We start from the raw sequence: 57,076 nt of genomic DNA, 5'->3' as shown, positions 1-57,076 counted from the left end.
TATAAGTTATAGCCTGTAAAAAAAGAAAGTGTGTCATATATATATATATATATATATATATATATATATATATATATATATATATATATATATCATATTGAGTCTTTAACCTCAGAATGCGTGTTACAAACAGAAACTTTGAAAGTAGTTTTTCGGATAGATCACCGCTTTTTCTTGCTTTTTCTAATTTATCCTAGCAGCACTTCAATATGTCATACTTTTGTTGCTTGGCTTTATCATTTGGAAGGCAGTTTGAGGACAGGTATGAAGCACATGGAACAAAATAATTGTTAACCTAACCCCCCCTTAAGTTTAATGCATTAATAAAGAATATGGGGATGAGGCAGCACTTGCCCACTTCCTTGGAGAATATAAAAAGGTTTTAGATGAGTCATGTGTTTTAAAATTGTTATTGGACCTCTACCACAGGTACATAGATACACAGGCAATTCTAGTGAATCGGCAGGCTTATACAGTCTTGCTTGTAGTCTGTGATATACTGTGCTGTACAAGTTGCTAGCCCCCATCCCCTTATTATATAAGAATGGCCTACCAGTGTTTTTCATGGCTGGATGGGTGTGTGCTAAATCATTCAGAAATGCCTCCCTTATTGGTGCAGAAAGATCTATTGTGTCCAAGCTAATGCTTGCTCATCTGATTCTGCAGTTCAAGAAGAATTCTTTTGGAAGCTGGTTTGAATTTAAAACATGTTGATGTGTTCATTCACTGTACAAACACTTCTCTGTTCTATGTGCCAAACAGGCTTCACTTTAGAGATGTCCAGAGCCAGAAGCAGATTAGGCTGCCCAGCATTGGCTGAGGATTTTAAAGGAGGACAGAATTGACACGTTCACATATGCATTTCGTGAAGCACGTCAACTTTTAAGTCTATGTTCAGATAAAACTCGCCTCTGACCAGAGAATGGTTTTTGACAAAACTGGTCGCATTTCTCTTCTGTTTAGACCTTTTTTATTCATTCAACAGGTCTGTTTGTTGACATTTCCATGACTCGAGTGAGCCAGAAGCTGCACCAGTCTAGTCTGTGTGTTAGGCGGTGTTTTTCAAAAGAAAATGTGAACTGCATAGCAGATTTGCTATACACACGGTGTCATGTCAGTGAATACGTAAACTGAAATGGAATTCCTGAGTCTGCTGACACTTTCCCATCTCCAATATGAACAGTAAATAAATCATTTACTGGGGGGCATGCTCTTGTGGGTTTAAAGTGTCATTTGAAACCTTTAACATTACAGCCTTATTATATATGGTTGGGTGTGCTTTATTCCTTGTTATTGCTTAAAATATTTACATATAAACTTATTTTAAGTGATTAAGTAAAGTACAGCTTTTCAATTTGGTTCAAGGGATTGTAGAATGAAACTTACATTAAAAAAAAAATTGAGCTGCCAAAGTAGTCTCAGAATTTGCTTAAGATAAAAAAATGAGTAACCTATTGTAACTCTGGGTCATTTTTAAGCCAGTTACAGCTGTCCTTAGTCTTGTCTTTATCTTGTAACAGAAAACAAGCCCATATTTAGGAAACTTTACTCTCTTCACCCTTTCACTCACAATAATTGTGCAATAGATGTTTTCATAGATGGCTATTGCAGCGCACGCACAACTAAGCAGGTTATTAAATACTTACTGGATTAATACCTGAGTAGATGTGTAAATGCTTCAATTAAGTAGTTCAGGATCAGGTTGTAATAAATATATCTGATAGAGTTGTCCTGGTTCCTGTGCACCACCTGCCTGGAGGTTACTGTGGTTACATTATCAACACAGCTTTTATATCTGTTTACAGTCGCTCTCAAATTTACAAAACATGTATTTAAAATATGTTTTGCAATATAATCTCTTAATTTACCTGAGAAGGCACCATCTTGGTGTACTGTAGCCTGGACACTAGTGCATCTACAGCAGGGATATTTTTGAGGAAGTGCCTTTCGAAAGTGAAATTAAAATGATTTCAAACGAAAATTATAAAATAAAGGTAAGACAAATAAACACTTCAACAGATGAAGGAGTTTCAGTATGATCACGACAGGTTCTATATTGAATGGCACTGTCAGAATGTTACTGAAACTCGACAATTGTGCAAACAAAGGAAACCGAGGGACTGCATTGTTTTATGTTCAGTAACTAACTTGTTTTATTCCATTTAATTAATACCTAACAAGTTCACATTTCTTAAAGGTAATTAAAAGGACAATATGAGTATCGGCACACCTCCAATCCACAGTCTGCAATGCAGTGAATGGGAAGATTGTATGCCAGTGGCTGTTTGTGGCACACAGTATGTGCAAACAAAGAAAGTCCCAGACGACAAACATATTTGAATAGAACTGTTTCCTGGAAACATTAAACAAAATATATCTTGCTAAATCCTATACATGCAAAAAAAAAATTAATAATCTAAAATATATCCAAGCAAATTCAAAGTACCAAAACGATGTTAACTTGACGTTGCAAGCAAATTTATGGCTTCCAAAGAGGTCACAGGCAAAGTAATTTTTGGATAGCGCATATGTGTTCCTATATGTGTTCAATAGTAACCATGACCCTATCTGCATTCTGTAAGGAGTTATGAGCTAGTTTTACATTTGACCTTAAGGAGAGGTCATCAAAGGTCATGATCAATGTAATTTCTCAATAGCGCCCATGTGGGTTCCTATCTGTGTTCCATAGTAACCATGACCCTATCTACACTACAGTTATAAGCTAGTTTTACATTTGACCTTAAGGAAAGGTCAAGGTCAATATCAAGTTTTTTTTTTTTTTTTTAATAAATCATACATCCAAGGAAATTATGGCTTCCATGGGACGAGGTTCCTGTAATTTCATAAAAGTGTAAAACAAGACCCTATCTGCATGTTAATCCAGTAAATATAATTAGTTCCAACGGTTTTTTTTTCTCCAATTTTCATTTTAATAGGTGTTCAATAGTAATGATGGGTAATGGCCCTATCTAAACTTTCAGCTAGTATTTAGTTTAAAAATTTTTGAATTTGACAAGTTCCAGAAAGGTCAAGGTCAATATCAAGTTTTTTTTTTTTTTTTTAATAAATCATACATTAAGTCCCATAGGCCTCCACTACTATGAAGTTTCAAGAGATTTTGTTCAACAGTATTAATTTTAGCACAATATATGTAACTAGAGCAAAGCTGAAATTTGATTGGCCCACGGTGTCATGTTTTTTTTAGTGTAGCAACTTCATTTGGGCAAACTAAAGAAAACCATGTTTTCTTCAGATTAGCGGTTTTGGAGAAGACATTTGTGAGTTAATTAGTTTATCCAACATGGCTGCCATATCACTGAACCAATCGGTTTCATTTGGAGCACCGTGCATCTTGGACAATCCCTAACCATGTATACTAAGTTTCAGAACTCTGCGATACGTGGTCTCCGACAAGAAGATGTTTGTGAATTGTCCAACATTTGTTGTAAAATCCAATATGGCTGCCAAACCATGTGACCCGCATTCATTCAGCTGTGGACATTAGTTCCCATTGGCATCTAAAATTTCAAGAGTTTTTGTGTAACAGTTTTCATATTATGCAACTTTTAAGGTTTTGTTGGCAGAAAGAAAAAAGCAATCTTAACAACAACAGGCTTCCCAGCCATGAGAGTAGAAGCCTAATTATGCAATTATTTCCTGCTATCGTGCCTAAAACACCCAAACGGTCAGTTTATTTATGAATCACAGTTGTTGTTTGGGGATGTTTAACATGTGCTATATAGACAGAGAAGCCATAAATATTGAATAACACAAATGTACTAAATAACCAGGAAACAAACTTTAAATTGCACTTTTAAAACATGAATGTGCTTCTTCGAGAGGCAAAGTTAAAAGCAAGTTTCTTGTCACTTTTAAGTTCATGTCTTCTGCATGTCTCTTTTTAGCTATTAGTATGATTTTGGTAATGCAATGAAAATAATGATATTAAGAATATAACCAAGACTAACTATCATCAAGCAATGTTCTCTCCAGGACTGAAGAAGGGTGTCTGTCCATTAATTTCCTAATTTGCAAAATGAGATGGCAAAAGTCTACCAGAAGACATCATAGTTGTACAATATTTCATGTTAGATTTTGAAATGTCACATTTTTAAATTTTTGTCAGTTTTTCGTTATGTGGAAAACTACAAAGCAGTATGTAATTCAAGCAGGTTTCATTCGACTTTATGAAGCAAAATGAGTTAATTCTGTAAGGTGATGCAAAACGTTTGGCTGTAGCTGTACAGGCCTTTAAGTGATTGCCCAGGAAGAAAAAAACTATTTAGTGTAACCACATCAGCATGAGCCTAACTGCTAATATTGCTGCATCTGTTGCTGGGCAACTGGATTTGTCCAGCCCTGAATAGACACTTGTACTTTAAACAATAAACTTCTCTTTAGCTTCGCGTGAAGGCACGGAAACTGAGCCCTACAGACCTGCCAACGTTCTGCTTTCAACACAGCCAGCATAGAGGCTGGCTCAGCATGCTCCTTCTATTCAACTTGAATACTTTAACTGCATGAACTGTAGTAATGTCACGTGACTGGCACAAAAACAGTTATTGAGGTACAGTATTCAAATACACTTCTTATTACATGACTGATTGTGTTGCGCATGGACACTTCAAACATCCTGTTTCAAGCTGTGGCTTTAATGCGCTCCAACCTCTCGACATTCAAATAGTGTATCACTTGTCTTCCTTACATATGATGTTTAATTCCAATTCATTACATTCTGCAAAAAACATCTCAACACTATATGTACAGACCATCAAAAGATTTTACACCAAATACAGATTCTGTAAAAAAAAATATGACTAAAATAATACACAAGAATCACATAATCACAGTAAAGACCCTGTAATGTAAGAAGTCGATTTTTCTAGAGTAGGCTCAATTCACAAAAGTTTAACCCAGAGTTTGAACACTTTCTCTAACACGGTAATAAACTCCCAACATTTCTTTTGACTCAATTGAAAAATGTGCCATGAATATCAAACCTTTAATTAATCAAAACATACAGTGTTCCTGCAATGTAATACAATTCAAATTCATGGTTAGGCCATGCTAACAGTGAATTGTTCCTGTGTTACATTTTAAGATATAAGGGCCCTTCACTATTTCACTTTTTTTTTTTAATGTGTAAATCAGAGTGGTTTAAAGATGGAACACTGTACTTTAAATGAAGTGCAAGTTAAAGTTTTGTGAACAGAGCCCAGTATTTCATGAGGTAGCCTCTAAATTCACAGATTACCAACTAGCTGTATGTCCATCCCACACATTTCTTTTCACTGGTTGGCTACAATTTTAACCAAACTAACTCGCAAAACTATGTCAATATTGTAAGAAAGCAGCTATCACGATGTCTCCTCTTGGCATAAGAAACTTTTGAAATTGTTTCAATTTCTATTTTAACAGCCTAGTCATAAAAGGTGGCCGGTATTTTAGTATTGTGCAGTTTTTAAATGGGTTATGGTCCAGCATTCAAATAAACCGTTAGTTCTACTGTGCAAAAGAAACCGCATCCTGTACAGACATTTGAGTACACGTATAAAATAAAGGAAAAACACATTTTCTATCCTGTCTGGGAAATGAGAATTAACCTTCAGTGCCCTCCACTGCGGAATGTGGTGAGTAAGGCGGAATTTTGCTTAATTATAGCTCTAAAGGATTCTGAGTCCTCACGCTCTTTTTTTCTGTGGAGGTATGTTCTGTAGGCCTTTACATTTACATATTAGCTTTTTATGTTCATTACCTGCTTTGCAGGAGAAAGTTACATATTAGCTTGAGGCTGGTTGTAAATTATAATAATTAAGGCACGGCTAAAAACTTTGGAACATCAATTAGCTTAATCATAGTTTTTGTGTGGTACTTTTTAAAGCCACTAAAAGGATAGCAGTGCCATGAATGTAATCCCAACAAGAATTAGAAAACAAATCTGCAAAATAGAACAGTGATTCAAAATACCCGAAACACAATACACTACCATGTTACTGCAATGCTGACAAGCTCTCTCAATGCACTTACATGGTGGCGAGGGTTGTCAGCATATTAGTTACCATTTAGATATGAATCTATTTTCCCAAAATATAAAATATACGGCAGATTACCAAAACGCTTTTGAAGTTGTATGTTCTGAACCCCACCATTCCTTGTTATCTCTAGATTAAGAGTGGAAGAGGGTGTTTGTTTTACTCAACTGTGGATATACTAACCCCAATTCAATTATTCTGAACTGTAGTTTAAGAAGTCTAATTATCCTTAAGTTTCTCACCCTGAAATTAATAAAGTTTTAATAAAGGGTGCAAAACCCACTTCAGAGTAAAAAAAGGCTAAAAATACCCGCTTTACAAAATATTTAGCCTGCACTAAATAGATATGTTAGGTGTTAGGTACCAGCTGATTTTGTTCTCCATAACCGTTTTGGTCTGCAAAGCTATTGGTGTTGCAGAGCTCAATCTGCACGTTGAACATGGAACTCTCTATACTGTAGAACAAATCAGTGTGATTTCCCAAAAGGCTTTTGTTAACATGCCAGTGATTTTCAGTTAAATCAGTAAAAAATACAGACTAGAACACTGTGGGTTTACTGAGACTGCATTACAGAAAGGTAATATTCCTCTTAGGATTGCAGACCCTCATCCTAAGAAGATTATGTACCTTTTTTTTTACAGGGGTTTCTCACCACGCTCCCCAGAAACTAGTCTGGGGGTTTCAAACAGAACCACGCTATTATTTTGAATCTACGCTGCTGTTCAGTGGCTGTGGGATTGTTCTGTGAGAGATCTTCAGAACACAAATACAAACTGTACATGTGGACTCGGAGGACCAGGATTCCTGCACTAAAGGTTACCCTGTATCATCTACATTTTATAATATTAATATTCTTACCCGTTATGCGTGTTCTGTGTCATTGGGGGAGATTCCATGTGTGTTCTAATTTTTCTTGAGACGTTGTGCTCGAGCCGAATGAAAAATGACCCTGTATATTTCGGGTTTCCACTGGCTCAGTTTATTTTACTTGAGAACTTCCTCTCTTCACCTAAAGTCATGCAGATTAAGGAAAGGAAGAGGTCGATATGCAAATTAGCCATGCGTTGCATGCTGGTGATGTTTTCGCAGACAGCTCGGGAAAATGTGCTTTCCATGTACTGAGAACAGGTAGACCAGAGAATCTCACCTAGAAATCCGCGGTTGTCAGGTGACATCTGGTTTGAGTGAAACTCTAAAGCACAGTGCTAAGCTCATGTAATAAAGCTGTGATTTGTAAATACAAATGTATTGTGGTTTTTTCTGCGATGTACTGTGCAGTGCTTTGAGATACTTTTGTATAAAAAAGCACTATATAAATGCAATAAGTAAATAAATAAATAAATAGATAAACGCCTCGTGTCTGGCTGTTTAATATGTTTTACTGCTCTTGCCCAAATTGTTTTTCAAATATCCATTAGTGAGGCAGCATATCGTTGGTAGTGAATAATATTTCAACTAATTTATCAAAATACTTATTAATTAAAGAAAATAATTAACCCAGAGGTATATAATGAATCTGTCCAACCCAGCTATTGCAGAGTATACAGATCTAAGCCAGACACCTTCCACATATGCTGTGTGAGATTGAGATTTGCCCTATCCCTCTGCGGCCATTATTTTCGGCTACAAACCAGATCTTCTCGAGCTGTTCTCCCAGCCGTGCACCGCCACTTCACGTGTAAATATCCACACAAGGAAACTCCCCTACTGTCTGTTGTTGTGTCTCCAAATCTACCATTTCAATTCCAGCAAACCTGCACACCCCCTAGTGGCCATTTCTAAAACCACTTTAGGAATTTTGCTTTTAGGAGTCTTTTCAGAAGCAGTCCCTGTAGTTGAAAAGGGATGTTAATTATAAGCTTGGTAACCCGAGTAGAAATAGCAACAGAGAACTGTTCAAAACACATATAATATTCTATAAAACAGGCAACACAGGGGTGGCCAAAGTTGGCCCTTCTACTCCTGGTCTTTGTTCCAACCCTTTTCTAAATTGTTTAATTAACTAATTAAACCTCCACCTGGACCCTGAAGTTGTGCATTATACCATTTTACCTTGTTAAACCTGGAGTGGAGTGGCACTCCAGGACTGTGACTGGACACTGAAATGAAACAATTCAAAATGTAAATGGCATAAGAAGGAATATAAATTTAAAAAGATTACTAAAGGTGAAAAAAACCCACAAAAAACACTACTTTCTTGTTAATTGCTTTTTTGTTTTGTATTTTGGAATCTTCTGATGGAAATGTATGTTTTGATTCTGAATAGACTCCATTCTGACCCCCTTTACTCTGTCTTCAGGATCGGTTTTCGTCCAGCTCTCCTCACCAGCGTAGGAATGGCTTTGTCAAACAGCAACACCGAGGAAATCACACCTGGGTTGGAATGAACACCAACAAAGGGTTAGGAGGCTAACAGCTCTACAAATGGAACAATTGCAGAATATTTTGATAAATGGACTCATGATTTGTAGCCTTGCTTTAATTAGTTCAGACTGTATCATCTTCTTGTTTGGCATGTGTATCGTTTTCTGTTTAAACAAGAACATCAGTACAGGGATTTGTAGCATTTGCCTTCAGACAAAACAGAAGATCTGGAAACAGAATGCTAAATTCGGGGAGCCTTGCAGCACCACTGACCTTTCTATGGGTCAAGTGTGTTATTAAGAATGGATCACTGCTGCAGCTTTAACTCCTCTGACTCATCTGAGAAAAAGTCCTTGTTTGAATCACATTCATTTCGGTTCAAAGAAATCTTTAGTGGAGACTAGAATCTGTTGCAAGAGTGTCTTACCTAGCATTGGGCCTAGCCCATAGACAGTGGCATTTTCCAGGAAAGTGTTTCCTCTGCAAGGAAATTGTATGGAAAAGGCAAGGGCAGGGTTAAATACTGCTCCAGTCAGATGACCACCTGAAAAGAAATGAACACTCAAAATTATACACTGCTTTTCTTTCAGCTCTCCAGACAGATATCCAACATCAAATAGTAGTTCATTAAAACAAATGGTAAAGTACTTTTTTTAAAATGGTTTTTGCTCTTTTTAATAAAAACAAACAAACAAACAACAAGGAGGAATAGTTTTCAGCATGATAAAGTTTTCTTGGAATCATGGGAGTGACTCATAGGAATGTGTCACTTACAATGAACTCTCCCAGCAGCCTTTGTTCAGTTTCCATAGAAATTGAATGTTTTGTGTACTACAGATTTGTTTTGATCCAAAAATATGACAATTCTTCTGACATACAAATGTAAATAGACGCCTGTTCCTTTAAATTTCAACTTTTGAGGTCCTTGTACTGTATATCATAGTTATATAAGTACATTAGAATTATACTTTTATTATTTTATTCTCCTATACAACATTTACAAATCTATAAACCACTATTTTTTTGATGTAAACATAGTTGACTACTTAGTAGTTGAAGTTTTTAAAATGATCCTGTTCCAGTAAAATATTCATTTCATTTGTTAAATTAAAGGCAAGATTTAACTTTAAGAAAGATACAATGGAAGAATAAAAAAAAAAACTGTCTCTCCTTGATCCAGTCTGTAAATGGTATTGGCTTAGTTAACACACCAACAACAACAACAACATGACTGTGCTTCTATGTGTAAATTAAAACACAGGCAGCTGCATTGATTGCAAAATCAGATTAACCTTTTTGAAAGGACAAAGAGCAGCTAGGTAGTTAAACATTTACGTTTTCCATTCTGTCAGCAACTTTGTGTTTTTAAAGACAAAAAAATCTATAATAATACATCTATATGAAAAACAATATGTTGCAAATGAAAAGCACGTTTCGTGAAACTAGACCCAGTATTATTAAAGACATATAATGCTGAATTACACCTTTTAAAACAAAATAAACATAAAAGTAAAATTCTGCACAGCTGGCAAATCCGGACAAAAGCAAATGTTAAGTTATCGAAAAGTAATTAACAAACCTGCAAACACCACGAAGGTGACCACGGCAGCTACGAAAAAAACTTTAGATTTTGTCTTCACTTCTTGAATTTTGATGACTGCGGACTGCACGGCGAAAGCGCAGCAGAATTCAACAGCAGCTCCATTATAGATTGAAGAGGTGTGTAGCCCGCTGATGCAGTCAAATCCAGTCAGCGAGTGTCTCACATGCAATTCAGAAAATGCAAAAGACCAGGTGAAGTGCATAACTAGTTTTGCCACCGCCGCTGATAGAAACTGACATGCAATCCTCAAAATCGCTGATTTGATAGCTAATTTTCTTCGGTAAATTTGCTCCAGGGAAGCAGAGGGATTGCACGTCGCTGTTCCGAATGTAAGTAGGTGGACCACCGTCATGACATAAGTCAGAGTCAAACCAATTTGCTGATCAACGATGCCATAATCGCCCAGCAGTTTGAGTTCGTGAGTGCAAGCGCACAACTGAAAAGTCGAGATTATTTCCATCAATAACCCTTCATAGTACCCTTTGGATGTTATTTTCACTACCACCCGCCTTGCCACTTCGCAGAAAAGCACTGTCACTGCCAGACATGCTATAGAAGCCTCGATAATATTAGTTGCCATTTTAAATGCGGATATTACTTATAGTTGACTACTGTCATCTGTACGAGTTTTAAAAGACAACTCGGCTAAAACGTTGGACACGTCTACTGTGACGTGCAGTACAGTGTGTCACAATCCTTCATCTTGTCCATTGCACTACCCCCGTTTCGTGTACTAGGTCGGGGTCTACATTGTACACGTGTGGTTATATCAAATACGGAAGTGGCTACTGCGGTAAAACTGTTTAAAATACAGTATGCAGCATAATACCGGTCAGTAGAGGGAGCTGAAAACATGACAGACCTCCACAGAACTTGCGGAGCAGGTATTTATTTGGTTTTGAGGCATCGGTGTATTCCGCTGCCGCCAGCAATAATAGCGAACATTACATTTACCCCCTTATATCAGCAAACCTTTAATGTCTGCAAAATTCATGGCGTGTTACTGCAATCCCCGTGTGTTTATAGCAGGGTTTAGGACCCAGGGGAGCCCTGTGGTAGGCATGCATTCAGTTATACATTTCAGCTTGAACAGATCTTGAATTATGCATATTGTACATGGGCTGTATGCTGTATAAACGCACCCTAGCCTTTTAGACATGCTGTACCCAGTGTACCAAAACATAACATAAAAATAACTAGCCAAGCACGCTATTAAAACGTAATATAATATATGACCAGAGGAGGGCAGCAAAGACAAACATTTTCAGTCGTCCTGCTCCCACAGCTTTTAATGGGAAATTCAAGTTTGAAATGATTCCCCTTTTTAATGGTACACAGTGATACTGCAGGTCTTTGGACCTCGCAAACCCGGACTGTAAACACTCTAACTAAATTAATAAATTAGCTCCTGTTCTACAGGAAGCTGACAACATCTACAGAATGTAGTGTTACTGAACAGTTTTTCATTGCTGCATTGTTCATGTTTACTTAGACATGTCTGCTTATTTCTTTTACTGTATAAATCTTACAATAGAATGTTTATTTACGGAATATTTATTTGAATCGATAACAAGGCTTTGGCCAACTGAACCACTTTCTATTCCCATGTTATCGAATCTGTGGAATACCAGGTGCTGAAGAAAGGGCTCCAACAAATGAAATGCAACAGCAGATTCCACTGAAAGACCCGAGGTGCTGAAGAAAGCATTGATTGTTCACTAGGGGGGCCTCCTACTACTGTATCAAATGAGTGAACTAAACAATCCCTCATTTGTTTATTTATGAAACTATAACTAGGAAAGATGTTTGTTATCAGCTTCGAATCCAGCTTTGTACACTCAGTGGTAATTCATAACCTGCACTATACTGTTATGTTTCTTCAAAAAATGCAATTCAATAAGAAATGCAGACAGCTGTCAGCGTTTTACATACTTATCACAAAATGAAGATAATGCGATTTCAGCCTCCTCGAAAAAACAAAACAAAAAACAAAACAAGTTGCCACAGAAACCTGACGGCAAAAAAAAAAAAAGAAAAAAGAAAAAGAAAAACGAATCTCCACAAACACCTGATTCCCTGAAAACCAACTTGCAAATTTAAACTGTTCACTTTGGTTACAGTCGCATTACAGCTCCGAGTACAGCCCATTGTGACTGCCGGTTTCTCTGTACTGCCTCTGCAAACTTTATTTTAAATGTTGTTGAAGTCATCAAAGTTGTTACTATTTTTAAATACAATTCTTTATGCAGCGCACTCTCGGTCTAATAACTCACTGACATCAACTAAGTAGATCAAGCCCCCCCACAAGAAGCAACACAGAACTTCACAACTCTGGCAGGAAAAGAACTGCTCCCCAGAGTTTATTACAACATACTGCTGGGGTAGAGTGTGATAAACGAGAACTGAAGGGACACCCTCGGAGAGGGGTGCTTGGATGAACCCTGGGTTTATGTAGCGTCCCACCCCTCGGGTGTGCATTACAGCCTCGTATCACACACTACACCGTGCATTATTTTCGTTTTTTGTTTGTTTGTTCTAGTAGGTTATGTAATACCCAGCTATTTTATGGACCAGCCTGTGTTCTCATAAAGGTGGAACCTAGTCTGGGCTGTTGCTCTTTAATCTATATAGGAAATGCAGCAATTACAACCCACATTCCTTCTATTTAGATACCATACTCATTAAATCTTCGTGTTACATTTTTAGCTTTCCTGGGTGCCTGCTATTTTTACTGCTTTCTGCAGTTCAGCCTTCTATGCAGTCTAGGAGACAAAATAATGTAATTGCTTTGCCACTATGTAATCCTGCCATGCACGTCACCTAAAGCATAGTATATACGGTGATGAAGGTTTAGCACAACCTATTTGTATTTGCCTCGCATACATACTCATATAAATGTATGTTTTGGGGCCCAGAAAAGATAAGACGAAAACAGAATCTTGAAAAATATGAAATAGTCTGTTAAAAAAAGATAGTAAATGAATGCTTTAAATACTAGCATATTTGCAAGCACTGGTTTGATCCATACTAAAATTAACAACAGTTTGCATCGATTTCGGTCACTGTCAAGGTTACGTCATTTGTTTCGTATAATCCACGGTTGGTATCAATGACATCAGCTCTCATAAAGTTACGTGAAGCAGCCAAATCTTCAACGCTTCAGCGTTCCACCCTTTTATGAGACTGACGGGCAGAGAGGTCAATCGTAGAAAGGCGAGGTGTAGGAGCGACTAGTTAAAACGTGTCAGGGTACTTGGTGGGCGGGCGTTGCTATGTAGCAGGGTCGGCTGTGCCTGACAATAGCAGAAAGCTTGCAGTAAAGAAAGGAGGACCTGAAAGTGAGCCGGGGCGAGAAAGAGAGAGTGGGGGAGTTCATTGGGCATTTCTTCATTAAGAAAAATAAAAGTGAGTATTTGTATATGTTTGTTTAACCGTGTCTGTGTGTTTCGCTTGGCCACGTTTTCTACGGTCTGCTGCTGAAAATGTGTGGAGAGCATTGCTGGAATTATTAATACAAGCTAGTTCTGTATTGCACTGCCCGTGCTATCATATTTAAACCAGCATAGCTCCTTCAGGTTGGTGCATTTTCAAAGGTTCTCCAAAGGAGTGAGTTTGATTTACTCATTAAACTTTATAGAGACACACTAATCTGTAGCTAAACGTTACTGGTTTGACAGTCGTGTGCAACTAGAAAAGTCCAATTGCAATGTAGCGTTTCTAATTCTGTAAATGTGTCGGCATTTTTGTTCAAACGAAAAGCAGTTGAGTACACAGACGTTTGCACAGTACCTACAAATATGTTTTTGAAAATGTCTCGCTCCTATAATAGGCACAATGTAATGTCATTATCATTTTTGTGATTACTGTTTGGTGCATTTAAGTCTGTCCATAGGCGTTTTGTCAAGAGATCATAGCGAGTTATTATGCACGAATGCGGCGTAAAAAGAACTGGCTTTATTGTAAATGGTACAGCCTCGAGTGGTTTCTTCAGTGAAGTGTGATGTTTATTTTCCAGTAAATTGGGAAATATAATGCAGGATATTGGGGGCAATTGTTAAATAATTCAACAGACATGTCATTTTCTCTCCCTGGGTGCTGGTAACCTTTTACTTCTGTTGTGTGTGTATATATTTGTGCTTTGTTTGATATTCATTTAAATCTAGGTGAGTTTTAAAGTTAAATATTTTAAAAGCAACACCATATTCTGTGTTTGATCTTTAACCCAGTATGTTATTGAACTCCGTGGCATTTCAAGTAATATGATCAGTTTACAATGAGATTCCTTTCCAAATCATAATCTACAGGTAGAGGCAAGGAGTCTTTTGATAAAGGTTTGGAAAAGACTGAAGGCAATTTGAGGTGCTTACAGTACTGTGATCATCAGACAGGTGGAAAGGCTTGATCAGCAATCATTCCTAATCATTCCCAGCTCCTGATTCCTGAACCTGCTGATGACTTGTGTTTTAATGTGCAACGTGTATAATTTCTACAGTTGACTCTCCCTAATCTAAACCAGTTCAGGGAACAATGTGATTTCTTTAGCATTTTAAAATGGCTTGCATTTCAACAGTCATAATGGGAGTAAATATTTTACATGTATGCTATTGAAGTTTGGATTTGACAGCTGATCCAGGATCTGCTTGCATGCCATTGTCATTGGTCACTTCAGACAGTAGACATGTGGTTGTGGATTGGCTGACTTTGTCTATTGGGCTCAGGCCAAGGAGCAGGTTTCACCAATGCTCTGCCCTTTTCAGTCACCAAACTTGAATCTGGTGTTGTATGTTAAAGCAGTCTTCCTGCTGACCCTGTGCTATAGTGCAGTGGCCTGCATTATAACCAGACTCCCTTTCCTTGAACATTTCTCTACACACACATTCTGAATCGCTGCCTTTCTGTTGTCGCATGCAGACTTGGCGATCCAAGAAGAAATTATCTGCAGGACTGGGCTTGATTAGTTTATTTATATTACAGCAGGTGACTTGATACCTGTTGGCCAAACAGCACATGTTCGTGTCTCTGCGCTGGATTACTGCTGTGATCATTTTAACCCCTCAATGTTCCATTCCTTTTCTGACAATTCTTTATCATTCTTGTGAACCTGAATTCTCCTGTAGAATATTAGAATATTGATTGCTCATAGATTTTTATTATCACGCTGGATTTACAGGATATTCTTAGAAGTAAAGGGTGTTTTCAAAAAAACCCTCTGAACTGCCCATCTGTATACTGATGATCAACAAAATATATCAGTTTTGCTTTGCAATGTTTCTGTAGTCGAGAGCAATAAGATATTTCATATGTGCTTGGCCTTGTATTGAGAATGCATACCGTGCAGATCATACTGGTCAGTGATATAAGGGTTGCATTATAATAAGGAGCTGTATGTCTTAGTATTACTCATGTATTTTGAACCGTCAGCAATGCATTGTGGGGAAATCAAAGGTCAAATGCTTTTTAGGTGTTTACAAACCAATAGCAATAACCTGCCATATTGTGAGAGGCTGCTGACATCCTGCTTGCACTGCAGACTACTGTAGCACCACGCCAAGACTACAGATGGACATAACACCCAGTGGAGTTGTTGGATGAAGCACTTGTTTTCAGATAGTTTGTTGTGTGTTTGTTTATTTATTTATTTATTTATTTATTTATTTTTAAACCTGGTGCTTTTTCCCCTCATCAGGCTCCAACCCACTTTTGTAAAGCATTCCCTAAATGTCATACCAGTTTATGAGTACAGCTCAGTGTGTTTGAATGGCTGAACTTTGCACTGTTTGAATGTACTGATAGAACCACAGAGAATTAAGTGTTCGGTGAGTTGGCTTTGCGATGAGGAGCGTATTTTATAATCCACTGCTGGAAGAGCTTATATTTTAGAAGACATTTTGAGATACCGACTGCATATTTTCAGTGTTCTGGAAGCCCCTCTGGTCAGGTGACTTTTTGTCTTTGAGATACTGGCTTCATATTCAATATACTCATATTCTGTTCTCTATGTAAAGTTAAATTATTGTCATTTAAATAGTCATCTTATGGCAAAGCTGCCATCGCACTGTCCACCACGTGACTATCAGACCATTTGAGGAACTAACTTTGTATTTGAGTGATAACATACTTTAGGCCAAATGTGCCAGTGACTTTGACATTTACCTGTGACTCAATATGGCTGTTATAGTGAGGTCATAAGACCAAGAGTTTCACGCCATAGACATCTTATTCATGTTGCACACATATACTGTATTACGTGATTCTCTGTCAAGAAGAAAACACCAATTTATTTAAAATAACTTATCTAACTCGCTCCCTAGATTTCTTGCAGATACTTTATTTCTTTCTCTGTTCCTTAAATTATGCTATACCACTGTCTCTCCCACAACAGAGAGGAGGTGGGTTAAAATATTTTTCCTTTGCCCAATTAAATTCCGTCCAGTTTATTTGAAACCATATATAATGTCTCTATGGACAAGTGGGCTCTATACAGAAAGAGAGAGGAACAAAACACCTTGGTAGCAGCGGTGTTTGTACACTGTTATCACTGCTAACAATTCTTTCAGTTCAATAAAATGTTTGACACATTTGTGTCATCCCTACAGGGGTACATTTCTTTTTTTATATTGCTGTATATAGAAAAGTTTTTGTTTTAAAACAGTTTTAGAGTTGGATCTCTGGACAGGGATAGAAACAAGACTCCCTGCTTTCACTATGAGCTTAATAAGACACACCCACGCTTGTACCTATACAATGCGGATAATCATGCTCGTAATAAAACCTGGACTGGGTGAAAGTGCTGTGTAGTAGGAGTCTTATTTCCATCCCTGCTGGATTAAGCACTGTAGCTGTTTTGTGTCCATGTGTGTACCTGGGATATGTTGTGTAAACATGGTTTTGTTTCTGAGAAAGACTGGCTCTATAAAAATGAAGGAAACAAACATGTAATAAAAATCAAAAGGACTTAATTAGATCATCTTTTAATATTAGATCATAATTTATTGATATACCTACAGTTCTGTCTATTTTTGTTGTCACTGGGTTTTTATTTTACCCACCATTACCATTCCGTTTAGTTTTTATTTTGATTTAATTTGTTGGTTACAGCTAAAGTAGGTTGGTAAAATGTTGGTCTTCTTTTTTTTCTATCAAATATAGTAAAGTACATCTGTTCCCCATTTCAGTGTTTTACTGTAAGTTTGTGGTTTCTGAGCAGTCGTTTCATAGTTTTGATTTGTTGTGTTTGGTTGAAGGTGACGGACCTGTCTAGACTGTAGTAGGTTATTTGTATTGCTCAGTACTGAACTTTAGTAAATCTAAATGGTAGGGTGGTGTATAAATTCAAACTACTGTACAACAACCTGGCAAGATATGGTTTGTTTTGATTTTACTGCACACATGTTGTATGCTAATGGAGGCACTGTACAGTATTGTAGTTCTCAGCAGCAGATATTTGGCAGGTCTAGCCCGATCACTGACAATATTTCCATACATTTTCATTAAGGGTTGTGCAAAATGCCTTTGAAACATTTATTTTTGTATAACTCTGACACACAACATGAAACACTTCTATTGTTTGGGAAATTGTAGATTTCCTTTTCTTTCTTTCTTTCTTTATTTCTTTCTTTCTTGCTGAAACTAGTCTATGCTGCATTTATAATAATCTAATTCAATCCTTTTTAAGGTTTTAGGTTTTTGGCATAGCTCCAGATTAAAATAGGCAAGCTGTATTCTAATGGAATAAGGAACAATTTGAATGCGAATTGTACAGTACTTGATGTAGGCAAGCACCAGTGCTCTAGTGTAAAGCACTGTAGGCCAGTTTGTTTAGCTTGGTAAAGGTGTGAAAGCATTATGAAAATATTTTCCATTAGGAAGGCCAGCTTTTATAACAACATTGACCCTGTGAATCTGTGATGCGCAAATACTGATCTCATTTGACTGGGTGGATCACACCGTGCCAAATTGCTCAGTGTTGACAAGCCGGTGCAGAACTTGGAATTTTTCTAAACATGCCTGGCTTTCTTTATATGTATTCCCTGGTCATTTCAATTCTTACCTCCAGCAGTGTGAATTTCTCTCCACATTTTCAATGCCATTTTTCCTGTCAATAACCAGGCAACGCTTCCCTCAATGACATTTGGGTGAAAAACACTCTCGGCCATGGGAAAAGCCTTATGAATTTGTATGGGCGAATGTGTAGGAGTAGATTTTGCTAACAAAGGGTATGGATTCGGGATCTTTGGGAGGAAATGCCAGTGGACCTTTTCTTTTGTCCTTTTCTGTGACATCCAATTAATCAATGAATGACTAATGTTTGCCATTTTTGCATATTATTTGTCATGTGCTGCAGAGTAGCTTCAGCGTACAGTACCTGATATCATTATTGTTTTTTGTTGGGCTTGACAGTAGTTATTCAGGATTGCTATGATTTGGGGTTCGTCCTTGGCAGAGCAGTCAAACAAAGGTAGACATTTACTAGAAGAACAATGTGAGTGTTAAGCTAAACTAAAAATAATAATAATAAAAAAAAATATATATAAGTAAACATCCCATCTGGTTTACTATTTAGACTTGGATTAAGTTATGTTTTGAATTGATAGTGAGACTACAGTAATTGTGATAGCTTAAAGTTTTTTGTAAAGGTTACAGTAACTGTTACTGTACCAATTGCAGAATACAGTGCAGTTCGCTGTATATAGAATTGTTTATTCAATTGATAAGAAACAGTTAGGATTTGGCACAAATTGAGAATATACAAATTAATCTTATCCAAAACAATAAAAAATACCAGAAGGTACAGTAGTAAAATCTTGTGGCAATCATTTTGGCCACAATTGTTTGAGACGTTGATAAAGGCTTCTCGCCAACGACTTCTTGTCAAAACGTTTTGTCCGAGAATTTTACCATTCTCATGATAGTTATTTTAAAGTTAATTTTAATTATGCAAAAGCTTGTTATGTTCTGTTTGCATTATTTAAAACACCTGACGCCAGCAGACTCTTAATGCAAATTTAAGAGTAGAAAACATTTCTTAAGTGCAGATCATTAAGTGTTTTTTTTAAAAAGTGAAAGCTGTCCAGCTGTTGTCTTATTGAACAGACTGAAATGTAACTGTCAATACAGTAGCGTGTGTGTATGTGTGTGTGTGGAGGAAGGAGGGTGATTGTTTACTAACAGTTGCAGCTCCCTCTTGCAACCAGTCTCCTCTCGTTCCAGCGTCAAATCAGAGTTCCCACAGGCTCAACCTGCAGTCTACAACCCACTGTGAAACCTGGTGTTAAATCTCCGTGTGTTTTTAGTAAAACTGACCCTTTTTTATAAACCCCTAATATTTCATTGTTGTGAAAAGAACTGCCCTGCCTCTACTGTACTTGTAGTATTTCTTATTTTTGCAGTCTTTGTTTTTTTTTGCATCCGCCTCTCGTGTCCTTTGTGTGGAACACTTCTTTTGGTTTCCGGATGATAAAGAAGGCTGTCACCCGCTGGCTGTATTAATAATACAGACCACACACTTTGGGATTGTGCCTTTGCGTGTGGTACACAGTAACATTGTAGAACTACAGTAACTACAGTAGAAGTTAAGTTCCTTTATGGGTGTTGTCCAGTTAATACGTTTTCAATACAACCTTGTTTTAACCTCTGGCCATAACACACACACACACACTTTTTCACATAGAGATGCATGCATGCATTTCTTCATGCTTTCAAACCATTGGATGAGAGATGCCGTTCCCCTTGCATTCTGCTCCCAGGGATGCTTTATTTTAGTTCAGGTTGTGCATTCTTTGTAGTTTAAAGATTAACAGTGAGTTAATCTTGGACCTTTCTCCAAGGTTCAGCCAAACCCTCCTCCCAAAGTAAAATGTTTCATTCAGTTTTCTAGAAGGAATGGCACTTTCATTGATTCCTGTCAAATAACACAGATTTGCAAACCAAATCATAATTTTTATTCTACATAAAAATGATAAATAATTAATTTTTTTTTTAACGTTGATTTCAGTGACTGTTAAATGAGTGTACAGCATGTCTGATTTGATGTGTCTGTAGGTGAGCATGTTGTAACCTGTCCCCTACCACCCAAACACAATTTTGTTCGTATGGATCCAGACACTTTACAGGAGCTGTTAAGGCTCATAGGACCACGATTAGCCCGAAATGACACTACAGTGTGCCTGCGTACATCTCAATAAATAAAACGATTGATTGCAGCAGGCTTCCAAACTGTCATCCTCTGTAGAATTCACCATCTTCCAGTCATGTGATCGATTCCCACAGATTCTGTCATGATTGGCTAAAGGTAAAATGTTTCTCAAAGTAGAACCCTGGTCTACTCCGGGGAATTGCTTCCTTGTTTCTGGAAATAAAACATCCATTTGCAAGGAAACATTGCATGCTGGGCATGATCTGAAAACTCTTAAAGAGACCCAGGGGTTGAACATTATTGGTTTGGGCATTTGTCCTCTTGTCAACAATGTAATACTAGCCAACATTATTTCAAATTGATGGCCGCAGTATTTTAATGGCCACAGTATATATTTGTGGGAAAGGATTGTTTTTCTGGCTACAAACCTAGTTGCCTGGAGGCTTAGTTCAAGGGATATATATTTTTAAATATAAACCCTACTGAAGCATCAGTGAGGTTTGGTATTTCTCACTTTAGCAGAGCTCTATTTCAGTGACTCCTCCCAAAGTAAAATGTTTCATTCAGTTTTCTAGAAGGAATGGCACTTTCATTGATTCCTGTCAAATAACACAGATTTGCAAACCAAATCATAATTTTTATTCTACATAAAAATGATAAACCCAACCATTATTCATCATGACACTTAATTTTTTTAATTAATTTTTTTTTTAACGTTGATTTCAGTGACTGTTAAATGAGTGTACAGCATGTCTGATTTGATGTGTCTGTAGGTGAGCATGTTGTAACCTGTCCCCTACCACCCAAACACAATTTTGTTCGTATGGATCCAGACACTTTACAGGAGCTGTTAAGGCTCATAGGACCACGATTAGCCCGAAATGACACTACAGTGTGCCTGCGTACATCTCAATAAATAAAACGATTGATTGCAGCAGGCTTCCAAACTGTCATCCTCTGTAGAATTCACCATCTTGCAGTCATGTGATCGATTCCCACAGATTCTGTCATGATTGGCTAAAGGTAAAATGTTTCTCAAAGTAGAACCCTGGTCTACTCCGGGGAACTTGCTTCCTTGTTTCTGGAAACCCAGAAACATCCAGCAAACACAAGGAAACATTGCATGCTGGGCTTAACATGATCTGAAAACTCTTAAAGAGACCCAGGGGTTGAACATTATTGATCTGGTGGTTTGGGCATTTGTCCTCTTGTCAACAATGTAATACTAGCCAGACATTATTTCAAATTGATGGCCGCAGTATTTTAATGGCCACAGTATATATTTGTGGGAAAGGATTGTTTTTCTGGCTACAAACCTAGTTGCCTGGAGGCTTAGTTCAAGGGATATATATTTTTAAATATCTTTTTGGCCTACTGAAGCATCAGTGAGGTTTGGTATTTCTCACTTTAGCAGAGCTCTACCCATGTAACATAATGTTTGGATTGCAGGGTAACTGGTTTCTGTATCGGTCACTATTTAGGCATTCTGTAGGCCAACAAGATGCAGCTGTGTTAAATATAATGGTGTTATTATTATTATTATTATTGTTGTTAATAATAATATAGCCTATATAGTAATAGCACTGGTACCATCAAGTCCCGTAATATCTGCAGTTAAACCCTGTACCCAAACAGATTATTCCTCCAAAGATAAGAAGCACAGATATATAGTAGAATGTGTTGTTTTTCTTCAGTTGTTTTAAATAACTCTTCTGGCAAAGACACTTCTCAAGGGTTATTTTATTTATTTATTAGAATTAATCACATTTTGTTTGCTACTTCTGCCACCATTATTGTTGTAATCATTATTACTACTACTAGTGTGTGTGTGTGTGTGTGAGTCTGTCTATCTCTCTCTCTATCTCTCTATCTATCTATCTATATATATATATATAAATATGTGTGTGTATACATATTATTATTTTACTTTTTTTTGTAGACAAACAAGCTGAAATAGTTTTTGCTTCATTCGCTCTTTCAGTAAAGCATACTACGCATTTTGTCCTGATGGTAATGTGTCATGATGCTGAATTTGAAAGGGCCTGGTGCTTTTTCACGGGGTTGGCGCTGGGTGCAGGCACTCTGCTGTGGTGTGTTAGAAATAACCCACTCCAGAATGTGTGGTAAGACGACTCTGCTTCCGCACGCCCTGGGTGGCCCTTCAACCACCCAGGAAGTGTGGTATCAATGGGGTTACCGCACACGCTGGAGTAGGTTATTTCGGTTATAAAATGGCTACATTTATTTTTTAAAATAATTACACAAACTAGCTTCAAGGAAAAAAATAGAAATGTATTATGCATCCTTCCACTGGAAAAAAAAAAACCCAAAAAGCCTGTAATACATATATTTTTGTACTTTTAAAAAAAAAAAAAAAAAATTATTTGCCATAAATGCTATTGAACATTCCCATTTATAGCAACATTTTTGAGATAAAACGGCATTTGGGAATTGAAAGCAGACTGAGACGTCTGAGGGAGGATTCACTGAACTGCTAAACACTGCACCTGCACTTGACATCAAGGGAGGAGCATGTGAGTGTGAGTGAGAAATGACCCTGCTCAGGTTTTGCAGTGTTCAAGAGAAGTGAAACAATAATTTTAGAGGCTGTTTTCATATCGGTGCTGGTAACCTTCAGTATTTCCCTTGATTCTAAACTAGCATTAGACATGTGGACTAAACGACTTCCATGTCCGCAGCGAGCACAGAAGCATTCTGTGCTGAAACTCGACTTTGGATAAAAGCCCAGCGGTTGTGTCAGAGAGCAGGAGAGATTTTCATTTTGTTTTAAATGTTTCTGAAATCGCAGGGTAGTGGTGAGATATTGTGTCTAATTTAAACGTACTGACTAGTCAGTTTTATAAGGAGATATTTAGTTTAATAAGTAGATGCCGCAGCTGCATATATATTGCATGCTGAGTGAGACTTGCGTGGTGAAATCTCAGATCGCCTTTGAATAAAGTGTGACTGCTGCTGCTTGCTTCAGAGTTTTCTTTGTTCTGACTGACTAAATACTAATTTTAAAACTTTTAAATTTCATTCCCTGCCTCCAAGATGGCTTCATATGTACCCACACGGATCTCTCAGAACTAAATTTCAAACTAAATTTCAGAACTAAAATCATCCTCCTGCTCACACATGTACTGTGTTTGAGATGGATTTACCAGTGAACAGGAGGATGATGGTAAATGTAGTTCTGAGAGATCCATGTGAAGCCATCTTGTGGCAGGGAATGCAATTTAAAAGTTTAAAGTGGTCAATGTAAAAAAAAAAAAAAAAAAAAAAAAAAAAAATAATTAAAACAATACAAACAACTTACGTAAGCAGTTGAAGCAACACATGGGGACATGTAATAAAATAAAAAAAAGGTCCTTATATATCCTTAAGGTGTAGTAATATTAGTAGATCAGGTAAGTAAGTTGGTATATGATGTCATAGCCGCGTGGTAACACAATTCTTGCTGAACGATCGTGTGATCCTGTTAAGCCAATCGCATCACTTAATTTATCCAAACCGTTTTATAATGTGTGTTAAAGTCCAGCAACTAGAATGATCTACGTTATCTTGTGCAGGATTAAAATTGACAATTTAATTCAATTGCGTGAGCAATTCTCTTTTTGGTTTGTACAGTACATATCTGGTGTGATTTTACATGGGGGGAAAATGATCCATGCTTCTAACCCTGCTGTGAAAAGATGAAACCTTTAAGTGATCGCTTTTTCTAGAAATAATAATAAAAAATAAAAATCGTTTTGTATCAAATAGATTATTCTGTAATCCTGACCATTTTCTTGACTGTGCAGTTGACAGTTTGGCCAGCTGTTTTCCAGATCTCAAACTTGTTAATTTTTAGAAGCACTATTGCATGTGACTAAAGGTTTGGACAATGCAGGATCCTTAAAAAATTCAGTCATTGTTGAGTGACTCTTATGTTAAATCTTTTAAAATAATAAAATGTACTGTAATTCAAATGAGTATGTTCAGTTATATTTTACAATGGCTTGCACCTTGCAGAACAATAAACTGATGGATCTGTTTTACATCACAAAGCGGTGTTTTTCAGTATACACCATGAGGTATTTATAATACCCTGGGCGAGGGGATATGATGCTCACTAGAGCTTTTGTATAAAGATCCAATTGTGATGAGTCTTGGCCATTCATTAATCAAGGGTGTCATAATCTAGGAGAAGGTCTACTGCCCCTCATGTGGTGGCACTTGTCAGTCTGTAGTTATATTGCACATGTGTAGTACTGTAGTACAGATGTATGTCGGTGCTTTGCTTTTACAATGGCTCGAATTATGTATCATCAGTGAGTGTGAAACAGTTTGATTTGAAAACCCTTTCTAAAGTAATGCGGCCCGCTTCCATTGCAGAGAGAATCCCGTAGTCTCTGTGGATTCAAAACAGCAGGTGAAACGGTGTCTGTCTTCAAGCCACAAAGCTGCTTATTGGAACCATTTAAATGCAAATGACTTTCGCCTTCTTTAACACCATCTGTTGTCCCAGAGGCCCGGTGTGTGGGGTGTCCCCATTGCGTTCGCAGCACAGTGTTTGGGGGGTGGGGGAGTGCTGGATGTTTATGTCCCAGGCCCTCGTGTGGCAGACCGTTCTGGCAGGACCAGAGCTTTTATGCTCAATTTAGGGGAACAAGCTGCACCGAATAATTGATAATTGATGAACTCATAAAATCAGCTTCTAGTTGAAATTCAGAATAGTTCAAACCCACAGGCATGCATGAGAATAGCTGCCAAAAGGGCTGAGAATTGTCACATGTGGTGAACAGTCATAACGTTACTGCATTTTTTCTTCTTTTTTAAAATGTACTTTCAGTAAAACATAATGCTCAAACTTATTAAAATAGAGTAAAGAAATTGACTTATTTACTTTTTTATTCAAATTTGAAGTTTTGAAGTGGTTTTCATCCAGCGTTACTGGATAATACAACACGCTGTAGTGTCATTTTGACAGCTGAAATTGGGGTTGACCAAGAAGAAATCAAGATTCGTATCACATTTGATATTTCTAGGTCTGCTCCAAGGCGTTTTAAAAATAAACTGTCACGTTGATCTGGGGATTAGTCTAAGGGCATAGTTGGCTCATTGGATTGGATGTAATGTGTTTGATCCTAGAATATGATAAAGTAGGGCCTATGCATTTTTCTGCAGCCCCGGTTTGACAGTAGTGGGTAAACTGTAGATAGAGATCAAATGTGGAACAAAGAAATATCTACTGTACTGTATTTGCATTTTACCCCTTTCTGCTTCTTGGCTGTGTTAGAATAATCTCTTGGGTTGTGCTGAGCACGATAAAAGCAGCAGCAGTGTTGTTTTCTATGGTAGAAACAGCAATCCGGGATGAAAAAGTATACCCCGAATAAATATGGATGAGGACTTTTCACCATTTTTCACTTTTCTAGGCCACAGGTCTTTTGGGAATTGCCTGTTATTTTACTGGAGTGATGTGCTGGATCAATTCTAAATCTGGGATAGAATTGTTTAGCTGTACACATTCTACAATCTGTTAGCATTTATATCTGTGGTCTTCATTAAGAATGTAGGATGGGCTACTTTAACATACTGTATGTAGAATCCACTGTGTAATACTAGAATTACCTTTTGTAGAACCAATGGTTTTCCAGGGTTTTTGTTTTATTTGTTAGAAGTCACTCAATACTGACAATCCACTCTTTCAGCAGTCCTCTGATTTACAAATGTTTCAAATTTATAGGCTGGTTAAAGTAGATGCTGCTGTATACAGGAACAACAACTATATTGTTTTGGTTACATTTTTATAGTAATTGCACTTAATTTCACAACACGACAACATCGTTTTAGCAGCTGTTCCTTAAGATTCTATTTTTAGCTGCAAAACATTATTTCATTAGGCCACCACCATTCTAAAAATAGAATATATAAATAGGCTCATTTTTTTTATTATTATGCCATACTGTGTGTAAAAATGTTTCCTAAGGTTGTTTATTTTATAGATTGACAAACTTCCATATACTCCTGGAATATAATACTGTAAATAACTAAATGCTAAATTAGTGTATTTTCCATGTTTTCATGACAATTGGAAGTGGTTCTCCAGATACAGTGGGCTTAAAGTGTGCAAAAATGTACATTGTACCATTCAGTATAGAATGGCAGAACAATGGGCAGACAGTCTTGCATACTTTATTACATATGTTACTGTAATGCCAAGCTTCCTAACAATTGGATAAGCATTTCTCCAGGTATATGGAAAAATTTAGAACAAGAAAGTGTGTGTTGTGCGTACTGTACACTATTTCATCCACTGTGTGATTTGAAGTTCAGACTTTTACTGAAAAAAAAATCTAGGAATCGGTACACTTTAAATCATAATTCTGTCTGGGTAGATTTATGTGGAGAAATTGATGCTGGTAATAAAATTCCCATAATTCTGAAGCACATATTTCTAATTTATCACTAGGTAACAGTTAATTAAATCTTCATTAAAGTTTATGCTTTGAAAATGTAGTTGATTGATGGAATTTCCCTGTACTGTTTGACCATTTTTTTTTCAACTAGGTTTCAACATGACATCTGTTGGGTGTTTTCCTCTTATACACTATACAGTAGTTCTTACATTGAAATGAGTGCTTGAGTAGACAAACACCGGACTTTTCTAACCAATCAAGACATTGAAGGAGAATTCAGTTGACAGATTCTATATACAGAACGTCGGCATTCACTGTATGAAAATGAAAAGCGAGTCTCCTTAGCCTGCGTATTGTAGAAGTTGGTGCTGTTCCAGCTTTGCATGGAGTACCGGCTTGTGATCTGTGCAGTTGGTGGAAGTTCTAATTTGATTTTAAAAGCTTTGAAACCTGGTGTGGCTCAGTCTGCTGTGCGTGGGAGTCTTGCAGTGTAACAGCCCAATGTTTTGCATTGCAAGCAGCGTCCATGTAAGAGTTAACATGCAGGGCAGTCTGTGTGGAGGGTTCGGCAGTGATGAGACCCTCATTAGTCATGAGTGAGTGCAGTCTGAGCCACTGCAAATGTCTGCGTTGTCCGTGGCCCCTTAGGCAGGGAATCAAGAGGAGTAATCGGCCAGGAAATGAGTGTGGAACTCCGACAGGTGGCTTTCAGGGATTTGTAAGGAAGAAAAAAAAACCCAGCTGTACCAGATGGTTTGAGAAGAGAATTGTAATTTAATTCACTGTAAAGGTACTCTGTTGTTACCCTTTGTTTGTACAGTACAGTATCTCTCTGATGGGTAAGTGGTGGTGTCTTTTTAGGGCTAACCCTGTTACAAAATAACAATCGTCTTTTTTTTTTTTTCTTTTCTAATATGTATTGAACTAATAAAGTCTTGGTTTCTAATAAGATCAGTGAATGCATACTGGAGGTAAATCTGGCAGATTTTCAGATTGTGAAGGGCTGACTACAAAATATGTTTCATCATCTTTTATCTTAATTGATTGTTTAACCTACTGTACTGTATGGAAAACCTGCTTCAAAAATATGGGAGAACGTAAAGTATTATTATTATTTATTTTTTGAAGGAAGCTCCATGGTGTGCTTCCTGTGACATTTCTTTGGCAGGTATTGACACAGTGAAGCTGCATTGCAGTGGATCTATGCAATAGTTATATGGGGGCTCAGCTTCTCAAAACCTATTCAAACTTAAACAAATCTTAGAAATACAGTAATGACCTAAATATGTGTATTAATATGCAGTGTTGGAAATCATCTCTGAATAGAATATCCCCTCTGGCACAATTTAGGGTCCTTTTTATTGAAGAACTCCTTTACATTCTTGCAATATCTGTGAATGCACAAGGCATGCTTTTATTGCTTTAAGCAGCCAATGCTGTCAAGTTTCAATGATAAAATTCATAACCCTATATTTGTGAGTGCTAAGACTGACTTTCCAAGAGGTGATAACTTATGTGGACTCTTAATTGCAAAACTCTGATTATTGCTGCAGAAGGAAACTGCTCTCCCATTTGTGATGTAACCTCTTTCTTAATCCCACATTCCTCTGTTTTGAAATGAGGAGTCGGTTGACTAAAGACAATGTGATGTGCTATAGAATAAATGCACGCTGTCTGGAGGTGGAGCAAAGAACTGTGTTATTGGTGTAGAAAGCTTTAACTATATATAAACAAACAATCAAATGAAAAATGGTTACTATAGAATTTAAAAAAAAAAAATTAGGGATCATTTAAGGATATTTGAGTACCAATCCGCACAAACATCTTTTGCTTGCTATTAGTCTAACACTGATTTTCATAGCTTTTTAATATTCTGCTATTGAGAGATGATGCCCTTTGTTTAATTTAAAAATATGATGCCAAGTTTGCACTGTGTCTGGAGCAAGTAAGTCTGTGCTGTGTTTTCCCTTTCACCTCTTAATGTCTTTAGCCATTGAAGTGATACTGAGTATTTTTGATCTTACTCAAACTATGCTTTGTGTTCTGTGGTTAAATGTAAGTTGAAGGCCTTGTGACCTCTCTTTCTACTGGTTTCAATTTGTTTCTTTGGTCAAAAGAACTGTAAAAAAAAAAAAAAACACTTTCGTGAGACTGGTCTTGTTCTACAAAAACAACTTGCCTAATAACCTGTAGTTGATAAAGCAGGTTTACTGTGGTTTGCTTCCAGTGAACACTTCCTTACTGTAGCAACGTACTGTAAAACAGGAGGCCCCGTCAGTGCCAGTCACTACATGGTGTTTCCTCTGTGATAGACTGTTCTGCACAGGTTCAGACAGGTTTATTTTTGGCATGTTGCTACTCTCTTTGAATTACAATAGGCTGAGAACATCTTTTGATGTCCGAGAAGAACGGAAATTAAAGAACCTTGTGGTTGCAGTAGGTTATGGTTTTGTAAAACGCATGTACAGTATGTTGTTTCTACTGTAAGTTCTTACATTTTGAATAGAAAGAATTACATTCTCAAAAATCAAAGGTCCTGCATGCATGACCAACGGAGCCTAGCTGTTGTATGATATTTAAATACTGCATCTTTAAACCATTTGGCTTTAAGCAGTTTAAACTCAGAATGCAGGTTATTAAACTTAAGTATGAATGACAGCTTTCCTGTGTAATATTTTATTTATTATTATTAATATTTATTTTGCATATTACCATTAGAAGTGCTTTTAATGGCTCAGTGATCTAATGGTTTTACATTAATGTAAACCTGCAGTGGTACTGTTGGCTGCTTTGGTTTGTGGGTTTATTCTAACTAAAGGTTTATGATACGCAGAAGGTGAATTGCAGTAATGTAAAAATGATCAGGTACTGCAGATCAGCATCTTTTGTATAGAAACTTGTGCTATGTTTCATGAAGAACTGGAGTTTTCTTTTTCTTTTTGCTCGCTGTTGGGACCTGCAGTAGCCTATTAATATTTTCACAGAAATTGAGACCAAGAAATTGGAATTTTAACCGAAATCATCATTTTTTCCTTTAGGCTTTCTCCTGTGATGGAATTTATAGAACCTTTTTGATGCCTTTTTTCCCCTCTTGCGTTATTGACAGGAAGACTTTTTTCAGTGCTTTTGTAAAGTAGTACATCAAGGGAGTGGTTACGCTTGTTGCACTTGTTGGGGGAACTGAAGCTTAAAAATTAATTGTTCAGGAAGCTGTTGCGATAACAAAACCGATTCAAATCTGAGCCACCGTGATCCATACTGTACTGTATAGTAGCTGCTCTTTGCTCATTCATAGGGTCTGTAAAGACTGTTTGTTTAGCCTACAGTATAGTTATTAACAAACCATTCTATAAAGTTTCTGTAAAAATGTCCCATCAAAGGAAATTTGATACAGCATCTGAAATAAATACCGTGTTCAGCTGAACAGTCTTGTTTGCTTTGTTTTGCAAGGTAATTTGGCAGTGTATACTGTGTGTGTGTGTATCCTTTTATGCTGCATAGGCCATCAGATATTTCATTACGCAGTGCACTGAAGAATGATGGATAAGTTCAAGGATATAAATACCGTATGTACTCTTAAGGTACTGGATGACTTCATAAACTCATCAGTGTACAGTATATACACTACTCTTCAACATGTATTGGCACGGTAAATTATACTGTACTACAGCATAGATATGTGGTAAAGCAGTTTTACTGCACAACTTGCTTCTTACATACATCACATCTCCAGACAAAGTTATTCAAAATATCCGCACACAACATACTGCAGGGTTGTTTCTGGCATTGTATCCTCGGTTGGGAATGCAGTGCAGATTTTATCAACCCTGGAAATGTACACCGTGTCTAAATTTGACACCTCCTTTTGTAGCTACAGTTGTTTAAAATGGAGTAGGTGGTTGAGACTACTAGAAAAAGAGAGAAAAGAAAGTTAAACTACTTTTACCTTGATAGCAGAGTAGGAGACATTTTTGACTTTACCTTTTTTTAAAAACTACAGTTTACACAGATACAATATGTGGTGCAGTTAAGGTTATTTGATTAAATTCCATCTTGCATTCAATTCTTCTCAACGTGAAACTGAATCTCAGCTGTGCTTTTAATATTTAAGTTTTTTGAATAGATGAGTGATGAATAGTTTCACCAGCTATGATAATTCAGTTGGTTCGTGCTGATCTGCTGTTGCATGGTATCTAGATTCAGGTCATGCACTTCCTCTCAGGAAGTGATTGGATACCTGGAAGGAATAGTTTTATTGCATCTGTTGTCTACAGTGTTGCACAGTAGAACCTCAGAATTCCGAACACCAAACCTACCAAGTGACTGGTCAACGGAACAACCCGCTTTCAGCCAGAGGTATGCAATCACTGCACCGTGCATACAATGCAACCAGATACACTCCTGCAGTATACGTGGTGTGCTGGTCATAAAGAAGGCAAAATTACTGTACCACAGATGTATTCAGACAAAGGTGAGGCAGATTTCAGAGCAAGTATGGGCACTTTTTTCTAGAAACAGTTTACTGTTGTAAACTGAGCACTTTCTTTTTTTCCTCAAGCCAAAGGAGGCTGAATGCATTTTGTATTAAAGTAAAATAAAAACAAGCATGATGTTAACCCATGTTTTCCTGGATGTTTTAAATCTGTGTTTTTGCTACTGTACAATTTCAATGGTTACTTGAATTGGCCTTGTTCCACTTGTAGTACTGTTTCAGATTTTAGAACCATCACAGTGAGTATCACATTACTGTGCTGTATCCTTGTATTATTCTCCAGATTGAGGGTGTAGGTAGCAGATGTACACATTTATTAACCATTGAAGACGTGGGTTCCAAAGTTGTTCGTAACTATGAGGTTCTGTTGTACTTGAAAGATCTATACTGTGTATTTTGAATTAAAGTACAAAAAAGACAATTGGCAATATGAGAATGAGTAATGATAATAAGAAAAGTGACTGTAAACCTTGGTATAAGGGAGGAGTTAGGTGGTGGTTTTTTTTTCACAAATTTTGTTAAAGGAGACAGGAATGGTACCTTTCAGTGTCCTGTTATGTTTTTTTCTTTTCTTTCCATTTTTAAAATGCACAATCTATGCACAGACTTGAAGACTGGAGATCAAGCGATCTCCATTCTCCCGACCTAGCCCATTACCTTTCACCTGGTAGATTGAAGCAGTGGATGTTGACATTGAGCATTACTTTGCAGTCTAACCTATTGAACATGTAACAACCAACCGCTGTGGGTCTAGAAACTTCTGTACATAAATGGAGGTCTTGCACTGAAGGCACGAGTTGCATAACACAACAACTGGCCTATGTGTTTGTTTGACTTGATCATTGTTGTCATTGCAAAACAATTTTGAATGACTGGAGTAGCTTCTAATTCATTCGGGAGTGGGTGGGAAGGTTTGGTTTTGAGTAGGATCTTCTGTGTCTAGTTTTGTTAAATTTATAAAAGGCAACAGAAGGAGAATACCGAGGGTATACTTACAGCTTTGTCTCAAGATTCAGTATTCAGCAGAAAATGTCGACCTACTTCAGCGAAGAAGAAAGTGTGGTTGAGGAATTGGTGAATAGTATAAACTTATTTTAGTGACAACCCATCTGTTTTAGGCTGTTTAGCAAAACCTCTGGCAATAAAGAAGACAGTAGGGTTCACATGCATTGAAATGCTTTCTATTTAAAGCTCAACTCGCTATCTTGTAATATAACACACTTGAAAGGCTTCCTTCTGTTTATGATGATTGTTCAGATGGGTAACTGACGCTAATTCCAGTAGACTAGTCTATTTTACTTCCTGTTGCTGAATGTGTACCGAGCTTGGGGGGGGCGTCTTGAGGTGATGTAATGATAGTTTCTGTTGAAGTCACACATCCAGAAAAAAACAAACCTACAACTACACACTTTTGGTCATCTGTCTGGGTGGGTGCTTCTTTAAAAATGTGTTTTATTTAAAAACTCATAAACACCTCTGAGTAATGTTGTAAAGATAGACTCTTTTTGTTTGTATGAGTCAGACAGGGCATAGTCAACTGTTGTGTTGTCACACGAACAAAATGTCATTTACTTTTTACATGTTACAAAAAAATAGAGGAGTTCTGGACGAAAGAGTCCGGATCAGCATTTCCATGACCTCTGGCTAAGACTTGCAAATCCCAGTGAACTGTCTGGCTTTGTAAGTGTGTCTTCGTTATCCTACAGAATTTTGTTATTTTATTGGTCCTCGTTTGCCTGGAAAAGTGCAGATGCAATGTAGCTTTGAGCATAACCACATTTAAATGCTGGTCTCCTGGGTGAAAGGCTGTTTTCACTGCAATGTTCCACCCAGTCCCAGTACAAGAAGTTTTATTGCAAACAGGTTTTATTTTCTGTTAAGCCCACTCCCCACACTGTATTGGAGACCAGTGTTTGTTTGGTTGGTTGAGTTTTTCAGCTGACTTTTTTTTTTTTTCAGTTTGATCAGACCTTACTCACATGTTTTAATGGTGTAATATCTATGACCAATTTTTTGGCGGGGAGGGGGTGTGCAGTGGAGATAAAATACAGCTTTGAATTTTCCTTAAATGTGGTTAAGGTTAATCCTGTGTGTTTTTCCTGTCCGTAAAACAATTGCATGGAACTGTAATACAGCCTAAGAAATCTTAACAGAACAAAAAAGAAAAACATTCCTGTTGTGATCTGGCAGAACCATCCTGTCATTATTTTTACTAATTCGACTCCCTGTATTTTTAGCCAGTGGTTTAATAAAGTGATAAATGCTCTGGCCTACAGTACAATAGACACCACTTTGTGTGTTATACTGCTTACACAAAGGAGACAGCTTTGACATTAAACAGAGCAGAAGTGAAGAAATGAAGTGTGGATTTTTGAGGCATTCCCACAATCCAGCATTATGCAATTACAGGAGGTGCGGAAAGCCAAGGAAAGTTCCAATGAGTTATAGCACGAGCTTGCTAAACTGAAGTCTGCTTATCAGGCCCCTTGGCTTTCTGTATACAGTGTGTACACGACAACAACCAAACCCTTCTATGAAAACTAAACATTGTCAGGACTGAAACTGAATCCAAGACCATATGGGCTTAGTAATAATAAAAGATTGTCTTAGGTTTGCTATTCAAACTGCTGAAGCGCACTTGTTGTTCGTGAAACTAACTGTTAAAAAGCTGCTTTTAGGCTACAGCAAGCGATCTCATTTGACCCTTCAGTCATGCTGGCTGTATTAGGCCTGTCTGGTTTAAATGATGTAAAACCGAGCGGGATGCATAGCATTGTGAAGAAATTGGAGAAGTGATCCGAGTGATGCTTTGTTTTTATTTCTGTACGTTGGGGCATAGATTCTTGACACAACCTTTTAAAAATGCATATAGATATAAATGTATGTAGTGAATTTTCACTCTAAGCTAAACTGTCGCTGCACAATGATGGGCTACACTTGACCGTCTGGCTCAGTGAATCTTAAATATTTTATTTTGTAAGAAACACCACAATAACAAAAACATGTTTTCAGAGCTGTAAAGTTCATAAAGGTGTGTGTTTGAGATATGTGTGTGTGTTTGCATATATATGCAATTACTGTACCGCGTCTTCAAGTTCAATTAATATATTGGTTGTACTACAGTAAATAGCATCCCTCTGACAAGCTGTGAGTTTGCTTAAGACTACAAAGTCTAGTTGCTTCCGCAGAGAACAGCAAACAAAGATGACTCTTTGCTTTTATGCCATCATGTAAACAGCTGCTTTTCTTTTTAAATCCAACCCTTGTGTTTGCTGTGGCTAAGGGCTAACTTGATGAGCAGGGTGTGACTGTTTCAGCTTGAAGCAAGGCCCACTAGAGAGAGAGCCTGTGTGTGTTTGTGACATCACTTCTGGGGAGGGGCATAGTCTGTATACTCACACTTAAGTTTCACTCGTGTTAAGTTTCTGCCATAGATGATCTCTTTGTGTTAGCTGGGTGCATTCACATCTATTATTTATTTTATTTTTTTTTTTGGGAAGAATGGAGAGTCTCTGAGGTAAGCCTGGTGACAAACCGGCTAGAAGACTTTAGAGGTGTGCACTAAAATTTGTTACCAAGAAGAAAAGGAACTTGAAATGCAATATTGTCTATAGGGCTGTAGGAATGTGTTTGAAAACAAAAAATGCTTATTACATCTTAAGACAAGAGTGTTGCAAATTTTGAATGCTAGACTGGGCTATGGTAATGTTTCGTAGACTGTAAGTAGATTTACTACAAGGTGGGGTTTTAATAATATATAGTTTGGAGATTTATGCAGTAAGGCAGTATACATTGATCATTCAATCAAAGCACTGTGAAAAGATGCCTGTAGTTCTTTGGGTTCAGCTTTCTTATCAGCTCATGAGCAGGGCTAGTGCTCTGACTCTGCACCTAAATTTAGGAATTCTTGCCATGGGCAATTTGCACGTGCTGGTGTAGGCTAAAAACATGCTGGAACTTGTCTATCTGTGCTTATTGTCAGTGTAGAGTGTCGCCTAGTTTGTAAACTTTTAATCCATTTTAAGGTGTGTCCTTTTTTAAAACAAATAGAAATCGGATTACTTGGCTGAGCTCAGTGCTTTTATCTGCCTATTTGATCTTTTATTTTACAAGGTAGGCAGTGCAAGCTTGTTGCACTGTCACTGCGTACTGTGGTACAGTATAGTGCATTGTTGAGGTATGATTTTAAAAACAGAAATATTTTGGCTTGCAGAGCAAAAATAAGTAGCTTAAATAATCATATTTTGGGAGCTGCAGAATTTTTTGACTATCCCTCCCTGTTGAAGAGTCAGAAAAGCCACTCTGTCTTTTATGCATTCCAGCTCGCAGATGTCATGTATGAACTAACCACAGGGTAAATACAGCCACTGGGTGAAGTAACACTTTTGGAAGAATGTAGGGAAATAGCAGACCACTATGAATGAATAGAGGCACCATTGAAGCAGAGCTTCCTTCTACAAGGCTGTGCATACCTTGTGCAGTGAGGTGCCCTGGCACCTAGTTACTGCTATTTGTTTTCACAATCAGTATGCTGATCTGTACTGTAGTGGAGTTAATGTGTAATTACTTAAACATCAGATTTGCGCTCCTAGTAAACTCTATCGAAAACCCCAAAGCAGCAACAGTGGTCCTGTATTGTGACACATTTCGAAAGGCTGTGAAAGCTTATCTTGGCTGGGGCTGCTTTAGCTTGTAAGTTCTAACAAGCATTCTATTAAGTTGGGTGTAAGGGTATTTACACAAATAGGATACATTGTGGCACTGTAACAAATAATTTGTGTATGCATTGGTTTTAACAACAAAATATAGTTAAAACATTGTGAAAGGACTGGGTTTGGTTAACATATGTAATCTCTTTTAAAGTATTTTTTAACATTGACTTTTTGTAATGGGCTGCTAATTGAACTGTTCATTTTAAAAGGAATGTCAATGTTTCTATTCAAGGGAAGGTCTATTGTAAATACCATCATGCATAGCTTTCATGTTTAACCCAAATCTATATTGTGAAATGTAATTCTCATGCTATTGCAAAGCTAGTGCTTGGTCCTGTAATGCACTGCATGTACACGGTGTTTTTTTTTTTTTTTTTTTTTTTTTTTTTTTTTTTTTTAATACCTTTTCTCTTGTGTTCTCCCTGCAGTAAAGGCTGTGCTAGTTGAAGATGTCTGATAATGGTGAAGTTGAAGACAAGCCTCCAGCACCTCCCATGAGAAACACCAGCACAATGATCGGGGCCAGCTGTAAGGATTCAGGGACCCTGAATCACGGCTCCAAGCCCCTGCCCCCCAACCCCGAAGAGAAGAAGAAAAAGGACCGCTCTATCAGATCCATCTTCCCTGGGGCCAGCGACAAGAGTAAGTTTGCCAGTTTCTGCCGTGTGAACAAGGTTTGGGGAAAGGTTGTTCACATGAACAAGTGTATCCGTCTCTTTTATTTATTTTTTAATTTTATTTGACAGTTCCCATAGTGCTGTGGAAAATTCCAATATTCAAACAAACTGCTCTGAATGTATTCAGAGGCAATAATTAGTGTTGTTGTGTTTGTTTGTTTTTAACCAGCCCTACTGGGGCAATTCAAGATGAAAGTATATTCAAATATATATAATTTAGAATTTTGAAAGAATATTCAAACATGAAATATCCATGTCCCCCCCCCCTTTAATTTCCATTAAGTAATGGTGTATATATTATCAGGAGCAGCTGGAAATGTATTTTCAGCCATTGATATGTTACTGGCCTGAACTCGAATTGTCACTGTCCTAAAAACACTCCCCTAAGTACAGTACACTACCCTGTGCGAGACCACTTCACCAGAAGATCAAACAGCATCATTCCACAGGATAAAGAGATGGAACCCAATGTCAAAAAATAGAGCAGGGGGCTCCTAGTGGCGCACCTGGAGTGGAGTGCAGGATGTGCCCTATAGCTGGAGGTAACTGGTTCGAGTCCGGGCTATTCTATTGCCGACCGCGGACAGGAGCTCCCGGGGGCAGCACGCAAATGGGGAGGGGACCTTAGGTCGGCCAAGCTGTACTCGGCTCACCACGCACCAGCGACTCCTGTAGTCTGACGGGCGCCTGCGGACTTGCCTTTAAGCTGACACTGTATATCTGAGGTGGCTGCATGGCCATGGCGAGTCTGTAGTGTGAAAAAAAGCGATCGGCTGACAGCACACTCTTCGGAGGACAGCACGTGCTCGTCTTCGCCGCTCCCGAGTCGGCGCAGGGTAGTAGCGGAGAGCTGTGCATAAAAATAATTGGATGTGCCAAATTGGGAGAAAATAATTACCGATTTTTACTAAATTAAAAAAAAAAGAGCAGTGTAGTGTCTTTTGCTAATTTTAGTTTTAAATAAAATCTTCAGTTACTGATCTATTACTTATTTGAGATCTGCCTTTTATTTTACAAGTATAACAACTATAGATATTACTGATAAGCTTTTGGAAATAAAGATAGTTTAAAAATAAAATTAAAAATTCTACATTTAGCTTATGTATTGAGGCAGACTGGCATGAACGATATGTAATATTGATTTACGCTAATTTAATCATTGCAGATTGGAGGACATTACTTTAGAACAGGATAAAGGCCACGGCTTGCAATAACCTAGTGATTTGTAAATCGTGCTGGGAACTTGCTTAGTTTTTGTAATATAATCAGGTTTTAACAGGGGAGCAGGCTGGTCTGAAAGGAGTTAATATAATGTAGTAATTAAGTCCTTTTGTTAACCTAATTCACGACAATTTGTGTTACACAAGTTTGATTGTAGCAGAGGCGATTGGTGTTTTAATTAGAAGGGGGAGGGACGGGGGTCTTGGTTTTTTTTTTAGTCACATTTACACAGCTTTCGCTTCTGTAAAGGGATGTTTCCAAACCAGAAATGACTCCATGACTTCAAATGCTTATCTTCAGATATGTGTGAAGAAATTTTAGCCTGAGCTCATTTATTAAGAACCGTAGGCTATACTGCGTTTTACTAGCCTCACTGTCAGTTTGCTTAACAATTTCAAGTTAGGTGGTTCTTTTAAATGGAAGAATATTAGTGAACCTGATGAAAGAGGGGCCATTTTTTTTGAGCAGTCATCACTGTGCCATAGTAAATAGGAGTACTCTTGTGAACTTGGTGTGCCATGGGGAATAGTGTTCTAGGAATTTTTTGTGTAAGCAATCAAATTTAATAGATGATTTCTACATGTTTTGAAATTACTGGATTGTGCCAAGTCAATGCTCCAGTTTGAATGATCATCCCCCCCTACACCAACCTTTAACTCAAAGTAAAATTTTAACCATTAATGTCCCTTTTTTAATAACCATGTGCAAATAGTGTCTGAGGGGAAATATCATGGCTCATGTGACTAGAGAAAACTTGCTTGATGAAGGTTCAGATGATGAAGACGTGCAGTTTGGAGGTTTCTGATCAGATGATACAGACTCACTTTCTGATTTTCTGCATTTTTGCACATTTTTCGCATTGAATTTGGTCAGATCTTTTTGTAGGTTGTAGTAATATATAGAGGGAGTCTGAGAGAAAAAATGACACCAAAGTTTGGTGCTTCTTTCATTTGTTTGGTGTGCAAGGTAATCAAACATGCAGTCTTCAGGTGGGAAAAAGTTATTGCCCCCCCTAGTTAACTCAACCCAATTAAAGTGATAATTAGGGTCAGCTGCTTGAATACTTTGGTTAACAATCAGGCCTGATTTGGGCCAGCCCTGCCCAATATAAATCTGACTAATTTTGGCCCTTACCATCAGAATGAAGTTGTTAGCACACAGGTTCTAGAGGCACATCATGCCACGATCAAAATAAATTCTTGAAGACCTCAGTGGTCATGACTCCACCATCAGAAAAACACTGGGCAAAAATGGGATTCATGGCAGAGTAGCAAGGCATAAACCACTGCTCACTAAGAAGAACATGAATGCTTGTCACAAGTTTGCCAAAAAGCACCTGGATGATCCTCGAGTTCTGGAACAATGTTCTATGGACAGATGAGTCAAAAGTGGAACTTTTTTGGCCAACATGGGCCCTGTTATGTCTGGCGAAAACCAAACGCTGCATTCCACAGTAAGAACTTCATACCAACGGTCAAGCATGGTGGTGATAGTATCATGATTTGGGGATGCTTTGCTTCATCAGGACCTGGACGACTTGCTATCATTGAAGGAACCATGAATTCTGCTCTGTATCAGAGAATTCTACTGGAGAATGTCAGGCCATTCGTCCATGAGCTGAAGCGCAGCCGAGTCATGCAGCAAGACAATGATCCGAAACACACAAGCAAGTCTACATCAGAATGGTTGAAGAACAAGAAATTTAAAGTTTTGGAATGGCCTAGTCAAAGTCCAGACCTAAACCCCATTGAGATAATTGAAAACCCACAAATGTCACTGAGTTGAAGCAGTTCTGCATGAAGGAGGGGGCCAAAATTCCTCCACAGTGCCGTGAGAGACTGATCCTACAGGAAGCGTTTGGTTGCAGTTATTGCTGCTAAAGGTGGCGTAACTAGTTATTGAGTAAGGGGGCGATTTACTTTTTTACGCAGGGGCATTGGGTGTTGCATAACTTGCTTTAATAAATAAATGAAATAAGTATCAACATTTTGTGTTATATATTCACTGTTTCACACTCGACTCCAATTCCTTACTTGCAGAGGTTAGATTATGTAAAGCTGTTTATTTTAGTGGACTGAATTTCATGTGTTTATATATATATATATATATATATATATATATATATATATATATATATATATATATATATATATATATATATATTATATATATTAAATGTAGCAACTTTTTATTCTAGCTTTTTTCACCTACAAATGTGTTTTTTTCATTATGTGCTTTCATGATTTTTTCATGATTTTTCATTCCGCTGGGATTCACTTGGCCCCTGCTAACAATGTATACAAATCAGATTCCTATTACAGGGAGTAGCAGTAAGGATATAGAAATCAAGAATAACCAGATTTATTCTAGGCCTCAAGAAGCAGTATGTTAATGTTAACTGCAAGCTTTTTTTATTCTGCATCTGTAAGACAAAAGCCAAGGACCCGGGCAGCAGAATGAATGGGGCCTCTCTGCTGGGCTGACTGGTCCTGCTTGTTGTTGTTTTCTTATTATTCAGGATGACTCATTCAGTGACTTCACCGCAATGTTTATTGATTTCAGGGGGGGGGATCAAAGGCACTGTTGTTCAGAGGGGAATGTCTTAAGAATGGAATTTGAACTTTTTTTTTGCTTTATTTGTAGTCTTGTGTTTACAAAATGGGGGTCGGGGGGGGTGGGGTGGGGGTGGGTGCTTTAAACGGCTTGTCTTTTTAAAGTTCTAAGCTATATTTATACAATATGTATATAATCAACCTCTCTCCAGACTGATCCAGTGGTTATGCTGGGTAGTTCAGCAGTTTGAGGTTGGCTGTAACAGTACAGTGAACAGTAGGAATGTACTGTATGTCTGATCAGAAAACCTGTGTGTCCTCACTGTTTCTGCTATCTAAAGAACCATGTTTCCAGAAAGTGGCTTAATTGTAACTTTCATACCTTGCACACTAGTTACCAACTTTTTACACACCATAAAGATGAAGATCATACTCAGGAACTGCTCTCAAACAGAAGTTCTGATTTCTGATAAGTGATGGATAAGAAGCACAGGGAGACATACTCCTGATCAAGCGACTTGCTCTGTACAGAGCCTTGTGTACTTGTATGTAATAATGCACTAATTGTCAATTTACATTACATTTTGTTAACAGCAAACAAAAAGAAGGAACGACCAGAAATATCCTTGCCTTCTGATTTTGAACATACAATACATGTGGGGTTCGATGCAGTCACTGGGGAATTTACAGTAAGTAATTCATCCCTCTTTCTACAAATACTGCTTTCAACTCTGTGAAAATTGTGTATTATTTCACTGTCCAACTACCCCATATAAAGCATACAGATCATCACTGCCAATAAGACATTGCTTTATCTATTTATAATACCTACTTCCTCAATAATAATTTGACTAAGATTGTATATTTGTAGGATATAGCAAGCAATACAGGTCATGGCAGCTTTTGATGCCCCCTCACCTTTCTTCTGTAAATCAATCCCCCCTGTGTACTCTAAACGCCATCTACGGGACAGCAGCTGATATTCAGTTGGATATTAAGTATATTGCAGGCAGGATGGTAATGTACTGTTAAGCCTTTGTGTTTTTTCTGTGTGCATTACTCCAAACTCGCAGTGCCTTGATTCTGAATTCGTATACACTGCATTGCTTCAGACAGTGCTGTAACTGACAGTCAGCGGTAACCAGCTCTTGCTTTCACAGTAAGGGAGTCTTATCGTATTGCAGCAGCTTTTAATGAGGTTGAACCGAAATATGTAGCGAATCGGTCATGAAAGCTGGCCTGTGCTTAATTAACCAGTGTCCGGCATTGTGCTTTATTGCTTTTTTTTAATCCGAATGCAGTTTGCCTCTGCTGAAATCCAAGTAGGCATCAGAAGAGTGACCCACTTCTTGGATCACTGCAATAAAGGTAGAGCAGCAGAGCCGATCCCCTGCCACTGCCTCAGTGATAACGCGCTCTGCTTTCTATTGTAAGGGTATGCCAGAGCAATGGGCTCGGTTGCTACAGACCTCCAATATCACCAAACTAGAACAGAAGAAGAACCCCCAGGCAGTGCTGGACGTCCTGAAATTCTACGACTCCAAAGAGACGTCCAATAGTCAAAAGTACATGAGCTTCACAGGTAAGAAAAAATTATTCAATAGTCGTGTTAATAAAAGGTTTGGCGTAGCACAATGTTTTGTGCTGTAGGTGTGATCGTACATCTGTCTCTCCCCTGCCTCACGATCCAAGAGGCTTTGTTTTTAAAAAAAAAAAAATACTTCTAGGACATCAATGATGTAATTATATTCAGATATTAAACACAAATTTTATTTGTATATGACTAAATACATTACCAATATGTGTAATGTCTGTGTTTTTGGTGTCACAAAATTGCCTAAGGTTGTACTGCATAGTGCTGTGCAGAATATGAAAATGTTATGATATGAACACAGTTTAATAAATACTTTTTCTCTACAGATAAAACCACAGACAGTTATAATTCTTCAAATGTGCTGGTAAGTATTTGTTTCAGTAAAAGGTTTTGCATCTCGTCACTACTTCTGTCCACTTTAAATATACTTCAGTGACTCGTGCTCTTGGAGAAGTGAAGCAAGGCTGGTGATGCCATTATCACTTCTGCTTCTGCCTGTGAATGCTAATGTCTCATCCAGTCTGCAGACGTGTGCTGTTGATTGCAGAGGACTTGTTAGTTTCCAAGTGTTAGTGCGATTTTATCTGGCTACCTGCCAACAGCCCCAGTAGGCAAGCTTGTACCCCGTCCTTGAGCAAAGCGATCCTTGCTGTTAGCAGCCAGGGTCACGTTAACAAGCTGTTATTCTGTGAAGCATTTATTTAAAATACTCATATAGGAGTAAACAGTACAAAATGCTCTTTTTTTTATGGTGGGCAAGGGGTTGCATTATCAATTTAACTACTCAGTCCTGTATTAATATTATCTTTTAAATTGTGTTTCGTGTGATACTAATCAAGATGTAAACCTTATATCATAAATACATTTTTTAAAAATGGCTAAATGTATAATTTTGTATTTTGTAAAACACACTAGAATCACTACTGACTGTGACAGTCGTGTCTCCCAAAGAAGTGATGTAGATCAGCTGTTCCATAGTAGCACAGACCCCCTTTAAAAATAAATTTTCCAGTAATGCTAGAAAATTTCAATTAACAGGATTTGCCTCCAATATGGTTTCTCTGCAGGACTTGTACTGCTTTTAGTTTGAGTGTGAGACCCACATTCTCTCCCTCTTTACCTTCTAGAACTCAAAGGCAGTCTCGGAGCCTCCCGCGGTGCCTCCAGTCTCAGAGGACGATGATGAGGATGAGACCACCCCTCCTCCAGTGATCGCCCCGCGGCCAGAGCACACCAAATCGGTAAGCAGGTCACCACAGTGGAACACCTTCATTCATTAATGTCCCTGGAAGGCTTGTGGCGGTGGAGATGTTACCAGGCACTGAGCTGACAGTCACCAAGTCAAGTGGAATATCATTGAATGGATTGATTTGGATTTTTAAATGCACACGTTAACCCTTTAAAGACCGTGATCGTGTAAACACGATCACACTGAAGTGTCATTCTGGGCCCCTGATCAGGTAAACGCGATAAACTTTTGTTTCTTTGACTTATTGGGCCACCATGCTTTGCAATACAGCTTGTTAACACATATCATTGGATAGAGGAGCGCTGCCTGCTTTTTTTTTTTTTTTTTTTTTTCCTCGTGTGATGTCACTGAGACAGGCAATTTAATTTTTAAAGGGTGGAGACATGTTCAGCAGCAGGGAGAAACAAAAAAGACACACTTGTTTACAGCTATGAAAAAATGGGAAAACACTTGGATGTATTTGACTTCTAGTTTATATTAGAACATTTATTCTGTCTCATTGTGTGTCTGTTTTATGGTTATACAACATTTATAAATATTAAGAAACTAGTGGATGGATATAAGCAGAGTATATATAAGCAATATAATATATCTTAGATATACTCTATATTATATATATTCTTATATAATATATAATCAGGTACGTTCTTTTTTCCACCTTACTGATTAATAATGGAACGAGAACTATTTTATAAATATTTAGTGAGAAAATAATCGTGAGTAGTGTCCATTATTGCTTCTGAAGACCCTGAGAATAAACATGTATTATGTCGTTGCAATCACTCGGGTGAAACTGTCTTGTAATTTGCACACAACATCAAGGTAGTATTACTGCAGCCATAAAGAACCTGGTCCTGGGGGAGTGTCCCACTGAAAGCGCTTGGTCTTAAAGGGTTAAGTGTTTTAAACTTGATTTGTCTGCTGCATTCAAATGTGTCCTTTTTTAGAGGTTTTTAAAACTGCGGTTGACATTGGAAGAGAATAAAAGGATATAGCACATTAATTAAACTAGGGATTGAAAAAGAACAAGCAGCAAAGATGTACGTGATCTAGCACATTTGACCATTGGGAGCAAAGCCTACAAAACAATACAAATGTTTTGGATTTTTTTTTTTCTGGCTGTGAAATCCCACTCCAGTGTTCCCCTGCCCCCCCCCCCCAATACTTTTTCTACCAGGTGCCATTATTGTCAATAAAATGTGACTGTTCTTAGTTTATCTTCTGCCCTGTCGCAGCCAACAGAATCTGTTACAGTGATTTGTGCCTTTCTGCAGTGTTCTGCTGAGTGGTGTGTTTATTATTATTATTATTATTATTATTATTATTATTATTAATGTCCAAATTGGAACCACATCTTCCTGCCTATGCTGTTGCAAACTACCTGTTTGGAATGCCTGCACTTACATTTTTTTTGTTCATCCATTTTCAACCATGTGCATGATAAGCCCTAAAGCGTTTTGCTATGAAACCCTGCAGTTGCCCTCCCAAAAGGATCCCTGCTCCAGTAAGAAGGAACTCTGAAAACAATACCATCACTGAATCATGATTGTGTGTTGCTTTACACCAGAACTACATTGAAAAGGACCCATCACGGTTTTTAAACTTTGGGTTGGAGGCAAAATGATCTATTTGCACTTTGTTCCAGAAAATGACAAACTATTGCCTGAACAAGTCCTTTCTCTTTACAGTGGCGAACAAGTGTGTGAATGATTCCCTGTATGTCTTCAGAAGTTTATGTTTCTAACTGTTTGCTGTGTTTCTTGTTACTAGTGCTAACTTAGTTTCCTCTTTCTGCTAGATATATACCCGGTCTATTATAGAACCCTTCCCAGCACCTCCCACTAAAGATGCAGCAACCTCTCCCATCTCACCACCTGCGGAGAACAGCAGCACTCCCTCAAACACGCTCACCAGGAACGCAGAGAAGCTGAGGAAGAAGACCAAGATGTCAGATGAGGAAATTCTGGAAAAATTACGTAAGTGTAAACGGAAACCTCCACGTTATGCTGCTTAAACATCGTACACTGTTATCAGTTCATATTATTACAGTTCTCCCGTTAGCCCCATGATGGCTCCCATTAGCCCCATAATGCCACTCCACTAGCACTTGCATTCTTTTTATAAGGCAACACACGCATAGCCTGGTCTCTTAACAATGGCTCCCCACTACAGAGTGAATGATAATTTTCCTCTCAACTGCAGTGTTTTACAGTCTTGCTGTACATGTTTCTGGCACGAGATAATAAGATTGCCTGTATATCATGAGGTTGATAAGACTTCTGACCTCAGTTTTTCTAAACAAATTCTACCGCTAGTACACAAACACAACAAAACATTGTCAATACCAAAACATACAACAACGGCCTGTCACATTTTAAAAGTTTTTTTTTCTGCAGAAGACAGGGTAAATTTTTTGCGGAAGAGCAGAATAACACAAGTACTCTTAGAAAAACAATATGCGACATACATTTTGTAACAAATGAAAGCACAGGCTCTTGAGTGACAAGGAGATTGACCGACTCCACCCTCCCTTTCCACCCCTGCCCATTTTTTCATTAAATAAAAAAAGCACTCCTGTATACAATAATTTATTCTAAAATGAACTTGTTTTAATTGTTTTATTTAGTTTTCCAGTGTTATTCTCAACACATCTTCAATTGTTAAAATACACTGCTAGTTCTACAAGTCTTGTCTGTTAATCATGTATTATAATATACACCAAAACTGTACGTGAAAGACTGCAATTCTTTCCCGGGTTTCTGGTGACACTGATACATTTTACATGTCATTGAAACACTTGGTAGAATTACAGCATTATTATGCACAGTTGTGTGCATTTATTCCCTATGTTTATTTAAAATGGATAAATAGAATATCGGTATATGTGAAATACAAAGTTGTGTTTCAGTTGCCATAGTGATTTTTATTTATTTTTAGTCTAAGTGGTACTTGTAATACATGCACTAGATTGCATTTTAATAATAAATGTACTATTTGAAAGAATAAACACATTGGCTGTAGTGTTGGTTGAAAACTAAAATCGTAATGTTCAGTACTGTTCCAAGTCTGACAGCAGCATCATCTTCAACACAAGACCATTCAAGTGTTATCCAGAGATTTGTTAATAATGCAGTAAAATTGTACATTTATCTTTGAGGGATTGCTTTAAAAATGTACCAGCTTTTATTTATTTATTTATTTATTTGATAGGTACATTGCATTAAGTATTTTCAGTTTTATTTGATTGAATGCTCCATGCTACAGATGTGCTAAGGTCGCCCTCTGCTGGTAAGAAATCACGGTTTGCAACTCGACTTGCTCTACCAACCATCATTTTGTCACTACCTGTTCCCTTTTGGTTCTGTTTTTCTTCTGATTCCATTTGCAGTATGTGAAACCACATACTGTATTAAGATGAGAAGGAAAAACAAGTTTGTTTTAATGCACTTTACCTTTTGTGATGTTTCTGAGGTTTGGGAGTTAATGAAACATCGCATTTTATATCCATGTGCAGTGCTGCTGTGTTACCTTTTTAGTTTGAAACACATTTTGTAGAATCTGCAAACCGTAGGTATGCATACAGTAGATTCTCCAAGACCCGCATACTTCCGGTCACATGCCAGCCTTCTCCTTGTTTTTCTACTTCATGCCACACACCGATGGGCAGCCTGCTGGTCTCTTCCATGCACTATAGATGCTTTACAGTAAAGGTCTTTTAGACGGAGAAGCATTATCGTTTGTGCAGAGTGAAGTTACTATCGAAGGCTTTCACTGTTGACCGTTAGTTAAGTAGTCCTTTTCTTATGTGGTTCAACAACAACCATAGCTTGCTGTACCTTTTTTGGATCCTCTGATACTGTCCTCCCATCACACTTCCCAAACACTCCCTTCAGCACAACAGGAACTTGACTTGTTTTCCATTGCAGGAAGCATTGTTAGCGTCGGAGATCCCAAAAAGAAGTATACAAGATTTGAGAAAATTGGTCAAGGGTATGTATCTACTTAAAAAACAAACAAAAAAAAGAACTATCTAATATCTGCAACATTCCTAGGATCTATGATTTATGTAGCACATTCATTTATGAATGTGTGATTTTCCACATATCTGAAACTGGAAGTAACTGATGAATACTAGATTACAGCAACTGCTGTTTATGCAAGAAACCCTCTTAAACACACTTCCTCTGTATGTTATGTGTTGTTTAACTGAGATGTTGACAAATCTTATCTTTGTTCTTTACTAACAGGGCATCAGGAACTGTGTATACAGCAATAGACATTGCCACCGGACAAGAGGTAAGGGTTAAGTTTTATAGAACACGAAAAGTCTCCCTTTTTAATTAACTTTCTCACGCTTTGCAAAGGTTATCACACACGATTCTGTGAAACCAATTACCCTCACAGCAATTTTCTTCTGTTATAAAGTTCATTTGAAATGACTTTCATATCTGAGAAAGGTGCCATGATTCAGTTTTTAATTAGACTTTCAATCTCTTCTTTTGAGCTACATTTTGGGAAAGTTTGCCCCCCCCTTATCACACACTGTAATGTGTAGCAGGGTTGAGCAACCTGAGCTAACCTAAGGGACAGATGTGCATGACCTTGGATATTTTTTATAATATATTTGCTATTTTAGTTAAGCATTCGTATTGCAGCCAACAAGATGTTTAATCCTCCCAAAACTGTTAATTGACTTGGCCACTTTAACAGATAGTATTATGATTTAGTCATTTAGCAGACTCTTCTATCCAAGGACTTGGGGGTGAACCTGTTCAGATCACTTGCAATAGGACCTCGGTTTGATGTCTTGTCCAAAGGACGTACTTGGATTTGAGTTTCAGATAAACAAGAGTGTATCTGTGTAATATAAAAAAAGCACCAATTTTATAAATATTCACGTCGCAACATATGTATTTATAAAATAAGTAAACTGGGCTTTTATTTCACATTTTATAGCTGGGTGGAGATGTTGTCTAAGCTGGCACCCATTTTAAGTACTCTTTTAAAGGATTAACATGTGCATGTTATGACATAAGGAGATTTTGAAGCCTCATAGACATTTGCAACATTAGTTGAATAATATCTATAAATATTAATGAATTCCAGACTCTGTTTTTTAATGCAGTTTTTCAATTGTAAATTGGACAGCATTAAGCGGATGAGTAAGAAAATGGAAAGGATTTTTATTTTCACTTTATACAAAACTTTAATCCATTTAGTTAAATTGTTTGTTTTTATAGTGACATTTTTTTTTTTTTTCATTTTCATTCATTCATTTTTTAGGTTGCTATCAAGCAAATGAATTTACAGCAGCAACCCAAGAAAGAATTGATCATTAATGAAATTCTTGTAATGAGGGAAAACAAGAACCCCAATATTGTCAACTATTTAGACAGGTGAGTCTTTTTAGGACTACTGTAGGTTTGTTCTCTTTTGTTACTGGAACACATTTGTTGACAGATCCACAGTGCCGTGCTTTTTGTTGACAAATCTAAACTCTGAAGTTCAATTGTAATATTAACCAGTATTAGGGCCACAGGAAACTACAGCCATTTGTAGTAAACTGAATCATTTTGTTGCACATTTCCCCCCTCCTTTTTTCTTTTGTGCAGTTACCTGGTAGGGGATGAGCTGTGGGTGGTGATGGAGTACCTAGCAGGAGGCTCCCTGACGGACGTTGTGACAGAAACCTGTATGGATGAAGCACAGATAGCAGCCGTGTGCCGTGAAGTGAGGACAAAATCAGTTTATTCATTTCGGTTCATTCAGTGTGTATTGTGAGAGAACAACTGCAGTCGATAATATGTCAGCATGGGTGGAATTTTTAAATGTTCTTTTTAGTAAATGTTTTAAAATAAGTAGCGATTAGACAGGAATAGGGCTGTTAATAGTTTGGTGTTTTATACAGTGCTATCTGTACAGTGTAATAGTTTAATTTATCATTTAGTCATGGTCTATTCCATGTATACATCAGTGATGTACACATGTAGTCTTACACAGGAATGGAAATAAGACTCCTATTGCATAGCAGTTTCATTCATTCATTCATTCATTCCAGGTTTTAATGCAAGCTTGATTAGGTACAGTGAGCTTGTGACAAGTTCAGGTGCGTCTTATTAAACTCATAGTAAAACCATGAATGGATGAAACTGTTTGTTTATTTCCATCCCTGCTTACACAGATTCATATTGGAGTACTTTTATTTTAAATTCAATTGGAGTGCTTCTTTTGCACAAGTGTTCAGGGTTTACCTCTAATCAAGTTGAGAGTGTATTTCTCGCACACTCTTTGCTTCGTCTGGTCTGTCATACAAAGAGTGCAAGAGAAATTACACTCCCAGCTTGATTAGAGGTAGCCCCAAACACTTCGACACGTAGTGGAAGCCATTTAAATCGAAATAAAAAAACAGATGAAAACATGATACTAACGTACTTAATATGTTATTATATAGTGCTTTGTCTTTGTCATTCTGAGTGCGAGATCTACGCTCTCAGCAAAGTTAGAAGTGTAGTTGCTGCATATAGGATCCATTTTGGACGTGACTTTTCCAGCATGGATTGTCTAAGTGATTACAAACATTCCAAATCTGATTGTTTTTTAATCTTCCATTCTAATGGTGTTATAGTTGACACTGTCCTGTTATAATCTGGAGATGCTCTTTTTCTGTGACTCTTTCCTCATGCTGTACTGTTTCATTTCTCTGCAGTGCATACTTGAACCACATGTATTAAACTTTGCAGCAACAGTATTACAGCATTTACGATACATGGTTTAATGCATAAAAAAACATCTGATCTTCCTTGGCTGTTCATATGACTTAAGATACTTTTGAGTTTGTTAAACATGAAATAAATGAAATGTATTTTCTACCATAGTGCCTACAAGCACTGGAGTTCCTTCATTCAAGCCAGGTGATTCACAGGGACATTAAAAGTGACAACATCCTGCTTGGAATGGATGGTTCTGTGAAGCTAAGTAAGTGTAAACAATTCTCTTTTGAGATACTGATGATGTAATAAGTTTATTAAAACTGCACAAAACATATGCCTTCACAATGTAGATGTATCTCTTGAAATCCCATTCCCCAAATGTTTAAATGTAAATAATCTGTTAAGTGATGCTGGTAACTCAAATGGTGAAACTTCATGACAGTCCAGTGCTATCATGGTTCCATTATCTACTATGGTAGATCATTTTGTAAGAACCTCTCTGTGCTAGAATTGAGATATCCTGGGCACTTCCGTAGAGACGAGGTAAAAGACGACACACTGATCCTGCAGTCAACAGCTTTTAACAGAAGATGGCACTGTTGTAAAAGACCATGCTGCTTTGTAGACTGAATCAGATTATTCGGTACACTACTTGCATTTTCACCTTCCCAGTTTTTCAAATGTTCCGTGAAGGGTATGGAAAATGCACACATGAATAAAATATTAAAAACTGATCGATAACGACCAATTTGTGTTTGGGTAGTTTGAACAATAGCTGTAACCTGTTTTAATGATGTAGAACGTACGACAATTTCTGAAATATTTTGTATTACTATTTATTTATTTATTGGTAGTTTAAGCAGTCTGTTACTTTGCACAAGTTGTTATTGCTAGCAAATTAGAAGATTGTTTTAATAAGATTTTATTATATGATATGTCCTCTCATTGTTGCCTCGCTGCATGACCACAGCGAAATGAAGAAACCTCATTGGTCGTATTTTGTTATGGCACATTTCCAATGGAACTTGTAGCACTACACCAATTTAAAAAAAATAAAATAAAAATAAAAAAAATTGTATGGCCACACAAGCAATTATAACATTTCTATAATTAAACAGATTTTTTTAAAAAAAATTTTTTAAACAATTACAATATTTATACTTGTTCTATAAGATAAAGATACAATTCCATGAAGACTTCATCTGTTTGTTTACCAAGTGCTGTTTGTGTGTCTTACAGATTTGCACAACTCTGTGTTCTGTTGACAGATAATAAACACTTTCGTATTGTGATCGAGAAGTGCCAGCAGTCGAAATGTTACTGCTATCCAGGCTGAGCGAACTGCAGGTCTAATTTAGCTGTTTTGTTCCCCAGCTGATTTTGGGTTCTGCGCTCAGATCACTCCAGAGCAGAGTAAGAGGAGTACAATGGTGGGCACACCATACTGGATGGCCCCAGAGGTGGTGACGAGAAAAGCATATGGACCCAAAGTTGATATCTGGTCTTTGGGCATCATGGCCATCGAAATGATCGAAGGAGAGCCCCCATATCTCAATGAAAACCCACTGAGGGTAAGAGCAGTAATATGAATGTGATATACGAGTTTCTGAAATTGCTTTACTATACTGTTTAAATCATTCAAACCAAGCAAATGTTGGAAACACCTACTAATATTTACAAACTAGTGTTTAATCTCGCTAAAAACAGCAGGAGGTCTGTGACCGAACAGAATTATCTATTTCAACATGGCAATTTTAAAATTGCCTTCTGGTTTTCAGTCATTGAAAGAGGAGACCCCATGAAATGTCATATTGCTTTGTGTTTTTTCTCAAAATAAAATGGTTTAGTTAACGTGCAGATAACCAATTAAGACACATCTAAAGTTAATATAGATGTGCTATATAGGTGATTATTTGGTATCGGATACAGCTTATAAATGTGAATTTATTTTCTCAGCCACTATCACAAATACATTTCGGTAGATGCCTTTTGGTATGCTTGATTTATAATGAAGGACCAAACAGCCACAGGTTCACCCATTAACTATGTGACATTCAACTCCCTCTGCTTGTCGACACCCAGCTGCTTAATAATTTTCAGTGTAACCACCCCCCGCTCCCCAGCAAAAAGCAATCGTTACAGAGTCCCATTGCATAGATCAGTCTGCCACAATCAACTGCATACAGTGAGACCAGACAGGCAGGCTGGTGCTGCTAGGAAGCTTTTAACTTGGAAACCTGTTTTTGTGTTGGGAGACTGGTTTGAACTCAGCGGCACAGAAAGAAGCTTCTCATTTTAAACGACTACACCTACATTTTTCTAGTAATGTTTAAATGAAGTCTGCTGCCATTGAAATAACATCTGTGTAGGCATCTCCCGGCACACTGTGGCGCTGATGGTTGCAGGCTTTCTGTCCTTTTGTTGTGTGTGTTTGCTATTTCTATGATTTCAATTTGCAGGTGCCTTGCATCCTGTTTTGCATCCTAGCTTTTACCTGCAAAGTTTCTCTTTGGTAGAAACTGTTTTTTTGTGAAGCCATTCAAGTGGTGGTGTTGTGGGGTAGAATGCACTGAAAGGTTCCTGAGATGTACAATCTGCTTTCCCCTGTTTAAGCTGTCAGGACAACAGCTATGCATTACAGCGCTTTTTTTTTTTTAAAGACTCTAGTGTAAGGAAGGACCTGTCAAATGAGATCTAATCAATTGTAGTGTATGTAATCTGGAAATCAATACCTCCTCATTCAAAACTGAAGCATCTGTCGGTCTGCTTTACCTATCCCATTACCACAGTAAGTGGAATGTTGGGTCGGCTCGTGGCGTGCCACAGTAACATTTATTGAGGTCACTGGGTGTGTGAAGTCGTTGTTTTGTGTTGTTAAACATCACGTACTTAGCTTTGCTGTTGACAGTAACACTGTACAGATAGTTATGTAAAACTGTTCAAAGGATTGTGAGATTTTAACAAAAACAGTATTTCCAGGTCCTGTACTTCTAATGTCAATTATTCCAACAGGTCTCAGGGTGATATATGAATAATAAAAACTGTTGTTTCCTGCATGCTAGTGGTACTTCTTGGCAGAAAGATAAAATAAAATAAATGCCTATCTCAATCAGGACATTTACAAGGCGTGGGGTAGTTCAACTGCTTTATTTGGTTAGTGCTTCCAGTACTCTAAATAGCAGCCAAATCATGTTGACCCACTTCTGCTATTCTTGATTTATTATTTTATTTTTGTATACTTTGAAACATTCATTTTCTTTTGAATATTTATAAACTGATTTACATTTTCTCCCCATTCCTCACCCACTAAAAATATATTTTCGTGTAAGTATTTCAATTTAGTTTTTGATCAAGCTAGTAGTTACTATGCCCAGCAACTGCCACAATAATCAGACTTTGATTGACCAACATAATCAGCTTGTGAAGTGACGGAGAACCACAGTTGAATGTTACTTGATCCTCTGACATCTAAGCATCTGCTGTATTACAATGTCGGAGTTAAAATTAAAACAGCATTTTAATGAAATTACTGTGTATTTCTTAGAAAATAGTACCAGGATAATACTGAATAATAGATAAAAATTGAGTATAACAGTAAAAACTGGCGTCCAGTTAAAAAGAAAGTTTGGAATAAACTGGAATTGTGGAACACTTCAGTATAACGAGTTGTGTGCACTTTAAGAATGGAAATAGAAACACTTCATATTGTGTGCGTATGTATACTGTATGTTTTCTTATCTGAGCTCTGCTCCCTTTCTTCCCCAGGCACTGTATCTTATTGCAACAAATGGTACACCTGAGCTGCAGAATCCCGAAAAGCTCTCGTCGATATTCCGAGATTTCCTAAATCGCTGCCTTGAAATGGATGTGGAGAAAAGAGGTTCAGCCAAGGAGCTGCTGCAGGTAAGATGAACCCCAATGGAATCCAGCATTGGGTCAGACTCTCTTGCTCCAAACGTCAGGGCACCCCTCCCAGAACATGTGTAGTATTGTGCCAGTTACACCCAGCTAATACAATGTACAGGTAGGATCAGAGTGTTTTCATCTGAAGCATCTATCTGGTGTGGCACTGCATACGCATATCAGTTGGTTTATTTTTGGCAGTCAATAATTAGGTCTGTTATTTCCTTCATGTGCTTGTATAGCCATGGGCCATTATGTAACTATTGACAAGAGACGCAAGTTACAGAAATGCAAAGCTCAGTGTTTATTAACAAACAGAATGGATCTTTACGTGCTTGCTCTGTTCACCCAAGGAAAGTTAGTAATATTTAATTTCAAGTTTACCAAACAAATTCCTTAAATTTTAATATACACTGTTTTGTTTACCTTTTAGAAAAGCTTATGAAAGTTGCCCAGTGCTAGCATTGTATGCATTTTGGTAAAGTCGACCTATTCTAGAATGTTCCAGTCAGATTCTTAATTCGCAAGCAACACATCCATCGCTGTTTAACTAAAAGAGGAAACACTAGTAAAGGGTAAACCAGGACAGAGGCAGATCTACTAAGGCTTCAGGATTACAACAGCAGCAGGTGTCCACTTTTCAAATACATTTATCACATTGCTGTGAATTTTCAATTTTATTTTATTTTTGCAGCTTTGCTTCCATTTAAGCTTATTGTCTGCTGACTCTTGCAGACTGTATCGTGTGTGGCACGATGGACTGTAAAGGGTTATTCCATGCCACCTCAAACAGAAAAGGGACATTTTGTTGCCCGTCCATCTCAAATTTTCCTAGAAAAATTCAACTGGGGGTTTTCTGACACGCCAAGTTCAGAAATGATAGCCATTTTTTTTTTTTTAATGTCCCCTTCGACCTGTGACCTTGCAAAGGTCAACCTACAGTGAAAAAGGGACCTTGACGAGAAAAATCACCCTGGGTGCAATTTAGTGGTGGGACTTGAAACCAAAAGTTTTTCTCAGAATTTGGAAGACTGGTTCCTAAGGTTCTTACAGCATTACTTGCATTTTAGGACCCACATCCCCTCCAGGGTAAAAGGTTAGGCTGAAGTTTGCATAAAACTCGCCAGTTACCCCTTGTCTTGCATTTTGCCAGAAATGAGTAGGGTGCTCCTAGTATTTTTTTCCGACATGATGGTAGTAGCATCTGAATTGCACCCAGGGTAGTTTTTCTGGTCAAGGTCCCTTTCACCCTTTAGGTCACAGGTCAAAAGGGAAATTTAAAAAATAAAAATAATAATAATGGCTATCATTTCTGAACTCGGCGAGTCTGAAAACCTCCAGGTGAATTTTTCTAGGAAAATCTGAGCGGGATGAGCAACTGCACTGGTTGAGTTGGCATGAAATAACCCTAAATAAAAACGTCGAGTTGTGGCCCTTTTCCTTATCTCATCTCATCGTGCCGTTCTCTGAAGAAGTGATTATCTTCCTATCAAATGTGTGTTTTTCTAGAAGGTGTAGGTAGTGGTTCTTTATTCCCTGAGTTTGATAACCGCTGAATTCCTGTATGTTTTTAAACTTTCTTCTCGGTGGCTCCAATCTTGCATATAGTTCATGGTTTTGGTAGAAATGATGCATTGTCTTTCTGACTTTCTTCCTTTAGCACCAGTTCCTGAAAGTTGCCAAGCCGCTGTCCAGTCTCACTCCTCTCATTTTGGCTGCAAAGGAGGCAGCGAAGAGCAACCGCTAGACAGCCAATGTTGGTGTCATCTCACCGGTACGCGCTCAATAGATGGTCCTTCCATTTAAACCTCTGCAGCACCTGGACTTGCACTTACTCATGGCAGGGTCATGAGTAATAAACTAAAGGATCTAATGGAAGAAGAATGAAAATAAAACTGCTGATCTTAAACTTTACACCTGTGAATGGTGTGAGGATTTTGTACGTTTTAAAACGTCTATGGAATCCTCAAACCCGATGTAGCAAACATTACTTTTATTTGGTTGCTCCTTCTTTTTAGTGTTTTGTTTGTTTAAAATCTAGAACTGTCAATCTTAATGAAACTTGGTTGTTCATGGCCTCTGACAAAGACTTGTCAACTGTGTGGGTACAGCATTTTGGACTGCTTAGAAACTGGTACGTTTTTGTAATTATTATATATATATATATTTTTTTTTTTTAATGAGCCAAGACTAGGTGCTGAAATGATAAATGGTCAACCTCTCTTGGAATTTAATTTCAGTAATAGTTAGCATTATTAAAATGGTACAAAGACATTCCTGCAAAGGACTCTAAATCTCTGGTCTCCTATATTGGAATATTTTCATTTTTAAAACGAAGTTTTGAAGAGACACTCAGCTGCAAAGAATAAATTAATGGTAGACGTAATGTTGTATTTTAGAGGACCTAACATGTCTTGTGATGCACAGAAATTGTAATTTGGGGGTATTTCTTCTGTTTCGTTTGTTTTTTATACCAACCCAAACATGCACTACCTAAGCCCGTTTCACACTGGCATGCTCTACCCAGGACAGGACCCAGTATCATGCAGGTCAGCTACAGACGCACGTGCGCAATGCGTGTGTCAATGCCTTGGAAGCAGCTTGTTATGGAATGTTCCATCCAGGCTTCTCTGGATTGATTAATTAGAGCAGGTGATTGCATCCCTGCTGCGATCTGGCCCATGGTGTGTCTCAAAAATATGGCTAAACAGAAACATTCCTTATGGAAGCGAAACCTTCAGTCAGGCGTGGCTGTTTGTTATTTCATCCTCTTACGAACAGCCATCATGCATTTTGTCTCGCTCAACCCGGGTCAAAGCATGTCGACCCACATCCTGAGGTGGGTCGCTGGGACCCGGGTAGGAGTGCCAGTGTGAAAGGGGCTCTAGATGCAATTTCTCCCTCACTGAAGTGAGAGAAAAATCTGTGCGGACTAGCTAGTTAAATTGCACAAGGGCAAAAACCTAATAATGTGAAAAATGCATAAAATATACGGTTCACAAAACAAATGTTATCTGGGTTTCACGAATGACAGACCAACAACACACTTGTAAAACATTCTTCTTTTAAATTGAGCAGAAAAACAGTAAAAGTTAAAAGTTAAAGAAATGTGCTGCTTTTCTTCATGTCTTGAATCCTTGAAAGAATTTTGAAAAGTTGCCTCTGTGTATTTTTTTTCTAATTAAATTTGTTCTAAATTAGTTGTACAAAATTTCTGAAATGCTTTGTTGCTTTTTGTTTCTTGCCCGTGTGTTTTATTATCATATCACTGTAGCAACATATTGCACATGTGGGAGAGGACTAGCAGAGGGTGCAGGTTATATATAATTCCATCTCGGGTTTCTGTGACGGTTTATAAACTACTCGATGAATTATTTTTCTGAAACTCGCTGAAGCCCATCTATTTATATATATATATATATATATA

General features: G+C 37.6%; 2 protein-coding genes across 5 annotated transcripts; one reads left to right on the top strand and one right to left on the bottom strand.

Annotated features, from left to right (window-relative positions):
• Positions 1-7,370: 7,370 nt before the first annotated feature.
• aqp11 (aquaporin 11) lies at positions 7,371-10,792 on the bottom strand. Its single transcript, XM_041232829.1, has 3 exons — positions 9,977-10,792; positions 8,825-8,941; positions 7,371-8,406 (listed from the first exon to the last, which is right to left on the bottom strand). The coding sequence occupies exons 1-3, from the start codon at positions 10,578-10,580 to the stop codon at positions 8,318-8,320; spliced, it is 810 nt and encodes a 269-aa protein (XP_041088763.1). The 5' UTR covers positions 10,581-10,792; the 3' UTR covers positions 7,371-8,317.
• A 2,477-nt stretch (positions 10,793-13,269) lies between these two features.
• Positions 13,270-56,468, top strand: pak1 (p21 protein (Cdc42/Rac)-activated kinase 1). Of its 4 annotated transcripts, none has more exons than XM_041232817.1 (15): positions 13,270-13,405; positions 36,172-36,385; positions 40,788-40,882; positions 41,628-41,775; positions 42,114-42,151; positions 42,915-43,028; positions 44,835-45,012; positions 46,963-47,026; positions 47,284-47,332; positions 48,320-48,432; positions 48,649-48,766; positions 49,912-50,011; positions 51,121-51,317; positions 53,512-53,649; positions 55,310-56,468. In XM_041232817.1, the coding sequence occupies exons 2-15, from the start codon at positions 36,193-36,195 to the stop codon at positions 55,394-55,396; spliced, it is 1,632 nt and encodes a 543-aa protein (XP_041088751.1). In that variant the 5' UTR covers positions 13,270-13,405; positions 36,172-36,192; the 3' UTR covers positions 55,397-56,468. The 4 variants fall into 4 exon arrangements, with proteins under 4 accessions (XP_041088751.1, XP_041088755.1, XP_041088753.1 ...); XM_041232821.1 differs by lacking the exon at positions 13,270-13,405 and adding an exon at positions 27,358-27,378; XM_041232819.1 differs by lacking the exon at positions 13,270-13,405 and adding an exon at positions 34,470-34,548.
• The last annotated feature ends 608 nt before the right edge of the window (positions 56,469-57,076 follow it).

Source organism: Polyodon spathula, chromosome 30, assembly GCF_017654505.1.
Source record: "Polyodon spathula isolate WHYD16114869_AA chromosome 30, ASM1765450v1, whole genome shotgun sequence".
Taxonomy (NCBI): domain Eukaryota; kingdom Metazoa; phylum Chordata; class Actinopteri; order Acipenseriformes; family Polyodontidae; genus Polyodon; species Polyodon spathula.
The sequence above is the reverse complement of the archived record's forward strand: the minus strand, read 5'-3'. Positions and strand labels throughout refer to the sequence as shown.

What these genes read in the sequence shown, in the direction of transcription:
- pak1 (XM_041232817.1), top strand. Translation starts at nt 36,193, where the DNA reads ATGTCTGATAATGGTGAAGTTGAAGACAAGCCTCCAGCACCTCCCATG. An exon ending in CCCTGGGGCCAGCGACAAGA is followed by an intron (nt 36,386 to 40,787) that starts GTAAGTTTGCCA and finishes TTTTGTTAACAG; the next exon opens with CAAACAAAAAGAAGGAACGA. An exon ending in TTTGAGAAAATTGGTCAAGG is followed by an intron (nt 47,027 to 47,283) that starts GTATGTATCTAC and finishes CTTTACTAACAG; the next exon opens with GGCATCAGGAACTGTGTATA.
- aqp11 (XM_041232829.1), bottom strand. Translation starts at nt 10,580, where the DNA reads ATGGCAACTAATATTATCGAGGCTTCTATAGCATGTCTGGCAGTGACA. An exon ending in CACCTTCGTGGTGTTTGCAG is followed by an intron (nt 8,942 to 9,976) that starts GTTTGTTAATTA and finishes ATTTCTTTTCAG; the next exon opens with GTGGTCATCTGACTGGAGCA. An exon ending in TGGGCTAGGCCCAATGCTAG is followed by an intron (nt 8,407 to 8,824) that starts GTAAGACACTCT and finishes ATTCCAACCCAG; the next exon opens with GTGTGATTTCCTCGGTGTTG.